At 34.9% G+C, this 72089-nt stretch overlaps 2 protein-coding genes across 2 annotated transcripts; one reads left to right on the forward strand and one right to left on the reverse strand.

Moving 5' to 3' along the window:
- Nucleotides 1-39857: 39857 nt before the first annotated feature.
- LOC139494631 (uncharacterized) lies at nucleotides 39858-50835 on the reverse strand. Its single transcript, XM_071282790.1, has 4 exons — nucleotides 50423-50835; nucleotides 43939-44174; nucleotides 42788-42914; nucleotides 39858-41741 (listed from the first exon to the last, which is right to left on the reverse strand). Exons 1-4 carry the CDS (start codon nucleotides 50739-50741, stop codon nucleotides 40942-40944), a joined length of 1482 nt encoding a protein of 493 aa, XP_071138891.1. The 5' UTR covers nucleotides 50742-50835; the 3' UTR covers nucleotides 39858-40941.
- On the forward strand, nucleotides 47887-49105 carry LOC139496369 (uncharacterized). The gene is made up of 2 exons (XM_071284902.1): nucleotides 47887-48050; nucleotides 48326-49105. Exons 1-2 carry the CDS (start codon nucleotides 47906-47908, stop codon nucleotides 48643-48645), a joined length of 465 nt encoding a protein of 154 aa, XP_071141003.1. The 5' UTR covers nucleotides 47887-47905; the 3' UTR covers nucleotides 48646-49105.
- Nucleotides 50836-72089: the final 21254 nt, after the last annotated feature.

Raw genomic sequence — 72089 nt, forward strand, 5'->3', positions numbered from 1 at the left:
CGGATGCCCCACTCGCACTATCATTTTCTATGTTTAGTGGACCGTGAACTTACAATAAATTCTCTAATTTGGCCTTAAAATTAGAATGATCTTATCAAAGGGAACATGTATACTAAGTTTCAAGTTGATTGGACTTCTATTTTATCAAAAACTACCTTGACCAAAAACTTTAACCTGAAATTTGCACTATCATTTTCTATGTTCAGTGAACCGTCAAATTGGGGTCAAAACTCTAATTTGGCATTTAAATTAGAAAGATCATATCATAGGGCACATGTATACTAAGTTTCAAGTTGATTGGACTTCAACTTCATCAAAAACTACCTTGACCAAAAACTTTAACCTGAAGCGGGACAGACGGACGAACGAACAGACGGACGAACGGACGCACAGACCACAAAACATAATGCCCCTCTACTATCGTAGGTGGGGCATAAAAAAGTCGCTGAACATCAATGCCTTGGTCAAATTAGCTCATTGTGCTATAGAGTTAGCAAACGAACATGTTAATTTGTCTTCAACTTTGTAATTGTTTGGCTTTATAAATATTTTGATATGAGCGTCACTGATGAGTCTTATGTAGACGAAACGCGCGTCTGGCGTACTAAATTATAATCCTGGTACCTTTGATAACTAATTAGAAGAGCTGATTCGAATAAATAGCTTAAACGTGATGGAGATAATCAGGCGGGTCAAAGCAAGAAATGCAAGACAAATGAACCATCGGTAAGATCTTTTTTATTTAATTGTGTCGGTCGTTAATTCAGATTTGGTTAGAATAGACATAGAATAAGGTGTATAATACAGAATAGATTTTCTAAACCTCTGGCGTGGGATAGAATTAACATTCTGATTCACATTTTGATTCACATTCTGATTAATATTTAGTTGATTATTTTGTCCGTCTTGCTGAGGTTCAGGTCGATTCGTTAATGCCACGAGCTATAGCTGGTATACCCCTTACAAGTTGGTTTAATTGAACGACAAATTCATCAATATATATTTGAAATTCAGAATAATGACTTCTACATGATTTAGAAAATGTTAAAATGCATACTCAAAATATTAAATTCCAAAAATTAATCTATCTTAATGGCGTCAGGTACTTCAAAATGTATATCAGATGAAAGTTCAAACAGGTTGGTTTTCTTTGGTGAAAATCGGTATCTGGCTTTAAAGCATCTATAACAGCAGACAATCAGGGCGATAACAACAACTGAAAGAAAAACATGGGGGGTAATGAGTTATGTCCTGTTAATGATTAAGTTAGTTAAAAAAAACTTAAAAGGTGGTATTGCTATCATTTAATATGATCATTTATTTATGTACTACTTACATATTTTATTATCAGGATATGGTGTGCAACAAGTCAACACTATGTATTTTTTTAAATATTTACCTATAATCAAGCTTACAGTTGAATACAACCATGCCAATCTTTCATCATCCAAGCCTGATTGATTATTAGTCTGAAAATGGACACATAAATGCATTGTTCAGAATTTAACAATTTAAAAAAGAAATAATAATGAATTTTAATTATCATATAATTGTAGGGAGACGATGAACAGAGTCATAACACAATCCCAAATACATTTCGATGATGGGGATATTCTTGTAAGTCAAACAAGCTCATCAAGACCCAGCTCATCAAGACTCATCTCCCCCACATCGAATCCACCACCATATTCAGAGTTAGTAGCTATAGGACATATAGACCCTACAGATGAAAATGGGCATCCCACAGATGAAAATGAGTAACAGAAGGTATTTAAGGTATGCATATTTGCTTAATTACTTACATATTTATGTGTATTAGTCTTCTCTGCTGCTTTGAAAAAGACACCTGTGCTTCTGATACCTGTAAGAATAAAATAGTTATACTGTTTCGTAAAAAAAATATTTGCTACATATACGTAAAATGATCAGCATGAACATTATTTCTATCACACTTTCAGTTTATTTCTGGTAACTGTATATTCATGATTAAAAAGCTGCCAAAAGCTTCAAAAAATACAAAATCAGTGGAACAAAATAAAAGAAAATGCATACTATATACATTACGTAATTAGGGAGATTTTATATTCAATATTGAAGTTTTACAAAATGTAAGACAACAAAGGCCAGCACAGCAACTAATTGTTGCCAGGAGGCCTACTGAAGGGCAACACCAGATCACTGATTATCTCCCATGTAAATATTGCCTTCGATTTTACATAAAAACAGAATTATGGAGACATGGCAGCTCTTGTACTAGCAGACGTGGAAACGAACAATTGGAGGATCGATCCAAGAAAAGTCATTTATAAAAGCGGGAAAGGCGATTCATTCACATGTCGATCGAGATGGAAGACACGTTGGAACATTGAGCTGGGAAATAATAGATTTGTACAGGCCACCGAATGGAAAGACGGACAAAGAGTTCCCACAAAACGAGGACTCAGCCTTCCTCTGCACAGATGGAAAATGTTGGTCGACAGTCTCGACTTTTTGCACCAGGCCATCATGGAAAAGAGGGAGTACAAATCCCACCTAGGAAGAAATATGTATGCCACAACAGTGTTTGTGTCGATCTGAGGTAGCATTTTTTACCTCCACAACAAACCGACGGGTTCCTACAAGAAAGGGGATAACATTAAGACCTACTGAATACGCCTAGATCAAAGTCGTGGCAAGTTTTATTGGTGACTTTGTTCGAGAGTTAAGTTTCGTCGTACCCTGTCCCTACACTTCGGACCATCAAAACCAGCTGGGATTTTTAACATGTTCGGAGTGCAATCCAAACCACTGCACGGAATGGTGAATGAAAGTGACAATGATAATGAGATGTTCTTTTTTATGTAAATGCAAAGGCAGGATAGCTATTTGTTTATGTTGTATATCAATATATATTGGTTTTATTAAATATGTCAATTTTGAATTCGATTTGCCCCGTTTCTTTCACGAATTCTCAAGACGTATTTTTTACAGTTTGCGCATTTTACAAAGGAGAATATGAATGGTAATTCAAGAAGTATTTTTTCTGATTTCATTCGGCTATAATATATTTTTAATTTAAATAGTCAGAAAAATTACTTTGAATTTTCAATCATGTGTTTGACCCAAAATGACCTGATACACACGAAAAAAAATGTCTAGATTAACTGTAACATTCCCCCCCCCCCCCCCAGACCTATCAAACAAATGCTCAGATAATTATCTGATTTTATTAATGAAGACTCGATACACACGAACTTAAATTTCTAGAAGTATTTTTGCACAATTTGTTTATTGTATAATTCGTATTTTCCTTTCTCTTCTTTTGTAGGGTAATAACTACAAGGATATCTCTTAATGAGGCTGAATATCTAAACATCGGATCCACCATTTCGATAATCAATAAAAAGTTGATGAGCGCTGATGTAAAAATCAAATATTTCCAACAAAGTTTAAAGGTGTTGCAAACACTAATGCTGAAAGACATGAGATTCAACGAGCTTCTTGGTCAAGGAAAACAAGAACTTGAGACCAATCAGATTGAAGAAGTGAACTACCATTATACTACTGAAGAGGCCTTAAGGGCAATGAGGGATACCGAAGAAACGGAACATGGAGAAACAAGCAGTCTCAAACGTGGGTCAACTGTGAAGTTGGAGTGCACAATGACAAAGAAAATGAGGGCTGTGGAGGCAGAAATCCTGATAACCGTAGACAGCGACGAGAATGCTTGAGATTAGTCGTCTTAACATAACAATGTATAACTAATATATGTACGACACCTGGAACTCTTCTTACCCGGGACGTTCTCATGAAATTACGATCATCACGGTTGACGGAACTTCATCAAAATTTTGATTAGTCAAGCAACACCGTTGATGTGGTATTCATTTTGTATGAAATACTAACTTTCGAGGTGCCAAACACCTCTTTGTATCAGATTTGTTGCAGTTCAATTGTTAGGAAATGTGAATTTATAACTAGTGAAGAAATTTCGTTTCTTGTAAGGAAGATGGAATCTAGCGTTCTAAATGATTATCAAACATTTTTCTACATGAGCATTGGTCTCGCATTATTTCAATCATTCTAGCAGCAAGGAATATTTTATTGTCATGGTTAACCTATTAATCTTCAGTAAAGTTAGTAGATTATGCTTTATAATAGTTTTTGATTTAACAGTGCTGTTTTATTTAATTTATGAGAGCAAGATCACTTTCTGTATTTTGTTTTCTTATGGGGAACGACCTTTTTCTACAAACCTAATAACTGTATCAAAGTATTCAAATTATGATGTTTATAGTATATGGTTAACCCAACCTTTTGTACTGAATGGAAATGTTTTTTGGTTTTTTTTTTACTTTATAACTTTTTGAATTGTCATCATTTGCTGTGTTTTTGTTTACATATAACGCAATATTTTATATCTGGGTCATTTCCAACAAATGTCGAATTATGAAATTGAAAAGACATATTAAAAGTTACTTATTCAAACAACCCATTACATAGGAAAATCAGAACAAACAGTACTTTAAGAACTTATTTAAAGATGCAATCTTAATGATGTCATACAAGAATATCTTGAAACATTTTTTGATCGGTGGTACAATATTTTGTCTATCCTGTTACCATTTTCAAAAGAAATTTTGGGTCATTAAGAAAAGGTTTAGATATAATGTGAAGCTTGTTTTACGTAGCCAATTAGATGGTTTTCAAGAGAATAAACTTCTATATATTGATTGATTGTTGGTTGCTTAACGTCCAGTGACAAATATTTCATGCATATTCAGGACGAGAACAGTTAACAATAAATACAATAGGTAGGTTGATCAGCTGAGGTTGATACAATAGAGGCCATCTGGGATGGTGGTCGGGTAAATTTGGACTGCCACTTGAAAATGGGGGTATATTGGATAGGGACAGAAATTTTGCCTTGCAGCAGGCAACCTACAAGAGAGTTGTTGCAAGGGTTCTCAACGTGCAAAGAGCGTGGCACTCTCTTTAGACGAGGCATCAGATTTAACGTTCCCCTTCTGACCGGACGTGACTGCGAACTTGATACTTCCCGCACAGCCAAACGGACGCCCACTTCGGCAAGCGTTTAACTGCCGAACGGGAGAAGACCAAGTGACCATATTTCTAAACCCCAGTCACCCTTTAGGATAACTTCTATATATATTCATTCTGTAATGTAATAGATTATTTGCCAATTTTCTAGGTTGTACTGAAAAATGCCTCTTAAAATTGATTTTCAAAGGTTGTAAAAATTACCACCAGTAATGCAAGTCTAAGATAGCAATTGATATTGCTCGGCATTTATTCACCCTTTCCAATAAACCCAGCATCAAGTAAATCCATCATAAGTTAGTTTACTTTTCTCTTTGTTTCATTGATAACAGGAACGTTATATCACTATATAAAGTCTATCCTGTTACCGATATCAGTATTACACCTGCAAATGCTTAATTGGGAAGATTACGGAGTTATAACCTTAAGATGAGTTCGAACAACGAAACATATAAAACTTTTTGCACCTATATGTTAGGATAAAAAAATTAACGATGGTTTGTCTACAATTGTCTAGCCTGTTACTGTAACCATAGCAATCATAGTAACAGGATAGACAAATTTCTTCGTTTTTAATTGCTGTTGTGAATTAACTACTCCCTTTGGTGAAGTGATGATGGTTTTCTATTGTGAATTTGGTTTCCCACACGTTTTTGTTTGTTTTTTACAAGTATACTGTTGGTGTAATTAATCAAAATTGTTGGTAACAGCATAGACATGAAAAGAAGTACACTCTATTTGTTTCACTAAATGTCTTGAAATTTCTTTTCTCTACACTTTAGTTCAAGAAACGAGGCGTTTTAAATGTAAAGATTACTGTGCACGGGTTCTTTGTCTATCCTGTCTCAGTGTATTACAACATATATTTTAAGACAGCTCTGGTTAAGTCCTTGTTAGCCACCTTAAAGTTAAACAGGTACTAAATAACTTTGACGACTTGTGTACTTGATAGTTCAAACTATAAAATAGATTTAACTATTTAAGTACATTGCACAAGACTATACAAATCGAAGTAATATAATACTAAAGTTTAAGTTGAAAAGAGGGAACGAAAGTAACAACGATAATCGGACAGGAGTCATTTTCAAACTAAAATTTGTGTGACATAGTCTAATTTTTTTAGAGTGTTGCTCAGGTGAATTTAGAATAATATTGACGTCATTGGTATATATCAAATTTGAATACGTTTACACTATTCGGATGTAAAAATTAGTTTATCCTTAACATGTATGTACACAGGGTCTTAATATATATTTAAATATATTCAAAATTAACAGCTTAACCATAAATTACGGAACGATGTTGTCCAAAATATTAAGAATGAACACATCTTATCCTTGTTTACATGTGACAACATCTTAGTTAAGGTGCGTTGCACAGGTATTTAAGAAATAATGTTGCCGTTGTATGTTATTACTAAATCGACAAATGTCTTTTTCTATATTATCAATGCAGTCAACGGTCGTGAGCGCCGAACTTTGCATAGGTTCGATTGTAAGACATAATAGTGTCCTGTGAAAAAGTGTCCACATGGACAGTTTTTCATAGAATTGTGGTATTTAATAATGTCCATTGCCATGGAATAGTGTCCCTCAAATGGACAGAATTTTACTGTAAAAGATATGAAATAGTGTTTACCCACAGGACAAATTTCCATAGAAGTTGCTATTAGATTGTGTCCCTGTTAAATGATAACAAACAGATCAATTTACGAAAAGAACGCACTTTTAATTTTAGTAACGACCAGTACATTCATAGATAACTCGGTGAAGATCTGTAATCTAAATTATGTTCACAAAGCCATAAAGACAAACATTCACATGGTTTAACTTGTACCACGAACGTGCAAGTATTTTTCATTTTACAGTGATGTATATTTAAGCTAAATTACCAATTATGCTGTGATCGGCAAGGCTTGGGTTCTAGGTTTAAGTATTATCACACTCTCTAAGTCTCTGCAATATATTCTACGGCACTAGTCTTTTACACGAGGACATTAAATTTGTTCACATCTATACAACTTGTTTAGATACCTGTACATAAGTTTTGTTCACACTTGTAAACTTTAAATGCTCATTACGTAGAACAGAATTCAAATTTTCGAACAACTTTTCTAGCAGTTAGGAAACGACCATTTGACTTTAAAAAAAGGGGGTGATTTTATGATGGGACGGGCATCGTGTTCAAAATTAATTCCTGAACTTTATGTGAAGGAATAAATCTATTGAAGTTATCATCAAGAAATATTTCCATATCTTTAGAAAACTGGAGTCCTGTTTTTTCCTTCTTGTGAGGATTAAAACGATGATAACTCTTGCCGTTTTTGTCATTGTATGTTAAATTCGACACAGTTTCACTAAAGACGGACCTTACTTCTCTGTCCGACTCGGAATCGGAAATAAAGTCGTCCTTCTTTGAGGATGTTTTACTTTTTCTGCCATACTTTGTGGCCTTATAAATTTTCCTTCTATGGGAATAATCTTCGCTCTCCGACTCAGAGGAATCAGAAGGAAAATCACGCTTGGCATACTTTGGCCGTTTCCTTTTCTTCTTGTGTTTATTAGTCAAACTATTGTCACTTTGGACATATGACTGCGAACCATGCCCACGTGCTTCGTCAATGTCGGCCGTGTGGTCAACATGGAGTTTGTCGGCTAAATCACCAGACGCACTATTGTCTTCTAATGAAACCTCGTCATCTTTTAACTCGCTCATGACGACATTTCCATATAAAATCCCGGCGAAAAAATAAAATAAATCCCCAAATCCACTAAAGTATAAACAACAAAAAGAGTTTGTTAATTAGCAGTGAATTTCTTGGAGCTCTTCACTCGACGCTAGCCAGTAAGATAATGAGGAAATGCACGTGGAACATGCATTATCTTTGGGATTGGCTAGTCAGGCTGCGTGCGCAGCAAGAGATAACACTGGAATATCTTGTTGAGGTTATGATATGAAATTAAAGTTCAGACTGCCTAGTTTTGTGTAAACTTAACCTACACAAGGCCAACATCGACCATCGCCTGCATGTAGACAAAACATGATTTAAACTACATGTAAACATTGAGTTTTATCAATGGGAACGTAATTATGTTTACTTTAAGTGTGAGTTACACTAACACAACACCGAGTTTAGGTCAATGTGACCACGCCCCTAGATGACAATTTCTACATTTTTTAAATAATTGTATATCATATGTTTTGACATAAATATGTATTTCTATTAATAAACAATATGGAATTACGGCTTTTAATTAATGAATGATCTAAGACTTGTAGAAAATATGAATTTAATATACTGCCAGATTACTTCATACATTTTGAATGGCCACGTTTTAGTACAAAACGTTACCTTCTGCCTCAGCCCTAACGCTTTGTTTAAATGTCAACATACATTTTCTTTGTTCTTGACGTCACACAGGTAATGGAAAACAAATTGTCATTTCATGTCGCTGTCTAGAATATAAAAAAGATATCAATATTTTAATATTTTTATATTATAAAAGGAAATATTTTTAAAAGTAATTAATTTAGATACTAGCAAAAAAATGCACTTTTATAAAGGTATTTCAATTAATGTCGCCAAACCATTATGGTAAACATCACGTGATTTAACTTGTACCGTAACCATGCAAGTTTTTTGTCACATACATGTAGGTAAATGAAAAAAAATGACATTTCATGTCCCTGTCTAATGATGACAAACATATGAATTTACGAAAAGAACGCACTTTTAATTTTAGTTACGACCAATACATACATAACTCGGATAATATCTGCATTTATTATATAATCTAAATTATGTTCACAAAGCCATAAAGACAAACTTCTTCTTCTGTGTATTAGCCTCCTTTAAGTAGGAGCACCTCCGAGTGGAGTATATACCCTTAATGTCGTATTAAAATTTTTAAACACATTAAAAATATGTACAGCACATGCATATAAAAGAAAGAAAGTTGTTGGTTTTTTTTTTTACATGGCATATATACAGGGACTTGGGTGTTTTTTTTTAAAACTATCTTATCTCATGTTTAGGTTAAAAATCTGTTATTATTGCTTTATATAAGTTTAGAATAAAAGCAAACCATTTAATGTTAAACGATAAAATTAAGTAATATATGATCAAATGTGCTAAAAACTGGTAAAATACGTTGTAATATATTAAGTAGCAATTTCATACTAATGTAAAATACCTAATGGATTTGGTGATTTAAAACAATAAAAGATAATTTTTTTTTTTTTTTTTTAAATATGGTGGTTTGGGATGTTAACTGTGAAGATATTTCCTTTAACATATATATGTCTTATATTCACTTTATTCAGATATTGCAGTAATTATAAAATAAAATAAAATAATTTGGCATCAGTAGTGGTTTTTAAATGAGATTAAAATAGATTTTAAAATATATGTACTTAATTTTGTTTCTTTTCTTTGTTTGTAAATTATGTACATTTATATATTTTTTTGCATTATATACTTTATTTATCATATTTCAGACTCGGTGCTGGGCTTAATGTCTATTTGTATCATATTAAGGCACTATATTCTGTTGACTGAATTTCCTCATATTGTCCTGATCCATGAATACTGTTTATTATGGAATTACTCATATACATATCATCCTGTCTATTCTTATTCATTCTTTTTTTCCAGAATTTTCAATCTGTCCATATGTAGCTGAAAGATCAAGTTTCTTGTTTTGTTCTCAATCACGTTCAATAATTTATTAGAGTTGTTGAGTACTTCTTTATATTTTGTACAGTCTACTATTAACTGAGAGATTGCTGCCTTGTTTTTAAAGACATTGTTCCAATTTTCTGCAGTAATCTCATGGCTGATGGTTTCTCTTATTTCTGAGAAGTACTTTTCTCTTGTTGTACTTAGTATTGGACAAGTTGTTAGGAAATGTGTCACATCCTCATTACCACTGTAACAAAGTTGACAAGTTGCTTCCACATTGTAATGTGTGAATTTGTGTTTATCCACTTGCAGTATATATGTCCCAGTCATTACTCTTGCTTTTATGATTGCCTTTCGTAGTTCGAATCGTGGAAGTTGTTTAATATTCCAGACATGATGTGGTTTGTTTGGTTCTAGATTGCTTGTATTAAGGAATGCTAGGCTTGATTTGTTTTCTGCATCAGCTAAGATCTTTTCATTCCAAAATTTATCCACTTTTGTCTTGATAGAATTTTTCCAATGCTCTTTCTTTGGTATGTTATTTTGTAATTGGGTGATGCTTGGTAGCCCATACATTTCTAGTATTTTCCTTATTCTTGTAAAAAAGCTCTTATTGTTGTCAAAATTTGTAGTTACTTGTCTGGTTAGTATTTGATGTATTTTATCATTTCCACAGTTTAACAGAGATAAAAGGAGAGATAGACATCTTTTGTGTATTTCTGCCTCTATCGGTAAGGCTCCTATTAAAAGTAAGACTGCTGCATTAGATGTTCTTTCTGGTAGGGATTGTATATGCCTGAGATTTTTCCTGTGGAATTTTTCAAGTTGCTCAATATTAGCCTTTGTCATGGGTAATACTTCCAGTCCATATATAAGCCTTGGTACAACATATGTTTTATAGATACTGTATGATGTTGGAGGATCTAAACCATTTGTTCCATGGACTCCTGACCCCATTAGAGCATATTTCGTCCTTCTCGCAATTTGTATTCTTTCTTGTATATTGACTTGGCATTCATTCTTTTCAGCTCTTATAATACCTAAATGTACACCTGATTCTGCTATATTTATTTCATTTCCACCTAGATTCCACTTAAAGTTGCTTTTTGTCTTTGAGCAATCAATAATTTGTGTTTTCATTGGATGTATGGTATAATGATGTTCATTGGCATATCTGCTGAGGACATTTAACATTATCTGAAGCTCATTTTCATTGTTAGAGATAAATGCTATGTCATCAGCACATGTTGGAGTGCCTGCATATATATTTCCTAGGTGATATCCAAGAGCATTTTCTTCTAATTCCACAAGCAAGTCCTGGACAAAAACTTTGTAAAGATGAGTGGACAGTATTCCTCCTTGTCTTACACCTTGTTTGATGTTGAATGGGGTACTGATACCGTCTAGCCATTTCACTTTTGATGTCAAGTCATTATAGAGTTCTGTAAGTATCTTCCAATATACTGGATGTATATCCTGATCTATCATCTTGTCCATAAGAATGTAATGCTGAACTACATCAAATGCAGATTTCACGTCCAAAATATTAATAAAGAAATTTTCGGATCCTTTTTTTTCCTCATACCTGGCTTCTGATATAATTAGACTTGCCATTATTGGTGATAAACCTTTCGTGAAGCCAAACTGGAGGTCTGTTTTAGATTCTAAATTCAGCTTGGTTAGGAATGAGTACTCAAATGTTTTTCCTGTAACTGGTGTAACTGTTATGCCTCTATAATTGCCTAATTCAGTGGAATCTTTATCTTTTTTGAGCACTGGAGTGAGTATACCAGATTTGAATGAGGTTGGAACTTTCCTATATAGTAAGATGTTGTTAAATATTGATTTTAAAGCTGGTGTTATAGTTTCTTTTGCATTTTTTAGATGTTCTGCTGTGAGTCCGTATTCATCCGGACTCTTTTTGGTGTTAAGACAATCTATCGCTTTCTCTATTTCTGATTCTGAAAACAATTCTGGGATATCTGTACATTCCTGTATGGCCTCTTGTATGCAGCTTTGTCTAACTTTGCATAAATTCAGATAGTTACAGTCGTACTGTTCTTCTTTTGGTATGCTTAGGTCTTCAAAGTACTGTGCAAAACCTTTTCTTTGCTCTTCTGGTAGGAACATATATTCACCATTGATTTTGAGGCAATTTGTTGTTGTACGGTTGTTATTTCTACCTCTGTTTATTAGCCTGTAAAATAGCTGTGTGTTGGGATTGTCTATTATTTGCTGATAAAGTTTTTGTCTATCCACTGCTTGCTCTGCTCTAAGTTTGCTTCTTAATTTCTTTTTTTCCTTCTTTAACTCAATTGCTAAGACATGATCTTTTGTTTTTCCAACACTCTGCCATTTCTTGTATATTTCTCTACATGCATTTAAAATTATTAGCACTTCAGGCGAGGCTTTCCATTTTGGACCCTTTGTTTGCAACAATTTAGTTGGAATTGTTTTTTTTCCTGCTTTAGTCATTGCTTCCACTAACATGTCTAACTGTATGTTTACATCCTTTTCGGTCTCTATGGAGGTTATACTGTTTTGAATGATACTATTATAACCCTCTTTGTCAATTTGTTCCCATTGCATTTTGTACTTTGCTTTCTTGTTCTGTTGGTTTGATTTTCTGATATTTGTCATTTGAGAGGCTATTTCCATTTTAACAATTGTGTGTGCCGAAGTGTTTGCACAAGATCTTTCTTCTATTTTATAGTCCATTACCAAATTTTCATCTTGAACCAGAATGTAATCGATTTGGGATGAGGAGTTGCCTGCATGATGGAAGAATGTGTGAGTGTTTATTAATTCTACTCCAGTTGTCAGGTTCATGTTCTTGGTAAAACTCCTAAGCATTTTGTCATGTTTGTTAGTTCTTGAAGTTTGTAGTGTTCCATTTAAATCTCCAGCTAATACAATTCTGTGCGTATTTTCATATTTTTGTATTATATCGAATATAATGTCCAAACATTCTGTATATTCTGAAAGAGAGTCAGAATTATGTGTTGGCATATATGCATTGATCAGGCAGATATTCTTAGTTGCTGTTATAAGAATTGCTATTACCCTTTCGTTTCCGTCCTTCAGTTTCTTGATTCTACTTGACCACTGAGAGGGCCACAGAACAGATACCCCTCCTCTTCCTTTTGGCAATTTAAAACTATCCAATGGGTCGTTTGTATGTTTCATGGTTTACATTTTTCTCCACATGGTTTAACTTGTACCACGAACGTGCAAGTTATTTTTCATTTACAGGTAAATAAAAAAAACTTTGACGTTTACAGTACCGGTATCCAATTTGAAATTCAATGGTGTAAAAAAGTTAAAACTAGCTACATTATCTAAAACAAAACAACTATTCCATTTGTTTATTTCTTTTGAACACAGGAATTGACACACAGTTATATGAAAATTGTATATGTCGGTGAAAGTAATTGTATCTGGAAGAGGACCCAGTCCTTCGTGTGATCAGGTTCGGGCGAGTCCTGAGCTATGTCGTGGAGTATCTCTGCCTAGACAGATACCTTCAATAGGTATTATAATTCATATCCATTGAATTCAATCCAACATCACAGTCACGTCTCAGTCATTACATCTGAACGGACGTGCTGGGCCAGCTCTCCTTTACCCGCTATCTTCGATGAGAGTTTATTGTTAGATGATCAACAAGACCTAACACCTGAAAACAGAGACGGGGGTTGTATGTTAACACCAACGATAATGTTTTAATATCAGTATGACAACTGTATTACATTCTTTGGTTTCCATGCATACACAACTCGATAAACAGATGCAATTTACGCTTATTAACTATAAGTCCGCGCATCTACACAAACTAAATCTCACTTTCGGGGACTGGGGTATATAAATATGGTCACTTGGTCTTCTCCCGACCGGCAGTAAAACGTTTTTTAAAGGTTTTTCTGAATCGTCGACATTCATGTTTTTTTCTTTTTTTGTCCCACTATGACAGGAATTGGTGCTCCTGCGGGTTGTTCGGTACTGTTTTTAGTCATCATCTGTTGCAAATTACTATAACTGAGCATCTGTGATGGATACTGTTTATCACAATCTGGAAATGGGTAGGTTGCTGGTCTTGATGAATGTTGGTAGTATTTTGCAGGACCTATAGGTTCCGTCATCGGCATACATACTTGCTGAAACGATCAATGTAAAACAATATTAATTTTACATACGTATCGAGTAATATCAATCACGAATAATGGTGAAATATTTGTCACTGTACGTAAAACAACCGACCTTCTATGTATGTGCATATAAATTAATTATCATCTTAAATATTTGTGAAATATTTGCTACTGTGTGAAAACAAACGAATCTAAAAAGACGTATGACTGAACTCTGAAATAATGGCCATATTTTAATAATTTGTAAAATTGAAAATGAAGATGCATATATGTTGATTTGTCTTTTTCATTTTTAGCCATGGCGTTGTCAGCTTGTTTTAGATTTATGAGTTGACTGTCCCTTTGTTATCTATCGTCCCTCTTTTGAACATCATCTTAACTTCTTGAATTCTCCTCTCATAGTCTCCATTGCCTCCTTTATCTGTTAAAGTTCATTCAACTCGTCAAAACCAAGACACATTTTGTTTTCCTTATATCTCGGCCTGTTGTATATATTCATATTAAAGTACTCGCCTCCCTTCGTCATTACAGCAGTTATTTTCCTCCCGAAATTTGTTCTCAGCTCAATAGCACCATTCTTCTTCTGAATTTTCATCAAATTTATCTGTTCCATAGTTTTTTCTATACGCTTCTGTATAGTTGAATTTTCTGGTAAGATATTATTGTGAAGATGATGAGGTTGGCCTCCCATTTATATATTAACATGATAGAAAATACAAACAAAACCATTAATTTTCATTGGGTAGAAAAGAATAAAAGAGAGTGACGGTTTTTCTCTAATGATACTCTCCCCAAGGGTGACTGGGGTATAGAAATATGGTCACTTGGTCTTCTCCCGACCGGCAGTAAAACGCTTGCTGAAGTGGGGCGTCCGTTTGGCTGTGCGGGATATATCAAGTTCGCAGTCACGTCCGGTCAGAAGGGGGACGTTAAATCCGATGCCTCGTGTAAAGAGAGTGCCACGCTAAGAACCCTTTCAACATCTCTTTGAGGGGTCCGTAGGTGGCCTGTTACAAGGCAAAATTTCTGTCCCTATCCAGTATACCCTCATTTTCCAGTGGCAGTCCAAATTTCCCCGACCATCATCCTAGATGGCCTCTATTACAACAACCTACCTGTTGTATTTATTGTGAACTTGTTCTCGTCCTGAATATGCATGAAATATTTGCCACTGGACGTTAAGCAACCAACAATCAATCAATCAATCAATCTAATGATACTTCTTTCAAATAGACTTATAAAATTTATATGCCAGTCGTGCGTTTCGACTATATATACAAGACTCATCAGTGACACTTGAATCAAAATAATAGCAAGATCAAACTAGGTAAAAAGTTAAGGAGCATTGAGAATATAAAAAAATACAAAAAAAATTACACCAAATACGATGAGTGTTATTTATGTATAGGGAGGAGGGAAAATCGAATTACGGTTTTTCAAATAAACAAGACACTATCATTGATGTTTTTTTGTCAACACAAAGGCATTGAAATTAATTCAATTCATTTGATGAAAGAGGATTAAATCATCCAGAACATTTTCCGGAATTGAAGTGTTAGCCTCCTCAGCGTATGGCATGGGAGATATATTTTCAAATTTCCTTTTTTTATTCCTGCATCTATCACTGCAGGGGTTACAGTTTGTTGAATGTAGTCAGTGCTATGAGTAAATCCTCTTTTCTGAGGAAAATTTCTCTTAGGGACAACCTCTTCACATTCATATATCTGTTGACATGAACCTGCTGGGGGACTTGGCGGCGGTTGTCTGAAAGCATTCAGGCTAGGGTGTATAAAAGCTGCTGATTGTTTATAAGCAACTGCTTGAGGCTGAAGTGGTGCTGGTGGAAAAGGGTAGGCAAATGTACTTGTAGGCTGATAAGTTGTCACCCTACTGGATGCTTCCTGCTGCTGAATCCTATGTGAAGACTCCTAATTAAAAAAAAAAAGAAAAAAAAAGCGAAAGGTTCTTTACAGATTAAAAAGGGTCGTAAACTTTCAATTGAACGGAGAAAAGTTAAGAAGTTAAACAAACTAATAGCTTACCTCGGCTGCTTTTCCTGCCGGGAAGACACTGCTCAAGAAATCAAGATCTCTTCGGATTGATAAAATGAAATCTAGTTCATCAAGTCCTAGACATAGCCCATTAAAACGGGACTTCCCGAACTTATTATCGTATAGATCTAAATAGTAAAACTGTTCATGTTTCCTAAAAACTAAGGATTTATTCCGGCCAAATTTCACTCGGTATTCTGTTTCCCCACTTTTGTTTACGGTCTGCTGGAAAACTACGTTGCTAGCCATTTTGAATTAAAATGATGAAGGAAATTATTAGATTTTCGACTTTTATAGTATTGATTCCCGCCGAAATTGGACGGTCACCTCCCTCCCCACTTTTAAGCTCAAGTTATATCTGCGCATGTTTCTTTCATGTAGATCGAGGAAGGGGGAGTCAAACCCCACCATCAAACAAAACACAAATACAACCATCACATAAATGAAACAACACAGGATTAAACTAGAGCTTTTCATTGGAAGTCTACAAAAGACAGTAACTTTCTGTAAAGTAACATTATTAGAATTATTCAGTATATAATGCTAATAATAAAATCTGGCGTTATTGTGGAAACATTCTTTACCAGTTTGTTTAATTAGATCGAATTTTGTCGATTTCATATTTTGTGTATTACTATACTTCAATTTATGTCACTGAAAGCTTATCGTAGGTTTAATCAGAGTTATCGAACTTTTAAATCAACCCATGTGATGACAAACTATCTCGGACAATTTATCTTGGAATTTCCATAAGCTTTGGCTGACCACAATGTAAGAACCTTGTTATTTACTATAATATGAGTTTATAATACTGTTCAAGTAATTTTTGATACAAGTTTAATGATTATTTTCTCGCATTTTGCAATGTTTATGTCGTTGTATGGTATGTCGCTTTGACAATCAAAATACATTGTTTTGTAAACAATACTTACCTGGTATGATACTTACGTGGTTACTACTTACCTTTTACCCTTTTTGTAATTCCCTTGACCTGATATTTCCATTTTTTTTTCGGGTTTTCAGTTGTTAAATTATATACCCCCTTTTTTCGTGTGAAAAATGTATGTCATATTTGTAATTTACTATTTTTTGGTAATTTCATATAACAACTCGATATGTTGAACATGTTTTTGTATTAACATTTTTTATAAGTAGTTTTTACTTTTTTTGTAGCTCTTCACCACTCTATCTTGTTCAGTTTACATTGATGAATAAAATGGTTTAAACTGTCTGCATTAGTTACATTACTTAGTGACAGAACAGTGAAGAGATTTAATACAGCAATGAGTAACATGGATCCATTAGAACAGAAGAATGATCAGATGTCCAAGGATGGTCTCGAGTTAGATAAGGAAACCAGATTAAGGACACTTACCGAAAAAGCTCAAATTGAATATGACAAAACGGTTACAAATTACTTTTCAAAACTTTCAATATTGAAAAGAAACGTGGATTATGAAATCGGAACTTATAAATCTGAAGATCAAACAAAAGAATCAATATCCGTGTGCCAAAAAGGATAGAAAATTCACTTGACAAATACCTCAATATGGCAGAAGAAATCTCGCAATATCTCAAAAGGAAAAACACGACAGATAGCCTTCAAGAACTCGAAGATCACGAATCGGTGTATACTAATGTAGAACTATCCGCAGACGTAGTATTTCGAGATATGCAAAGGATACAACAAAGGACTAAAACAAAATCTGTTAATCAGTTAGATCAAATGGACGATCGTCAGTAGCATCATCAACCACGAAAATGAAAGCTAGAGCTGAAGCAGCAAAAGCATCATTAGAATTCGCAGCTAAGTAAGCCGAACTTAAGAAGGCAGATGCAGAAATACAGCGAAAACAGATGGACATTCAAGCAGATCTAGAATTTCTTAGTAAGCAAAAAGAAGCAGCTGTAGCATATGCAGAGTACAAAGCAGCTATGGAAGACGATGAGTCACAGCACGATGCCAAGTCATTACAAGGAATACCTAAACAAGACGAGTTAGATCGAACTAGACAGTACGTCGAAAGTCATAGAAATGTTACATTTAACAGTCAGAACTTCCGTGATAATCCGGTTCACAGCAATACTCACTTGGGCGATCATACTAGTGCTCCATTTATCCCAAGTACCCACCAGGATCAAATGCCTGTATCGGGACCTGTTGACACTCACGGTACAAATGACTTTTCTCTTACACGTCAGAGTAGAAATGATACACTGGACCACATTCCTACGTCTCTTTCTCAACCCGTAGATGTTGACAACAACCCTAGTTTTGAGCGAATTTTCGCGTTTTCTATTAAAAAAAGATCTTTTGATGTCAAAGATTTTTGAAATCCGGTTTTAAAGCTATTACAAAGGAACTTGAAGTGACTGCTGTTGAGGAAAGTGAACTTTTAATTAAGTGGCTTGGACCCGATTCATCAAAGTTTAGGCAAAGCATACGGACATCAACTTAAGTGATCCGTCAATAGGATTACGAAACATATGGCAAAGGCTAGAAGAACGTGTTGGTAGCCCGGAAATGATAGAAACGTCACTGAAGACAAAGATCAATGAATTTCCTAAAGTAGCATTTAGCGATGTAAAACGATTATATGATTTACAAGACGTTCTTTCGGAAATATTGTCTATTAAAGAGAATCCTGTATATGGGAAGCTTCTAAGTTACTTTGACTCTTCAGTAGGAATCAACCCGATAATGAGTAAATTGCCACAATCGCTACAATATAAGTGGAGGGATGAAGCAACAAACTACAAGAAGTCAAAGAATGTTCCTTATCCGCCATTTTCGTTTTTTGTTGAATTCATATCCGATCAGGCTAGTAAGTACAATGACCCAGGATTCAAATTTGAGAGTGATCAGAACAACAATTCACCACAAGCACGGGATAAAAAATCCGGACGTTCATCTCAGAGACCACGCTTGAGCGTGAGAAACATAAATGTTAGTAAGACAGAAATTGCTACTTCCACAGAGGGTATTAAACCAATTAAGCTTAAATGTGCTATTCATAAGACTAATCATTCGTTAAATGATTGCAGGTCGTTTTTATCCAAGTCTATAGAGGACCGTCGTAAGATAATTAAGGAAAACGGTATATGCTGCAAGTGCATCAACTCGAAAGATCACCTCAGTCGCAATTGTCCTGAAAATGTTCAATGTAAGGAGTGTGACAGCTCTACTCATAGTTCAGGAATGCATATTTACGGACAACAGAAAATGCAACCTTTGGAACCCCATGGCGGGGAGCAATCTGAAGACGCAAGTAAAGGTGTTAAGGCGTATTGCATGGACATATGTAATGGTAAATTTTCTGGAAAGTCATGTGCAAAAATACTTCCAGTATTTGTTTCACATGAAGATGATCCATCCAAACGCATCAAGACTTGCATTATATTAGACGAAGAAAGCAATAGGTCTTTGGGTAGGAAAGAACTGTTTGATTCATTTGACATTGTATGTAAACCAGAGGAATATACATTAATGAGTTGCTCGGGTCGGACAAGAATGAATGGTCGACGTGTGTCAGGATTGTTACTCGAATCTTTAGATGGGTCAACAAAAATGCAATTGCCAACAGTCATAGAATGTAAGGAGATACCAAATAAAACAAGAGTGCACACGCTGAAATGTCTCGCCTTCTATACTAATCATTGATATTATGTTGATAGTCCTAAGTATAAAGCTAAGCTTTATTACAACTGTCACATAAACTTAACATTAACCAAGATAACTAAACAAAGACCAATGAACCTTGAAAAAGAGGTCCAGGTCAGATGAACCATGCCAGGCAGACAGGTACGGCTAACAATGCTTCTATACAACATATATAGTTGACACATTACTTATAGTTTAAGAAAAATAGACCAAAACACAAAAACTTAACACTGTGCAATGAACCGTGAAAATGAGGTCACGGTTAAATAAAACCTGCTCGACTGACATAAAGATCATAAAATATTTCCATACACCAAATATAGTTGACCTATGGCATATAGCATTAGATAAAAAGACCAAAACTCAAAAACTTAACTTTGACCACTGAACCATGAAAATGAGGTCAAGGTCACATGACATCTGCCCGCTAGACATGTACACTTAACAATCATTCCATACAACAAATATAGTAGACCTATTGCATATGGTATGAGAAAAACAGACCAAAACACAAAAATTTAACTATAACCACTGAACCATGAAAATGAGGTCAAGGTCAGATGACACCTTACAGTCCTTCCATACACCGAATATACTAGCCCTATTGCTTGTAGTATCTGAGATATGCACTTGACCACCAAAACTTAACCTTGTTCACTGATCCATGAAATGAGGTCGAGGTCAAGTGAAAACTGTGACAGACATGAGGACCTTTCATTGATTGATTGATTGTTGGTTGCTTAACGTCCAGTGGCAAATATTTCATGCATATTCAGGACGAGAACACGTTCACAATAAATACAATAGGTAGGGTGATACAATATAGGCCATCTGGGATGATGGTCGGGGAAATTTAGACTGCCACTGGAAAATGAGGGTTTATTGGATAGGGACAGAAATTTTGCCTTGCAACAGGCCACCTACGGACCCCTCAAAGAGTTGTTGCAAGGGTTCTTAACGTGCAAAGACCGTGGCACTCTCTTTACACGAGGCATCGGATTTAACGTCCCCCTTCTGACCGGACGTGACTGCGAACTTGATACATCCCGCACAGCCAAAAGGACGCCCCACTTTGGCAAGCGTTTTACTGCCGGTCGGGAAAAGACCAAGTGACCATATTGAGGACCTTTCAGGGTACGCACATATCAAATATAGTTATCCTATTACTTATAAGAGAGAATTCAACATTACAAAAAATCTTAACTTTTTTTTCAAGTGGTCACTGAACCATGAAAATGAGGTCAAGGACATTGGACATGTGACTGACGGAAACTTCGTAACATGAGGTATCTATATACAAAGTATGAAGCATCCAGGTCTTCCACCTTCTAAAATATAAAGCTTTTAAGAAGTTAGCTAACACCGCCGCCGCCGTAGGATCACTATCCCTATGTCGAGCTTTCTGCAACAAAAGTTGCAGGCTCGACAAAAAATTGCAATTTCAGATACTTAAACTTACAATTAAAGTTTATATCAAGCATAACAAATGTTGTCTTTCTTCATTTCTTCATTTTACATTTATACATTATAGCATTTACTTAATCTCTACTGGCTTTCAGATAATCGGTATTTATCGTTTTCGTTGTAGTTTCGTGTTGTCGATAATATTTTCATTATTGTTAACATTTGTTATATTTCCACGCTTGGGATTCAATGCTTGAGCTCCAACAGCACGTAACTGTGTCATGGTATTTCTTACTTCATAAACATTGGGGTTGTTATTGACTCCTCCCTTGTGTCTATAGTGACCGAAATGCTGTTTCCGGGGGTCTTGGTTGAAGTTGCAAGTTAGTACGAAATCAGCTCCTTGGTCCCATATAAATTTCACACATTCTGTTATAGAATTTATACTGATTTTCACCCCAGCTATAGTTTGTGCGCTTAGTTGCATAGATAATTTCTGTGAAGGTGTCAGGTTTGATCTTTGCATGACTGACTGCTTCCATTCCTTCAAATAGTCCAAAAATGTTGATTTTAACCAATTAAGTCGAGGATTATCACCGCCTGGGAAGGGTTCTAAATCAGGATTCCTTTTATTACGTCCTTCAAACAAATTCCTCACATTCAGGCAATCGGAAAATTTATTGAAGTTTCGAATAAACAAAACAGTTTCTGACACACTGTCTTCATACAAATGTTCCAAGGCATTGGCCACACTACCACTTAAAATTTGAGCAGCCAAATTTACCTTCATATACGTGAATGCTGCCAGGTCAATGTGGCTCCTTGTCAACTTTGGACAGGGACTATATAGTTGCAACTCACAGTGTTCCTCAAACAGTCTTTTCCATTTTTCCATAGTCGTCTGGTGTTTTTATGAGAGAATGAGTTGCTAAAACAGTTTCTGGCAGTTTTAATTAAATGGGGGACATCTGAGATGAAATACAAATTTCTGCTGTTGTCATGTGGGTTGATGGTGAAAAAAACGGGTTCCTCAGAATAATCTATTTTTTTAAGTTGAAAAAAACGTCTGTTGGCTGATGCTCCGTCACATGTACAAAATAAAACTTGTAACTTTGCCACACATTCTATCAATGAAACGGCCTTCCAAATGATAGGATATAAAAAATCAGCAGTAATACTGTTTGTAGCGAACCCAGCTAGCGGAAATTTCAAGTTACTGGTCACACCTCTCACCATAATCACTAGCATAAATTTTGCAACTTGTGATTTTTGACAGTTTCCAACAAGATTTTCCAAGTTCAGAATTTCATTGCCAATGGAGTCCAGATCACAAAATCCTATCAATTCTCCAGTGTGTTTATCGTACACTAAGTCCTCCTGTATCTTTATTTCGTCAAATAAAATACCAACAAAGCTTTTGTGGTTGTCTTCATACATAGCTGGAAAAAAAAACCCATCATAGAATAAAATAATGAAGTTGTTGAAATTTCTGGACAATGTATATATTTGTATCATGTAAATAAAGACACAGAATATTGACTCTGGTGGAGAGTAGTCTCATCATGCTCATTGGCAATCATACCACATCTCATTTATTTTTAAATAAACCTCTTAGATACCCTTAAATTTATGTCTATTTCCAAGGTACAAGTAGTTCATGTAGTACATGTAATTGTAAACAGTCAAGAAAATTCAAGCAGCATACATATATATGACATAGTTCTGGCGCATTCCCTGATCAATGTGCTGTACAGCTATATTTTTATAGGTACATTTTTTCCATATTCCTGTACAATGAACATCACATCATGATTGACTTTCATGACTTTAAGGTTAAAATAAAAATGGCACACTTGTTTTGTAGTTGTGCTTGATTTTGATTAAATTATTCTTAAAAGTCCTGAAATGCTGTTTAAGTTGGTCACTATGAGATGCTTTTATCATAAAATTATTCTGTTGACACTGACAGTAATCCTACTTTTGTTATCAGTGATTTTCCTAGTGTTTAAGGGATGGGACCCAGGGCCCATGCAATTGGGAATAAAAGTGAAATGTTTGATTTGTGGAAAATAAATTAGCTCGCACCAGCCGCGTGCAACTTGGTCCCAAAGAAAATTTTGAAAAATTTGAGAGGGAATAAGTTATAATTGCATATACATGTATCGTGAACAATTTCAAGAGATTTTTCAACAAAATACCACATTACGACACCAACAAAACCTTACAATGATGTCTATACACAATTGGGAATTTAAAAGCTGAAACTTGGGGGAAAAAAAGAGCATATTTCTCATTGGGACAGAGGCCCATACTTGGACCCAAATAAGAGGGTTGGAAAATCACTGGTAATGTAAACAGTTCGTTGCTTACCTAACTTGCTTGCTTCATCATGTTACATCTTCATCACATCTGGTTGGAAACCTAGAGCACTCTTTGTATAATGCGAGTAATCAAACAGTGTTCTTGTACTTGGTAGCTTTATGAAACCACTGTCCCTCATAGAATCATATGCCTTCGGACTTTTGCTTCTCATGAACAAGCACCATCTTATCAACATGGGATGCCAACGCATTTCGTTCTTTCCTGCTGAATTGAATTTAATCTGCTGTTCCCAGAACAATCTTTGGAGGCTATTTGGATTGGGAAAGGCTTGTTCAAAGTCATTTTGACATGTTGACATGAGGTCTTTCATTTCAATGTTTTCTGCGATTGGATTGCTGAAAGTTACACCATTTTGCAAGATTTGTTTATGAAGTTGTCTCTTTAATTTCTCTACTTCTGAAGACAAGGTTCTCATTTCAGTTTTTTGTTGCTCAATTTTGGTCACTAGATTTTCTCTGGACATGTGCTTATGTTGATATGTTCGATGAACAAAAGTCACAGGTGGTGAAGTCTTCTTCTCTTCGGCTCTCTGTTGTCTTTTTCTCAACATGCGTCAGTCTTCTGCACAAGACGAGCAACGACTACCCTGAACAAGCATTTGGCATTTGACCGAACGTATAGTTGATGTGTAGGCAGTATCCCACTTTGTGGCACCATAATCACCTTCACGATAACACCTTATTTCATTAGTAAATGCATCACTAATTCCTGAGCCAACTGGAGTAATGTACTGAAATTGCTCATCTGGATTACCAACACATACAAAAAACATACGGAGTCTTGCTAGCAGTTTTTGCACTGAATCAATGTTATTGTACACTGTAGGAAGTCCGGTCCAAATGTTATTGTCCTTCCCAATTTCTTTGTTGTGCATTCAACTCCCACTTCCATTTGGACCGGGGGTGGAGGCAATGGAGGATGAACGGAAGGATGGACCGGCAGCGGTTCATTGAGATGCGCCTCCTCCCCCCCAGAAACCCAGTGAATCTAGTGGGAGGTGTTTTGGTCCATTGTGACCCAGGGACGTGGTCATCTGCATGGGCATTGCAGGAACCCCCTAGAGGATCACCCTGGGTCACGGCCATAGGAGTTCACCCCAAAAAGGCCCAGCAGCTTGACGATAGTTCGTTTGGCAAGATGGAACAGCTGGTGGGTTTGTCTGGGGTGAGGGCCATAGGAGAAGTTGGGCTGGACCAAAGCCAGCGGGACCCATCCATTCAGAGGTAAGTAGGCACATTAAGGTGGGTCCTGAACCTGTGCAAGGGAAGGCCAGAGGTTCCCCTCATTCTTCACATTAGAGGGGCTCCTGAGGATAGCCATAGTGCGGAGGCGCACCTGAAAGTCCTCACCACAGTCAGAAAGCGGGTGGCCCCTCAGCAGAGTATCCACCTTCATTGTTTTGACGGGGGAATGCAGGAGGCAATTCGGTTGAGGGATGCATTCCCAAATGCTTATTTCTGCTTTACGGGGGAGGTCAACAAGTTCGACCAAGAACAAGGGCAAGTGGTGTCGTCCCTCCCCCTGGACAGGATCCTACTGGAGAGTGATGCCCCCTATTTCAGGCCGTCATGGGTGCCCAACAACAGCTATGGGCATCCCCAGTATATTGCCGAGGTGGCAATGGGGCTGCTGGCTTTTAGGTCAGGGGACACCCTTTGGGCATTGCTGGAGGCCACCACCAGCAATGCACGGGCACTGTATAGGGTGTAGGTAGGAAGACGATTGTAAATAGTTGTATACAATTTTTTAAATCTGTCCAGAGAGGAAGGTTATTTTTAAGTTTATTTTATTATTATTTTTCTTGTCAAAAATAACACACAAGCCCCACCTAATCAAGGGGGCATCACGAAGGGGTGGGAGTGACTGGGATCGTTGCGAGAAGGGGTAAGGGGCTGGCTGTAAATTCAAACAGGATTTACTTAATTTAGTAGCCCCAAAACAAATAGAAGTAGTACCTTTGTCTAATCTGGGCCCTTCTCATCTGAGGGGCCCATCCTGAAAATTCAACCTTTTTATAATAGCAATTTTGGACAATTTGGCAATAAATAAAAAAAAAAGATTCTAAACATACAACAAACATATAAAACTGGGGGGAGTGTAGTATTCGTTGGTATTAAGCCAGACCCTGCCGGAAGTGCACGATCCCATGATGCCTCTCTCTCTCTCTCTTTCCGGTAAACCATTATAGAAACGACATACAGAAAACCAAAAAGACAATCTGCCTTGCAGAACCAACCACAGAGCCGATCAGCTTCTTGGGTAAGTGTCAAATTTACTCAGGATCACAACAGAGTGTTGCTCAGGTGAATTTAAAATAATATTGACGTCATTGGTATATATCAAAATTGAATACGTTTACACTATTCGGATGTAAACATTAGTTTATCCTTAACAGTTATGTACACAGGTGTAACGTTGGTAGCCTATATATATTAAGTAAGAGACAAGCCATGTGTACTGATTAACATACTTTAATATAATGCTAGAGCTAAGTAATCAACACAAATACATAAAGCAATACGACGCGACCTTATCTGATATGTCCATCAACACAACACGTGCGTGAACTCTGAACTGTATAGATATTTATGAATGAATGAAAGTTACAATATTACATCTCTTCTTTTCTCAGATTAAAGTTCTACTTTAATTAATTATATTACTGTCTGTGTAGTCATAAAATCTTTAACTGTCTGTGTAAACAAATTAAGTGATAAGATGCATAAAATTGTATCAATAGAAAATTAGAACTTTATAGTCTGTGATAAATGTAAATTATCTGGTACGCGTATTGTAATGTCAATATAATTAGTGGATCGTCTGATCAATCTGATAAGGCTATCATTACGAGTGTGAATAGTAAATTCCACAAAATTGATTTGTATCATAAATTCACAAACATATAAATCAACATCAAACCTAACTGATACATCAGAAAGAGCACAGGATTATTATGCCTGTAACACAGCTCTTTAACGCACATAATCATCGAGATGTTTCGGTGTTTGTTTTTCTCGTGATGATCTTCTTAATGGTGTGTTTGGTATAATGTCATCATCAATGATTTCTTCTATTTCCTCATCAGTCATTATCTTAGATTTCCCAACCTTTTTGAAGTGTGACGAATTGCGAGTTATATCTTTTTTTTGTTCGTTCGTTGCCGTAATCATACTACCCTTTTTATTCTTGATTGTTAATGGTTGAGGATTGTACGGGGTAGATAGTTTATCTTTCTTTTCCTGTTTAACTAGTACGGTATCTCCTACTGTAAAATCAGGTACTTTTACTGAATGTTTTTTCTCGAAGTATAATTTCATTTTACTTTTGTTCTTGTGGTCTTCTTTTCGAACTTCACTGTCAGCTTGGTTATTTATTGAAATGTTCGGCATTTTGGTATTAATTTTCCTTCCAAATAAAAGTTCTGCTGGGGACACGTTAGTTGTTGAGTGTGGTGTTGCTCTATAATTGCGAAGAAATGTGTGTATTTCTTGCTTCCAGCTACGATGTTCCGTTTGAGCTGCACGAATTGCTTTCCCTATAGTTCTCATAAATCTTTCACTTTCCGCGTTAGCGCGAGGCCATAACGGAGTTATTTTGCGGTGCTTAAAACCCATGTTATCTGCAAAATTTCGGAAATCTTGTGAATTAAACGGCGGTCCGTTGTCTGTTTTCAGTTCTTTCGGTATTCCAAAAATTGAGAAAGTTTTGTCTAATAGCGGTATGACGGATTTTGCGGTTAAACTGGTTAACGTTTCTATTACAGGATACCTTGAATATTCATCTATGATTACCATAACGTAATATCCATTCGGAAATGGTCCACAAAAATCCATGCTTAGATTCTCCCATACATTATTCGGTATCTCGGACATTTGTAATGGTTCGAAAACATTTTTCGGGGTTGACGCTAAACATGGTATACATGATTTACACGTTTGTTCTACTAGTTTGTCTATTCCAGGGAAGTATACCTTTTCACGTAATAACTGTTTTGTACGTACTATGCCCTGGTGTCCTTCATGTGCAAGGTCAATTACACGCATCTGTAACTCTTTCGGAATGACAATTCTAGTATCATGAAGTATGATCTCCATATCATTAACGGGAACGATTGTTAATTCGTATCTTAATCTTGAGAATGTATCTAGCGTATTACTCTCATACTTGTCCCACCTGTTTGATTTTAATGCAGTAATTACGGTTTGCAGATCTTTATCTTTTTGTGTACTTTCAGCTATCTCATTAAGGGTCATTGCCTTCGGCACAGCGTTGTCAGTTAAGTATCGGACATATTCTTCAGCTAATTGAGAATGTTTACATGCGATTGATGTATTCGGTGTCGGATGTCTTGATAAATAATCAGCTGCGTTCACCTTTCCTGGTTTATACTGTACTTTGAAATTATATCCCTGTAATCTTAATCTCCATCTTTCAATGCGTGCTGGTGTTTTTGCCTTTGGACTGTTGAATATAGTTTCAAGCGGTTGGTGATCGGATACCAATGTGAATGATTGTCCATACAAATAAAGGTGAAAATGTTCAATTGCCCATACAATTGCTAATGCTTCCTTTTCTGTTTGGGAATAGCGTGTTTCAACGTCTGTCAATGATCGGCTTGCATATGCGATTATTTTTCCATTTTGTGTTAATAATCCAGCTAATCCAACGGGACTTGCATCTACTATCAACATTGTTTCTTTGTTAGGGTCAAAGTATGACATCACACGGTCAGCAACAAGTTCATTCTTAAGCTTGTCAAATGATTCCTGCTGTTCAGATGTCCATTCCCACTTGGAATCCTGCTTTGTTAATCTGCGGAGCGGTTCAGTTATAGTTGAGTAATTTGGAATAAAACGTCCAACATAATTAGTCATTGCTAAGAAACTACGAATTTCACCTACGTCTTTCGGTATTGTCGTGTTCCTGATAGCGCTTATTTTTCTTGGATCGGCTGATATGCCATCTGCACTAAAAATGTGACCATAGAATTCAAGTTTGTTCTTATTAAAATCACATTTTGCCTTATTCAATGTTAAGTTCTTCTCTTTAAGACGTGCAAATAGTTTTTCCAATCGTTTATCATGTTCGTCCTGGTCCCTTCCAAATACGATGATATCATCGGATATATTTCGAACTCCGTCTAATCCTTCAAGTGCATTACTCAGTGTGTTTTGAAATAACTCTGCGGCTGATGAAACACCAAAACTGAGTCGTTTGTATCTACGTAATCCTACGTGTGTCGTGAAGGTAGTGATGTTCCGGGATTCTTCGTTTAACTCCAATTGATGATATCCACTTCGAAGGTCCATTTTCGAGAAAACTTTAGATCCGTTTAAATCCAAGATCATGTCATCAAGTGTTGGTGTAATATGACGTGAACGCAAAATAGCCTTGTTCGGTTCCCTCATATCCACGCATAGTCGAATTTCGTTCTTGTTTTTCGGTTTAGGGGCCACAACTATCGGGGACACCCAAGGTGTTGGTCCATCCACCTTTTCAATTATATCCTGTTTTTCGAGTTTCTCGAGTTCTGCTTCTACTTGCTTGCGAATGTGAAACGGAATACGCCTATGAGGTTGTATTACTGGTTTTACATTTCCATCAATATGAATTTTCACTTTTTCATCTTTTAATTTTCCAATTCCATTGAACACATCGCTATATTTATTGCATAATATTTCATGTTTATCTGCTACTGAAGAAATGACTGGCACTATGCTTAAGTCAACAGATGTCTCGTAGCACAATAAATTCCCGTATCTTCCTTTCATCACATACACCGGTGCGGTTGTTATTTTATGGTCAGTCTCTATTGTAGCGTGAAATTTTCCCATTAATTTCAAGTTTTTATCTGAACCATATGCGAAGACTTTAGTGTCGGCGTGAGAAAGTTTGGGTTTACACTTGATGTTCTCGAATGTGCTTTCATCAATAACATTAATACTTGATCCTGTGTCAATTAAAATATCCACATTAGAATTATTGATTTTCACGTTTATTTTCGGTTGTCCTTTCTGTACTTTATTTACAGTATTTTCTCGTAATCCAAAAACGTAACCATCGTCAGAACTGCTATCACGATCATCATCATGTTCGTAATTGTCAACTTTGTTAACTTTTCTTTTAAAAGTGCTAGTTCCATCCATACGTTTGGATCTACATACAGAAGCGAAATGATTCAACTTTTTACACGAGTTGCAGCTTTTTCCAAATGCAGGACACTTGTTTGCATGTGGAAAGTCACCTCCGCAGTTTCTGCAAGTAGTCTTTTTCTTTACGTTTTGGTCCGTTTGTGTCTGTAGAAATCGTGGTCCGTTGCGACGTCTTCCAACTCCCTTTCTCACAGCATTTGCGGATTGTTTGTCTGATTGTTCAATTTCCGTTGCCTGTTTTTCGGAAAGTTCTAACGCTCTAGCTGATGAAATTAATCCTTCAAGGGTCGTGTCTTCCCGAAGAGCCTTTCGTCTTAGTCTAGTTGAATGACAACCTTGGATTATTTGCGATTTCACTTCTTTAGATGTTTCCGTAAATTCACAGTTTACAGCTAGCTGGCGTAATCTCGTGTGAAAACTGTCGATAGTTTCATCAGATGTTTGTTTGGCTTGCCTAAATTTGTAGATTTCATATTCCGTATTCTTTTTCGGAGCAAAGTAAGCGGTTAACTTGTGTTTAGCGGCAGAAAAGTCTTCTCCTGTATTGTCAAGGGTATCAAAGACTTCGTTGACATCTTCTCCAGCGTAATGCAACAAGAGTGCTCTTTGTCGTTTGCTGTCCTTTATGTTTAAACCGATGAATAAGTTTTCAAGTCTACTTATCCATTTACGCCACCTTATTTCAGCATTATTCTCATGTACCGGAAAACTCGGAAAAATTGGTAAAGATGCAGCCATGGTTTGATTATCAGTGTCACTAATTATTAAATCCATTGAAATACATTTTTAACATTTCCAACTTTTGTTTTTATCCTCGTCGCCAATGTAACGTTGGTAGCCTATATATATTAAGTAAGAGACAAGCCATGTGTACTGATTAACATACTTTAATATAATGCTAGAGCTAAGTAATCAACACAAATACATAAAGCAATACGACGCGACCTTATCTGATATGTCCATCAACACAACACGTGCGTGAACTCTGAACTGTATAGATATTTATGAATGAATGAAAGTTACAATATTACAACAGGGTCTTAATATTAACAGCTTAACCATAAATTACGGAACGATGTTGTCCAAAATATTAAGAATAAACACATCTTATCCTCTTTTTCATGTTACAACACCTTTGTTAAGGTGCGTTGCACAGGTAATTAAGAAATAATGTTGCCGTTGCATGTTATTACTAATTCAACAAATGTCTTTTTCTATATTATCAATGCAGTCAACGGTCGTGAGCGCCGAACTAAAACTTGATGTCAGACTTTTGATTGCGGTCCAATTTTCGTGCAGAGAATTGAAAAAATCCTCATTGGTAGTGTAGCAGGAGGGGGTCAACGACAATTCAACAATGCCATAATATAGTCCTCCGGGGATATGTAGTGGTAGTACATCAGTGTTGATATTGTAGCACAGCGAGTCATTGTCCGCAAACAAGAGTGTTGCTCTACATCCATATTTATCCTTTATGTAATTATAATGGAAATCGTACATATAGTGAATCCCACGTAGATAGGTCTGTTTAAGTATAATCGTTGTTTCAGCATGTAAACAGCCACCAAGTCGTCGTGAATATTTTGAAGGCATGACATGTTGGTTTGCTGATTAATTTTCTGGCCGGTGATTGGTCATTCAAAAGTTTTATATCTGTTCTCTTCCTTAAATTTCCCATCGTCTTTCCAAAGACTGCATTATTCATGAGTTTAAAAAGTCCTTTTCGAATTCATTTGTTGCAAGCTTTCTCTTCTCTGTGTTGAAATCAATATAGGTCTTTAATTGGGGTCGTTATTTAAATGTCATGACTATGGATCTTTGTTAGTTTCATTCCAAGTGATAAGTAGAGCTTTAAATTTCTGTAATGTACCACGTATTTTTGCTTTGGATGTAAATTTGGTATCAATTTTTCTGTTGAGCTACCTTTAAAGCTATATATAAATATATATATATTTATACTTATTCAATAACGCCAATCACATGAATCAATTAGCCGTAATAAGTAACACTAAATAATGACCTTATATGCCAAAGTAATTAATTTAATTAATTAATGTACTAATACTTAAAATGACGTCATAGAAACTAGCCCCACCTCGGGAGGCTACCTTTCCCCCATAGGGTTAACATTAGCAAAAAGTCGCCAGAACCGGTAGTTTCCCTACTACTACCATAGTAATATAACTCTGTATTACTACTTGAACTGCTAGTTTCTTCATTGTCTACTATTCCATAACAAAATTGCTCAGTCATCACTTTGTGAAACTGGCCACATGTACATTCCTTTTCACAAATGTCACAACACATGTGTGTTCCACTATGAACCATTGCAAGTTCTGTTTTGTTAAGAAAGTCTTCCATTATGCTTAAGCGGACACATATTTTTGTCTTATAAATTTTTTTTACGTTTGATTCCATTTACTGTAAATAATATTTATTTAACAATAGCAGTGCTACAGCTTCATCCCCAGTTCTTCCAATTCTACCGACCTCTTGCATCAAGTGACGGTCATACTGCTGCAAAAAGGCATGAACATGTGTGAGTCTCATGCATTTTTGACAGCCCTGGCCTTGATAGTCCAAATAATTATGACGTCTTGAAAGGCTATTATATTTTTTTTTCTTTGACGCCTTACTTCGACGTTGAAGTAAGTCTTCAAAGAAAAAAATTATAATAGCCTAACAAGACGTCATAATTATTTGGTCTATGGCCTTGAAGGCATAAAACTTTGCTCAGTGCTTGGAGTACAAAAATCATGCTCGAAACAAGAAATCAAGCAATTTCATTGGTTGATTTTCGAGTATGAGTACAAAAAAACTGACCCGAAAGTTTTATGACTGCAAGGCCTGGTGCAGCTGGATAGTATTATTTTCCAAACTAATTCAACTGCACATGCAAAGGTAATAATCTGAATAGTCACTCAACTTTAAAAATAGCCAATCCCGGATACAAGTGTATGAGCAATGTACTTATTGTGTTTTATTTGTGTACTATCAATTCCAAGTTTACTTTCCACAGCAGTCACTGAGAGAGAGAAGGTATTTCACCTCGTATCTTATCACCGTTAATTCTAGGAGGAACCCCATTTCTAACTCTTTAATTATTAATTTCCTTTGGGTCAGTGGGCAGGACTCCTTTCCGTACACACTCCTCTGTTTAAATTGAGATCGTTCTTAATATGATACGACGTTTATCGACATCTAACGAGCTAATTTTTTCTTGACGAGTCGTATAGTATTTCGATTTTGACGGGAAATACTTCCGGAAGGGAGACAACTCGCAACGATAATATGGAAGACTCCATTTCGGCTAAAGGGGTGTTATTGGTAAAACTTCATTGATTTTAATTTAAATGATGCATATGATTTTAAATTATGCAACAATATTAAACCCTCAATAGTAGGCAGACATAGAAAGAATCCAATGAGTTTCAAATTAATTAATAAGCGGGGAATCCAGAGCAACCACTCAATAAGTAACCCCTTGAAATCAAGAAAACTATACGCATGCGCATTAATACATAAGCAAACCCGCGATGATTTTATGCTAAATGGTATAAAACTAGAGTGTGTTAATTCATATAAATATTTGGGTATACATTTTTGTGCATCTGGCTCCCTTACAGTAGCCCAGGATGAATTGTATAAAAAGGCACTAAAAGCCTATTTTAAGTTATCTAAAGATTTTTTATCCTTGCATCCTTCAGTCAAAACAAGCATGCATGTGTTTGATCATACCATCAAACCCATCCTATTATACAGCTGTGAGATATGGGGTGCCTTAATCCAATGTCATCTAAATATAGAAATGGATTTTTTTCATTTGACCATATTTACTCTAAATTACCTGCTGAAAAACTTCATACTAAATTCTGTAAATTAATTCTTGGAGCTCCAAAAAAAAAAGCACCAATTTTGCAGTATTAACTGAGTTGGGAAGACTACCAATATATTTTAACATGATTAAAGCAATGACTAAATACTATTACAGACTAGAAAAATCAGACACTAACTTTCCATTGTTATATAATGCATTTATAGAATCAAAAAAATTGTATGAGTCAAAGAAACCGTCGTGGTGGTATATGTCATCTGAAAAACTTCTTTCACTGATTAATAATTATCAAATATCCTCAGACACGGCTAAACCAATTGACAACAGAAAACTAAGAAATGCCATGTTGAAAGATTGGAAAAAAAATCTCAAAACTCACTCAGAAGGAAAACTATGCACATATGTTACCTTTAAATCAAATTTTGGTTGTGAAAAATACCTTAATATTGTTAAAAAATTTCAGATAGACGGAGTCTAACAAGATTTCGCATATCTGCTCACCATTTACTTATATAGAGAGGTAGATATAGTAATACTCCCCGACACAATAGAATATGTAAGAGATGTTGTAGTAATGAGGTCGAAGATGAAACACATTTTCTTTTCAACTGTGTTAGTTTATCGGACCAAAGGAAAGACATGATAACAATGATAAATAAGTTCTGCAAGAATTTAAAAATCTTGACCCTAACCAAAAACTGATATGGTTAATGAATAATGAAGATGAGAATTTATTATCAGAATTATGCATGTTCATTAAGAAATATGAAAAGTTTTAATGGGATTTATCTCCCTCTACTACTTGTAATTTGAACTTTATATTTTCTCTATAGTGAGATCTAGAGCACCGTCCCTTGATGAATATTGCCCAGTAGCAATGTCAACCCTTACTGCTGTGCATTAATCATGAGGAGAATCACTATTGGAGTAATCTCATGTATCTGTAGCTAGTTCTGAAGGATCTCCCCTTGATGACCTTTGCATTGTTGTGATGTAAAAGTCCCTCACTGCTGTGCACTGGTCATGAGGAGAACTACTGCAGAATGAGATACTATATTCCTGGTTCTATTTTTACTTTTTGTTTCCGTATTAATAAACTTTATTATTTGTGTATTACTTATAATATTGTGTATTTCACTAATTTTTATATAATCATTGTATGATGTTTTTGTATCTTGCCCGACAAGGGCCCATGATTGGTTTAATAAAATAATGTCTAATGTCTAATGATAGTTCATATTATAAAATAGATTAAATTTAAAGTATAATTCTGTATTTAGCATAAGACTATAAAATTCAAAGAAATATATTACTAAAAGCTAAAATTCAAAATAGGGAACGAAAGTAACAATGATAATCGGAACATGAGTCATTTTAGAATTAAAGTTTGAGTGACAACGCCTATTTCCATTGTGTGTTGCTCAGGTGAAAGAAAAATAATATTGACAGTATTGGTATATACCTAATTTTTGTTTGTTGTCTTATTTTAATTGTTCATGAACATTAATAATGTGTTACCTGTTAATATTTATAGTCTTTTTCTTCTACGCTGTGAATACAACTGTCCCTCTAATATAATTATAAACAATTTAACTATTGTCAGTTTATTGTCTTAACAGCATGGAACAGCACTAACAGGTGTATTTCCGATAAGACTTTGTAGATCATCAGTATTTTCAATAATACACGGTACACCATGTGAAGATGAAGAGATGTTGCTCAGCGACTTATTAATGTATCTTACAGATTTCGAGCGACAGGTATCAAAAACAGCTCTAGAAGATTTTAATAAGCTAACCCCAAGGATGATAAACCACTTAACAGACATGTTCATCAGATTTGGTGTTTCTATTCTACACAAGGCAGATACCTTCCGACAACTGATGGTGAACCTTGCACGGTCAGAAATCGCTATAAAACCATTATTTCTATGTACACAGATTCGGCAAGGAATACCATCTCTTCATATGGACTCATTTTGGAGCATTCTTACAACATCAGACCTAAAAACTTTGTATCAGAACTTAAACCCAACACCGCAGACAGTAGTGGATAAGCTACAAAGTGACAAAGAAGACCTCAGACCTCAAGAGGCTAACACACTGTATTACTTAAAAGACTTCGTGTACTCACTGAATAGTGATGATCTTGTCCTTTTCCTGGTATTCATTACTGGATCAGATGTTTTGCCAAGAGACGATATTATTGTAACCTTCAATACTCGTTCGGGAATGTTGCGTGTTCCAGTAGCACACTCATGTGGGAATACCTTAGAGCTCTCCGGCACTTACGAGACCATCCAAGACTTTAAGAGAGAGTTTCCTTTAGTTCTGTATTCTCAAGAGGCTTTTCAGATGTCAATGGCATAGCCTCATATACAGAATCAATAGACTACATACAATTATCTATTGAAGCTTCAACATTTAAAAGTGCACGAATCTTTGTTTTAAATGGTTCCGATATTGCTTGTTTGCAAATCTGTTAAACGAACTGAGAAAATATTTAATCATAAATTTATGTTTGATTAATGTTCTTGTGTTTTAAAGCAGCTTTCGTAGCAAATATGTTTGCAAATATCTGTGATGTATATTTATTTTATTTATTCAAACATTATCATGTGGAATTAATAAATGTTATTCTTTATAAAAGTTTTTTTTTATTAGTTCCTATTTTTTTAAATCTAGGTTTCTGAACTAGTCTTAACCACAAAGCTTAACAGTAAACAATGAACAAGAGTGTTCAAACGCTTAAATGTCTCGTCTGCTTTAGTCATAAATATAAAGCGTTTAATACTACAAGTACATATAGAAACCATGTCAGAAACACACGAACACTTTAAAATCAATCCATACACCAAATATAGTTGATTTATTATTTATATCTTACAAGAACCAGACCAAATCATGAAAACTTTGTATTTAGCAATGAAATGTAAAATCGAGGTCAAATGAAACTTGCTAGACTGACATATAAAACAAGAAGATTTGGTATGGTTGCCAATGAGACAACTTCCCATAAAAGACCAAAATGACACAGCAATTAACAAATGACATGTACATCAGAAAATATTGTTATACACCAAATATAGTTGACCTATGGCAAACTTAATTAGACAAGAGTGCTTACGCAAAAATTATGTCGATAGCCATAGATATGAAGCTTGACTACAACTATCACATTAACTTAATATGGTCCAAGGAACTGCGGTCAAGGTCATATAAACCAAACGAGAAATACATGCTTACCTTGTAACAATCATTCAATACACTAAATGAAGTTGACCTTTTGCTTAACCAAGAACACTAAATATTGACCCGATAAAGTATGAAAATGAAGTCGAGGTCAGCTGGTTTAGGGTCCAGCTGAGGTACGCCTCCGGGTGCGGGAATTTCTCGCTGCGTTGAAGACCCATTGGTGGCCTTCGACTGTTTTCTGGTCTATGGTCGGGTTGTTGTTGAGCAATGAACTGTGAAAATGAGGTCAACGTCAAATAAAACCCGCGAGACTGACATGTACATCTTAAAACATTTCCTATACACCAAATATAGTTTACCTGTTGCATATAGAATAAGAAAAGAACAAAAATTTAACTATAACCACTGAACCATGATCATTAGGTCAACGTCAGATGGAAGCTGTCAGTTTGACATGTACACCTTACAATCATTCCATACACCTTTTGCATACAGCACAAAAAAAAAAAAAAAAAAAAAAAAGATAACTTTAACCACTGAACCATGAAAATGAGGTCAAGGTCAGATAAAACCTGCCTATTGGACATGTTCACCTTACAACCCTTCCATACACCAAAAATACTCGACCTATTGCTTCTCATGTATCTGAAATATGGACCTGACCACCAAAACTTAACTTTGTTCAATGATCGAGGTCAAGTGAAAACTACCTAATGGGCATGGGGACCTTGAAAGGTACACACATACCAAATATAGTTATCCTTTTACTCACAATATCTTAACTTTTTTTCAAATAGTCACTGAATCCTGAAAATGGGGTCAAGGAAAAAGGACATGTGACAGACGGACACTTTGGAACATCAGACATCTATATTCAATATTTGAAACATCCGTTTCTTCCGACCGCTTAGATTTACATCTCACATTATTAATAAGATATCAGAGAGAAAACCATATCGGGTGTACGACAAGCCATCTTGATATTTATTGATATTTATTCTATTTTCATGATATCTCATAAACTTGATAAGACTTATATAGTTTATAAGATATCTCCTATAGTTTATAAGATATCTCCTATCAGCTGTTTCATATATTTTATAAGATATCTTACATAAGGTCCACTATAAGATATCTCATAAATTATATATGAACGTGTAAACTATTTAAGATATCGTATAAACTGTATTTATAACATATGTTATGAACAATATAAAATATCTTTTAAATTATATCAAATGTCTTTTAAATTTTATCAGATATCTTATAAACTATATAAGATATCTTAAACTGTTTTTTTAGATATTGTGCAATAACTATCAAAGGTCGCTGGTTTTCTCAGCGCACGCAGGCTTCCTCAACCAATAAAAACTGGGCCCTACGAAATAGCCCTTAAAACGGTGCTTAACGTGGCGTTAAAACACAAAAAATCAATCGATCCATTTATTCAACTACCTAAAATATCTTTAAACTTTATAACATATGTTATGAACAATATAAGATATCTTTTAAACTATATCAGATATCTTATAAACTATATCAGATATCTTATAAACTATATCAGATATCTTATATACTATATCAGATGTCTGATAAACTATATAAGATATCTTAAACTGTTTTTTAGATATTGTGCAATAACTAAGAACAAATAGAAAGACAGCTTGCCAAACTACTAACATTGTTTTCGTTTTTGTTAAAACATGAAAATTGACTTTACCGATATTTTGAGTTCAAATTGCAACTGATATTAAGTTTGTTCTTATGTGGTAAAGTGTCCCGCTCTCCCAGGTTAAGGGAGGGTGGAGGACTAAAAAGAATGTTTTATCTTGCCACAATGACATTCTGTATGAGCCTGTCTTAAGTCAGAATCCTGTAGTCCATATGTTGTCCTATATTCATGCATGTCTGTCATACATGTTATATGTGTTGTTCTGTTATAATAATAAATTTTGGCATTCCGTTTTACACATTTTAAACTATTCAGCATTTTTTCTAGACTGCCCTAGTATAGGGCACTTTACAGTTTTTTCTCGTTTGAATTGTCTACCATTTGTCGTTTCGGAGCCTGTTATAGCTGACTATTTAGTATGTGATTTGCTCATTGTATAAGGCCGAATAGTGACCTATAGTTGTTAATTTCTGTGTCATTTGGTGTCTTGTGAAGAGTTTTCTCCTTGGCAATCACATCATATCTTCGTTTATTCCCCAGTTGGAGCTATTGGTCTGTTACTGATGGAATATATTGTTGAGTGATAATAGTTATTGAGAAATGTTGAAGTGAGGGGGATTGAAATTTTGACTCTTTTGAAAGGGGTCTTGAATAAATTTTTCCTTCTTTCAGGTGGGGACTTGAATAAAGAAGAGACATTACACAAGGGTGCACAGACTCCAATTTTTCCCTTGTTCTTTGTAGCCATTGCATTGTTTTATGTTGATAGTTCTAAATATGAAGGTTTACCTCAAGTATCATATAATCTGAGCATGATCCACGAAAATGAGTATAAGATCTAATGAACAAATACATGTACACCTTACAATCATTCCTAAACATGCTTTATATATGCTATATCTACCTTTCAATTGTAAATGATTTATTAATGGGTTTTATTTATACCACAAATTATTTGAAAACTTTACCTTTATAGTAGACTTTACATACAGTATGCATTTTCCTCATTGTTAAAGGGCTTACAGTTGCCAACAACTGCTTAAATCCACTTCACTTGAGCTTTGACAAATAGTTGTTTTTATTGGCAATCCTACCATCTTCCCTCATTTTTATATACAGCAAATTGATAAAATTGATCAATGTTGAAGCAACGTATGATCATAGTAACACTTTTTTCATATTAAAAATCTTTTATTTTCAGACACCCCAAGGGTGACTGGGGTATAGAAATATGGTCACTTGGTCTTCTCCCGACCGGCAGTAAAACGCTTGCTGAAGTGGGGCGTCCGTTTGGCTGTGCGGGATGTATCAAGTTCGCAGTCACGTCCGTCAGAAGGGGACGTTAAATCCGATGCCTCGTGTAAAGAGAATGCCACGCTCTTTGCACGTTAAGAACCCTTGCAACAACTCTTTGAGGGGTCCGTAGGTGGCCTGATGTAAGGCAAAATTTATGTCCCTATCCAATATACCCTCATTTTCCAGTGGCAGTCCAAATTTCCCCGACCATCATCCTAGATGGCCTCTATTACAACAACCTACCTATTGTATTTATTGTGAACTTGTTCTCGTCCTGAATATGCATGAAATATTTGCCACTGGACGTTAAGCAATCAACAATCAATCAATCAATTTATTTTCAGATCACACATAATATTCAACCAATTTTACACAAATTGTAACACTTGATAACACACCACTTGTAAATGTCATATCTTACTGTACATGAACAACAGCATTGAAGACTAACAATAACAAATATATTATAACCTGATTTACTTTTTAAAAGAAAAAAGTTCTTTTGGTGAACCATAATCATATGCATTGATCTACAAAACTTTAATGTACATTGTATTTTTATAAATAATGTATGAACATCATTAAAAGAAAAGGCTCTTTGACAATAAGACAGTAAACCAACAGACTTAAAAACATGAAAATGTCATCTTCAAAATCCTACCTTAAATGATTGTGTATTAAAAGCTTGTGTATAAAATTCTCAAGGTACACAATTTTGAACTGAAAATGGTTTACTTCAAGTGCACAGTTTCATGTGATTGAAATCCAAGATAAAACTAAAAAAAAATCTCACCTAGCTTTTAGGGCTAGGCTAGCCAAAGGTATTTGCAATTGTATATATACAATGTTTGTTTTACATCTATTCACTTTAAAATAGGAATGATAATCTGGTTTTAAGTTATACCAAATATGTGTTTGTAAGATTTTTATTTACACACTGACGTTCCTATAATTTGGATGTGTACTTTTGCAATGCTTTTTAATAATCTAAAGTGATGCTGCAAAAAGTCCGTGAAAATGACCCGATTAATTTCAGTAATTTAAATCAATAGCATTAAGAAGTATATACATGTACATTTGTACATGTATGTAAAACAAAAAAATAAATATATTTCAGTTTTACTGCCTCCTGACTTATTCAAACTGTTCATACCTACCTGTACCTACTAACTGCACTGTTTAATCCCAAAACTTTTTATAAATTATTTGTACATCAATTATGTAAGAAAGAAAAAGAAAAACAATTTTACTATCATATACATGTACACTAATTATATTATATGCATGACTAGAAACTCATTTTTCATCTGGAGATGGGGAAACAAACATATATTTTAATTTTGGCAGACATTTCTAACAATAAAATACCAACAATTGCAACATCAACATCAAAATATCAACTACAACAATCCTGATTGTTACTAGAATTCATGTGTATGGTGAATATCCAAATGATGTCAATAAACTCAAACACTTCACAAACTTCTCCCTACGCAAAACACATCTCTCAAGCTCAGTATCTAAATTTGTCTTTTGCTCTGCTGTTAATTGCACCTGTTGTTGGTTAGTGTTCTCTAAAATTTCAACTTCCAAATCTGCTAGAGAAACACCAAATTGGGCTAGTCCATTTTCTAGTCTCTCTTCTAAACTTAAACTTCTTCCAAATACCTCTGATGGTGCTGTATGTAAGGACCCCATATTGTTCAACATACCGCTAACCCAAAGCTGTCGTGGTGATTTTTGATGAGCTGTCCTTAAACCATGAGCATTCCATCCTCTCTGGAACTTGTCAAGTTCATCCTTCAAAATAGGGATATAAACGTACTGCAGTGCCCATATATGTATATTGTTACTAGGATCTAGTTGCACCTCTAGGGAATCTTCCATGTCATAAAACTCTTTTTTAAAAACTGACGTCACCTCCTTATGCATATCTCGCCAAACTCTTTCGATCCTTTGATTGTGGACTGAACGACCAGTAATATGGCTACTTCTTCCTCTTATAAGGTTCATAAATAATGCTACCTTTGTATTCTCAGCTCCATGGTCAGACCGTACTCTTGACGGAACACCAAGTGTAGTACAAGCTTTAACAAACTGTTCAAGAACGGACGATGCTGTGTTATTTGTACCACAGTGGAGAAAGGTAATATACCTGCTGTATCCGTCAATACATCCATGGGTCACAAATCCCCATCTGTAAACAATAAAATAAGAGAAAATAAGATCTTTGTTCATGGTGTATTATATATGGTTTAACTACCAAAACATTTCTTCGAGTTTCTGCATAAAGCATATGTTTATCTGCATGTAATTGAATGTACATCAATCATACATTTGCACATGAGTGCACACACTGAAATGTTAGTGGGTATTATCACAATTTAAATTATAAAAAAAACACCACATCCTATACATGCTATATGTGCCGGTCCTAATCCAGGATATATAAATAAGTGGTGGTTGTTTTTACCTGTATTTCATGTTTTTGTTACAATTTACAAACGTATGTTTAAAATAGTACAATGTATTTGTATAATATAAATGAGGCCATCATTTCTTGTCTGTATTCCTTACTATGTGAATTGTGATTTTTCTTATCATTCGTCTAAGAGTAAGACACGGTTTAAGACTGTTAACTGTATTTGATGAGGACAACTAATGCAATTCAAATTGTCTTTTTAAGTAGTAGAACACAAATATGTGTCAATAAATGGCCATGGGGAATGTATCCATGGGACAAAAATGATGCCCCGCTTGCATGTATCATGTATCATGTATCAAATTTTGCACTTGATCTGAGTTTTGTTGTAATAAGCATTGTGTATAAGTTTCATAATATTTAATTTGGATCAAGCAAACTCAAGTTCGAGAACAGAAACAAAAAATTCAGCAATTCTAATATTTGTTAAGGGGCATAACTCTAGAACAGTAAAAGTGAAGTCACTAAAATTCAAACTAAATCTGTGCTTGTTGGTAAAAATAAGCATTGGGTATTACTTTCATAACATTTGGTTGATGCAAACTAAAGTCACAGAATGGAAACCATGGAAACCAATTTTGGAACATATGTAAGGATAAGGGTAAAACGTAAGGCCACCGCCGCTACTGTGTGTGCATAATTAATAATCTAATAACAAACAAATAACATCCAGAGAATGAAACAGTTCCCCATCAAAAATAGCCCTTAAGACCAAAAGCATTTATGTCATTGTATACCTAAAAAGTTTCATATGACCATCCATATGCTAGAGGGTATTTGGTGTCGCTACACTATAAACTATTCTATGCTCTGCAGCTGACCATCTTTCGCTAGTTTCATCAGGATCAACTCTTCTTAAACTAGCCCTGACTCGCTGCCGTTGTATAACTTGGCCATCTGCTCTGAGGTAACATTGTATCTGCAATATACATTTGTATTTCTATAATTTATCATATCTTGCTACAATTTAAGAAAATAACAACTTGATCATGAAAAATTTCAATCCTGATCTAGCATAGAAAGTTCAAGTAATAGACACAGACTAGAGTAAGAATAACAGAATGCCTGCTACCACATATACATGTAAATGCAAAAATAATTACATAAACCAGCATTAATATTTTTGTTAAAAAAGGTATAAGGCAGAGTTTGAAATAGAACCGTGCTCTAATCTTATGTCAACATATACACACATGTATGTGTTTTTACATTCTACACTGTTCTAGTTGATATGTTAAATAATAATACAGTACACCTAATTATAGCCTTTTGTGTAGACTACAAGATTATAATTGGCTTCATTGGGTCGATATATCCTGTATTGACCTCATTCAAAGGCTATTATTTTTCTGACCATTGTATTAAAATAGGCATTAAATTCTCTTTTTTCATTTATTTAATTTTTTTGAACTTTATAGATAACATATTGTCACTTTGACAATAACAAGTTGTTATTTTACTTTTTTTATGATTTTTTTGGGTACATCTTAATAATAATATATATCATTATAAATGTAATTGAAGATTTCTTTTCTCAAAAATTCGATCATAGATATACATGATTTATATCATGAAATTCATTAGTTGACATCAAAAAGTATCAGGGTTCTCACTACTTTTAGCCGATTCCATATGAGTCCTGGACTCATAAAAAACGTTTTTAAAAACTTGTGATTCCAAAGATGCATCAAGATTGTAAAATTTTGTATAAACTGAACACGCATACATTGTATCATAATTGTATAGCAAAAGTTAAAAGCAATCTTTATTCAATGTCATTTCATATACTTTGAACTATATTGGTTTTTAGATTCTAAAATTAACTGTGCAAAACAACTTTTGGTATCCTCTGTTTTCTATCTACTTAGTACATTCAAAAATATAGTTTTAATAACATGCGACTTTCCACTAATGAATCAAATTTCATATCATACATATCTTACCTGAGATCCTGCATTAGGATGGGACTCCTTTAACTCTCTCACTTCTTCATCTAGATCTTGCTCTGTTAAATTGGAGAATCTGTTTTCCATGGACAGTCCATGCTCCTTGAGTTTAGTGTAAATTACTTTCCTACAGCAACCAAAATGTTCTGCCATTTGTGCTCCTGTAAAATTGGACTGGTACATGAACTCCAACTCCTCTCTGGTAATACTAACTTTAGGGCGTCCTGGATTACCTTGAATGAAAATAATTTTTTACATGTTTATGTTATCAAATTAAAGTGTCAGAAAATTGTAAATATTTTAGACGATAATGCATTGAGTGTGTAGGTAAAAGTAATATCTTTATTTAGCTTGCTTGCTAGCTGAACCGTGAAGTCATTGTTAGGTAAGGTATGCTTCCCTCCTTCCAAGAAGCCTAATCCAACAGATAGACAGATTGGTCACCTGTCAAGACGCCTACTCTTAAAGAAGGGTAGTTACCTAACCTAATAATGGCTTCACGGTTCATTGGCGGTTCAGTTAGCAAGCAAGCTAAACACAGGTATAACTTTTACCAACACACTCAATGCAATCAGCTGTAGAATTTAGAACACTAAAATAATACTGGTAAATGAATTTGAGGAACATCTTCTAAGATCTACAGACACAAATTTTTAAACTGCCAAGCCATAAACAAGAATAATACAAGAAAATAGGTGCCTACTCATATCTTTTATTGTCCTGATGTGGGTTTTTTAAATCAAATAGACATGTACAAAAATGTATATTATGGACTTCAACTCACTTAAGCCAGTTTGATAACAACTTTCTGAGTGAGGGACTATCCCCCAGACAAGGGGTCATTTTGCTGTATAAAAGAAATGAATAGGGAATGTCAGCTATAAAATGCCCCGAAATCACATAAGTAAAACAATTCAAATGAGAAAACTAATGGGCTAATTATATTAATGTACAAATAAATGAACAAGAAAGAAATATGTAACACAGCAGCAAACAACAACCATTGACTCCTGACTAGGGACAGACACATACATGTACATATAGTAAACACTGATGATGCATGTAGCTGGACCACACCATCCCCCTAACATTGTGTTGTAAGGCCAACTAAAATAATTAGATTTTCATCCAGATTTAAATTTGGAAAAAAATGGGGTGGGTGGGATGATTTTATTTTTAAAATTTTATTTGATATGAAACCAGTAACAAAAATGAAAACAAAATCCAGAGCAAGACGATTTCATAGGGACGGCAGGATGAAAATCTATCGAATAATTTAAATAAGCCTAACAGAACATTATACATTTGTAAGAACCAACTATAAAAATTAGTTGAAAAAGCTTACATGTATCTATTAAATCAGAAGGATACAAATAGATATACATTTGTACATAGAGTGAACGTGGCCAGGTACTTATACATCCTAATAACAAACTTATATATCCAAGTACCAGAGCTTCAGATAATCTACGTATTTGCTTGATCACGCAATACAAATAATTAAAAAACCCAATTATATGCCAAAACCATGAGTTCTTAACGCTTTTATTCACCATCGTTCAAGTTATTTACCCTTATCTGATAACAGTCATCGCGTAAATCTATTTTTACAATATTTATAATTGGAAATGTCCTGTTCGTTCTAAAAATAGAGCCCTGCATCAAGTAGCTGAAATGGGTCCCTGATCGGAATTTTCCTTTGCTCAATAGGTACACTTGTTTATGAAAACATTTCGATCTTCTAGTCGTTTATCCAATTAGCGTTTGTCATGACTCACGTTGTCATATTTTTTCAAATTGTTTGGGATTTATCATAACATACAATGAATGAAAACGAAAGTAAATGTCCTGTAATAATATTGAATAGAAGCATGATTTCAGCTTCTTTTTGATAGCTGAGGGAAAATCATGATGATAACAGGACTCAGCTTGTGTTTTAAGGAGGCGTCCATCCAACACATGAGCGTGTTTGCGTACCTTAACGAGAACATTGCAAGAACGATAAACATGGGGTATCGTCAAGAACGAAATCAGTTGGAAAAAGTGAAAGGTCAAATCAATTATGACATATGTAGTTGGAAAGCATCGGAAACCAAAAAGTCAAATAAACGACAACTTAACCCAGATTTATGTAAATTATATTAAACCAAAACATTCAAGTATAAGTTTAGATATTATTTTTTCATTTTAGTTGTAGAGTGAATACACATTGTGATACACATCATGTTTTCTTTTATATCAATGCAGCGTGACACTTTCTTTGTTTTGGACTAATTGTTCTGTATGCTTAAGATAGTTGCCTTAATTATTGGCAAGTGCATTATAACATTGCCATTTATTTATTTGACAGGAGACTGGAGTATGGCACTATGCAGAATTATCATGATTATTAGTAAATTTAAGTTGAATGTGGTCTACATCATAAACCCATCCTATCAACCTGGTCAAGGTTTTGGGGTATACATGTATCTTAAATATGGAAACTACCATATGGGATCTATAAAGGGAATTAGTTACTGTCCAACTCGTCCAACTAGTGACACCAGCTGCAGTCTAAATAAGTTGTGTGAGAAAATACAAAACTGGCAGAACGTTTAAAACGGGACACAAATTAAACGTACAAAAATTTGCTTGTTAGTCAATAAACCCAATAAAATAGCTAGCAATATATATATACATAAGAAAGAAACATATTTAAGATGGAAAAACATCTGGGGTTGATATACATGTAATGTGATTATAACATGCCTAACTATTCAATATTGTGTTGATGAAAAAAAGCAATTTTATATTTGCTTGAGAAGTGAATTGGAATTGATAATGAAAAACTTTATCATCCAATTACATAAAAAAAATGGTGGGTAAAAACCCCAATTTGTGAATTCTTATCTGGAGCTCTGTAGTACAGATCTTAGAGGACTCACAGTTACTGAACAAAGTTCAAAACCAAAGACCAACTAATAAAAAAAATCATGCATCTAAGATTACCTATTTATAATGGTTTACTTTTATAAATTGTTACGTGGATGGAGAGTTGTCCTCATAGTGGCACTCATACCACATCTACCAATTCTGACCATGGATTTAGGCAGTACCTGTTGTCAGTGTAGCGATAAGTTACTGTGAACACAACAGGGGTCCAATTTTAATGAGCTGTTGTCTACACGAGTCATGAGCTACAGTACACACTTGCAACTTCTAATTATTTTAAATTATGGGACCCCTCTTTGAGAAAAGTTGTTCTAAATACAAATTATTTTCCCATGCTTAAATAAAACAAAACAGTAAAATTAAATGACCCCTTGCTCGAGATTAAGGACCATCCCAATAAATGCCAACTGTCACTTTTTTTTTTGGGGGGGGGGGGGGTACCTCCTGATACCACCATGGAGGCTCCCGAATGGAAATTTAATCAACAATTTTAAACAATAAATTAATTTTACAATGAATGGCTTGTAAAAGTATGGATAAGCCAAAATAACAACATTAAAATGTATTTGAAGGACCCTTTTATGCTTTTGTAGGACTATAATAAACTCATCACAGATACCAGGACCAAAATTTTATATTTACGCCAGACGCGCGTTTCGTCTACAAAAGACTCATCAGTGACGCTCGAATAAAACAAATTTTAAAAGGCCAAATAAAGTACGAAGTTGAAGAGCATTGAGGACCAAAAATTCCTAAAAGTTATGCCAAATACGGCTCGATGCAAGACGTAACGGCCATACTAACATGACGGCCATAGGATGAAACGGCCATACCCCGAAAAGATGAAACGGCCATAGTACAAAAACGGCCTTACTTTGTAAAAACGTATCGTTCATGTTTTTTTTTTTTTTTAATGTTATAGATGAATTATTTTGATACTTATAGATGGTTATTATAACTTTTAAATAAATTATACTGTTTTTACATTATTTTTCATCTTAATTTTTTCCACATCAGACCAGCTTTTACTGAGATGCTTCAAACCACTGCAACAGCCTCACCACAGATCAAGCAGCTGATGACATACCTTCAACGTACCTGGTTCAACAACACAGTCTGGACTGTTCAACAGTGGTCTGTCCATCGGCTCTCAGTGAGGACAAACAATGATGTAGAAGGTATTAATTCTTAGTAATATATTTTATAGTTAATAATAAAATCAAAATAAGAAGATAATAAAAAATAAGATGAGACAACAATTCTCGTAACTTTCAACAAGCACCAATGAGAAATTACAATAACTTTACACATTAAAAACATATTTCGCTTTTATTTAAATTTTTGGTATCTATTGTGTTTATTTATTGTGTTTATTTATTTATAAATGTCACTAGACACATTAAAATTGTTTCGTTTTTATTCAAATTTTTACTAATTATTGTGTTTATTTTAGGGTGGCATAGGCGTTTCAATGGCAAGGCTGCCCACAACCACCTCCATTTCTACAAGATTGTGCCAGCCTTCCAACAGGAAGCCAAGACCGTGTCCATCACACAGCAGCTTGTAAGTGAACAGCAGCTCAGCCGATACCAACGAGACACATACAAGCAGCTTCAAGGTCGTCTAACTTCACTGTGGGACCAGTACGAGGAAGACAGTATCCGTACATCCGACTTTCTCCGTTCCGTAGGCCATCTGTATGCACCACCTGTTCCTCAACCAGAGACCCTCCCAGAGTCTGACTCTGAAGATTCCGACTACGAGTCTGATTAAGTGTTAATTGTAGTGACTTGATGAACATATTGATTGTGCTTATTATGTGTATACTAGTGCTTTGTTAAAATAGTAACTTTAATGAGTTCATGATCGTAATATAGTGCATTTTGGTATGTTTTAGTGCTTTTGTTTCAGTTGTGACTTTTATAACTGCATGTTTATGTTGTGACTTTTTATAACTGCATGTTTATGTATTTTAGTGCTTTATGATATAGGTTATATGTGTGAGTGTGAATATAAATGTTTGAATATTGGGAGACATGTGTATGTAGTGGAATAAATGAATGAGTGACAAGAGCATAAGAGAGAAAACGTACGAGAATGTTAATTTAAAAAATGTATATAAGATGAATGTCCTACATGTATGAACGAAATGTATATATGAATGGTTTGTGTATGTTGTATGTATGAAGAAGGTTTATATGTTTGGTGTTTATTTGTTTATCTGTATGACTGAATGAATAAATAAAATATATTAAAAAAAAATATCATCTTTTGTTTCTTATGCTAGAGTATATTGGTATGATTGCCCATAATACAAATGCACAAAAATGAGAACATTTAAATTGTCAACAAATAGTATTCAACACAATTCAACACAATGAACAAAGCAAAAATAACATTCAGTATGATAAAAATGAAACTGGCCATCTTTTATCATGTAATTAGCCAATCGTGTGCACATTCCTGTCAGATTTTACGGGTAATTTGTTATGTTATTGGAAAATTCTGCAGCAGTCTCTGTCTTGGAAAGATGTTCAGCAAATAGAATGACTCTAAACTATAAGAAAGAAAAAAAAATCAGAATTATTAAACAATGTGTCTGATGATCATGACAAATAATACTCGAACTTGATGAATTGCCTTCCTTAGAGTTAACCTTTACACTGAGTCCTGTTTTTAATTTCACCAAGACTGAGATTGAGAAGATTTTTATAGTTTAGAATAATATATATTTTTTACAGATATAATAAAAAGATCTGTAACATGTGCTTGTATTTATATATCGTCATTGACAGCGACAGTCAACATTCCTACAGTTTAAAATTCATTTAAAATATGATGCCTTTATATCACATTACAATAAAAATGATTCTTCAGAAAATGTTTACAACTGAAAATGAAGAAATAATCAATATACTTACATAATATGGCCGCAACAAGTTGTAAACACGAGCGATGATGATCAAGCAAAGATAACTCTTACAAGAATAAATAAAATCTTCTGTACAGAAAAAAAGTACTACACAATCATATTTATGTTATTATTATGAACAAATACTTATTTTTAGTATTATATTTTATGTAATAAACTCAATAAAAAAAATTAAAAGTGTAGACGATACGTCTTACAATGTGTGGCCGATATGTCCCATGGCCGACACATCCTAGGGCCGTCATGGAAGTCTGGCCGTCGCGTCTCGAAAGCATACGGCTAAGGTAATCTATTCATGAAGTAGCCTTAGTTTTTTTTTCAAAAATTCGAAGTTTAATTTTCAATTAATTTATAATTATGGATGTATCAATGATAACTCAAGTCAGTCAATGCACGTAACACCCACCTCATTTGGGCATTTTGAAAAGTTGGCAGGTACCATACTAGTCCAAATAATTATGACGTCTGGCAAGGCTATTTTAATTTTTTTTTCTGGGACGCCTTTTCTACACCGGACGAGTGAGTGCCTTCCGCCCTGTAATGGGTAAAACAGCCATGTAAAGCTGTTTGATCTAAAAACACGAATAATTAGTACTTTAAAATCACTAACACACATACCTGATTTAGGTCTTTCTGCACGATAGGGAACTGTAGATGTGGATGATCGTAACGATTCTGCTGCTTTCGACATCTCATCCAGTAACACAGTCATACGTTCAGCAGTGGGGTTGTCTAATTGCGGCTTAACTTCAACAAATTTTCTATTAGCGTCTCTCAAAAGAAGATCTACTTCTGCCACTGGAATGTTAATTTGAGTGGAAAGGCTATCAAAATCCTGAAATATCTTTAACAAGTCACTTTTACTGCCAGTCTGAATTTCGCGCGCCATTTTTCTTGTCAATTTTTCTTTCAATTGATCAATATCAGCTACAAGCATGCAATAACGTATATTCACCGTATATCAAAGCACACAAACAACTCTGACATAGGTGACGTATTTATTAATATTAAATATTCATTTTTTAATATTAAAAAATAAGACCATTTATTAATATTAGAAAATGATTTTTTAATATTAAAAAATGATTTATTAATATTAAAAAATGAATATTTTATATTAATAAATAGGATCTATTTTTTAATATTAAATATTATTTTTTTAATATTAATAAATCGAATATTTAATATTAAATAATGATTTTTTAATATTAGAAAATAAAACCTATTTATTAATATTAAAAAATGACTATTTTTTAATATTAAAAAATATTTATTAATATTAAATATTCGATTTATTAATATTAAAAAATAATATTTAATATTAATAAATGATTTATTAATATTAATAAATAGGGAATAAATTCCACAACGGCTTGCCATGTTTGTGCTTATAAAATATTGTCTATTAAAATCGAATACGTTTACGGTAATCTATGCCTGGGTTTAGAAAATCCTTAGTTTTTCGAAAAATTCAAAGTTTTGTAACAGAAATTTATCATGACCACATTATAGATATATTTTTTTAAATAATATTCACGTTCATAGTACTTGGATAAAATTATTATGTTCGTTCTCTAGAATAAGTAAATGGCTAGCATTTTCAAGACCAAAAATAATTTGTTTTTTTCATTTTATAAATTAGCTAAAAAGTGGATATGCGACCTAATCTGTAAATGTTATCACATTAAATATAGATCAAAATGTATATATGTATATAAGGTAAACGGACAGAAAGTCACATTACAAAAAGTCACAGGACATAAAGTCACAAATTTGATAGGACAAAAAGTCACAGGACAAAAAGTCACAAATAATTTATTGACAATTGTTTTAATATATACGAATATATCTTGAAATATTTACTTTTAAATACATATATTCATATTAAAGTTTAGGAAATGTGTCATTATACTTGAAGAATTAAGATTTATTTAATTTTAATCATGCAAAAGATGTTTTTCTTGGCACCATGAAGCCATTTAAGTGCCAAGTCACTTTGACATTTTGTTTTTTTTTTAACAATTATTTGATAATCTTTGTTAAAATACAATAGTTAAAGAGAAGTACAAAAATATTTTTGTAGAAATAAGTGTTTTTTATTCAAAGAAAATAATCAGAAAAAATGAATTGTAACTTTTTGTCCTGTGACTTTTTGTCCGTGACTTTTTGTTTGTGACTTTTTGTCCTGTGACTTTCTGTCCTACATTCATATATAAATAACTGCTCAATTTAAAAATCATTAAAATTCTAACTTTGCATTTTTTAAAGTCTTAAACAAACTGTAAATTTCCCATGAAAAAGTTAAAATAAAACCTGTAAACACTCTTGTAAAAACACATAAAGACTTAACAAATGTACATAGTTTATATAATGTTGTTGTGTTACGATTGTTCATTTATTCTTCATTTTTTGGGGTAGTGGAACTGTTCGATATACGAAAGTATGGTTACCCTTTAAAGGGTGTAAAGATCGAGAGAAGAAGAAGTTTACACTATTCGGGTGTACAAACTAGTTTATCCTTAACCAGGTCTGCAGGAACTAACGCGAGTTCCCGATCTTTTTTTTTTACCGTACTGTTGTGTTTCAGTTATGGGCGTTTATATTCATGGCTACAAACCTGTTAACTATCTGTTTATAGTCACTAAATCAGTCACTTGACTTCTTTGACTTCGCGGTACCAAGATATTAGTACTTCTTGTTGGGTTGAACTCTATCATCGAAGTGGGGTTTCCGGTCATGTGCATTGTGACGTACAAGTTCCTTCGTGACGGAGCACCTTGATATTGGACTTTACCACACTCCACTCCATTTTCCTTGGGAAAGTTTCCTAATATTTATTCAAAAACCAGATGAACTGATACAATTCTTCAATGAAACAGAGTCAGTTTCGCTGAATGGTGATCCTTATACTGGCGAAGGACTGGATTTCAAAGCCGAAACAGTCAATAAAGAAGTGCAAGCTTGGATGCCTCGTGGTGTACCAGATGGGAACGACTGGTTACGGGTCACCAGAAATCTGGATAAGTTGAAGCAACTTGGTAAAAAGTGCAAAGTAAAATTGAGAAAGGAAATGGTGAATATGTCAAAGCGACAACCACCCGACCATAGAGCAAACAACAGCCGAAGGCAACCAATGGGTCTTCAATGTAGCGAGAATTCCCGCACCCGTAGGTGTCCTTCAGCTGGCCCCTAAAATATGCATAATAGTACAGTGATAATGGACGTCATACTAAACTCCGAATTATACACAAGAAACTAAAATTTAAAATCATACAAGACTAACAAAGGCCAGAGGCGCAAAATTGCGGCGGGGTTAAACATGTTTATGAGATCTCAACCCTCCCCCTATACCTCTAGCCAATGTAGAAAAGTAAAAGAATAACAATACGCACATTAAAATTCAGTTCAAGAGAAGTCCGAGTCTGATGTCAAAAGATGTAACAAAAGAAAATAAATAAAATGACAATAATACATAAATAACAACAGACTACTAGCAGTTAACTGACATGCCAGCTCCAGACCTCAATTAAACTGATTGAAAGATTATGTCTTCATCATATGAATATCAGGTACAATCCCTCCCGTTAGGGGTTTAGTATCATACTATCATAAAATATATGAGAAGAACATAACCCGTGTCATGCCAACAACTGTTTTTTTAGAAATAAATGTGTTTAGTTCCGATGCAAAGACCCTATCAGTGAATCAATGTTAAAGCCAAAATATGCAATCTTTAATGACCTGACAACAGTATCGTAACTATATCCCCTTTTAATAAGTCTATTTAAAGGTTTTGTTAGTTTCTGAGGAGAATACTGACATTTTTGTGCTTTATAAAGAATATTTCCATAAAATTTTGGATGTGAAATACCTGAACGTATAAGATGTCTGCATGTTGAGTTATATTTACGAATTATCTCCTTATACCGGTGATAAAATTTAGTAAATGTTTTGACCAGTTTGTGATATCGAAAACCCTGGTGTAATAATTTTTCAGTAATACATAAATTTCTCTCGCTAAAATCTAATACATTGTTACATACACGAGCGAATCGTACAAGTTGAGATATATAAACACCATAAGATGGTGACAAGGGAACGTCACCATCTAAAAATGGATAATTAATAATAGGAAATGAAAAATCATCTCTTTTATCATAAATTTTTGTATTAAGCTTCCCGTTTATGATATAGATATCAAGATCGAGGAAAGGGCAGTGGTCATTGTTATCATTAGCTTTATTTAAAGTAAGTTCTACAGGATAAATTTCTTTAGTATACATACTGAAGTCGTCATTATTTAGAGCCAATATATCATCCAAATATCTAAAAGTATTGTTAAATTTTTGTATCAAATGTTGTTTTGATGGGTCTTTGCTAATTTTAGTCATAAATTGTAACTCATAACAATACAAAAACAGGTCCGCAATAAGTGGTGCACAGTTAGTCCCCATTGGAATTCCAATAACTTGACGATATACGGAATCTCCAAAGCGAACAAAAATGTTATCAAGTAAAAATTCAAGTGCATAAATAGTATCAAAGCATGTCCAATTGACATATTTTTTTTTGTTTATTGCTACTAAAAAATGATCTAAAAGAGTTTGAACATATGTACTCGCATTCCGACTTTTTAAATGCCCAGTTAATTAGGGATGTGAATTTTTTCTTAATAAGAATATGAGGCAAAGTGGTATATAGGGTAGAAAAATCAAAACTTTGAACAGATTCAAAATCACCAATATATGCATGCAATTTATCAAGTACTTCCAACGAGTTTTTGACACTCCAAAAGTAATTAATTCCACTATTTTCAAAGGCCTTATTTGAACAATTTATTATCAGGTTTTTTATTGTACCAAGTGTACTAGTAAGTAAAACAGACAATTTAGTAGTTGAACAATGGCTGGAAGATGAAATAAATCTATATTTGTAAGGTTTTTTGTGCAGCTTCGGAAGCCAGTACATAGTTGGAAAACTGTATGAAGTAAAGAGGCGACAGACAGGTCAAAGAAATAATAACATCTACGAACAAATAACGGCATACAGAGTACTGTTACGTTCGAAGGAATATCTACTTTCGCCTTTAGACAAGACCAAAACCCATCATTCTTTGTCAGGAATTGAGTTAGATTCAGATCTGATAAATTTCCAGCAAAGGGAAATAAACCGACGAACAGAATATTACGACACCAAATATGAGAATGTAGAAGCGACCAAGGATGCATCAATGGTTTGTGTAACAACAGATGAAAGACGGCAGATGAACGACATACAAAACCAGTCAAAAAGTTCTATCTGTGATGTTGCAAATAATCTACTAGAAAACATCGTGGACAAATTATACCAAGCAACATTAAAGAGTGAATTAAATGGTTACAGACTTTGCCTGTCAAGAACAAAAAAAGACATTCTAATAATTTTCCATTCTAAATTGAAGGACGTGATTGCTGAACAAGATATCGCCCAAGACCTACAAGAGAACGAAGATGAATAAAAACCAGAAATTACAACCTGTAACATGATTGTACAAAATTATCAGAACATTCAGATTAATATTTTTATTTCATGACTAAATTTATGAAAACAGTTTCAAAGTATGATAATGAAATATATATATATGGAAGCACTAATAACTTAATTACCTAAGCAGATCATAAAAACATAGACAGAAATAAGAAGTATGCAACAATGATAAAAGACAATCAATTGTTAACTGAACTGTTACTAATTTTATATATTGTAATTATGCATGCACTTTCATAGTGGTATATAATAAATTGTACAAATTAAATGTCAATATCACTATGTCTTTTGCTCAACTTAAGAACAACAAGGGAAACTCCAAGTGTTGGTCTTCTTTGGAGGTCTAGGGTGTTTCTTGGGCAAACATACACTGTGCATCCACTGGTTGGATTATAGCTCGTCATCTTTTACATAAGCTTTGGATTTCAAATATTTTAACAAAACGCCTTAAACACCAAAAGATATTTATAAAATCTGGAAACAAAACTTGAAATATAATCTAAAATTTGTTCTTCTTTTGAAATGCGTTGATATCATTGATAAGACAAAATTGGAGTATGTAATAATGAAAATTTAGACATTTTATATAGTATAATAAAGCTTGAGTCAAGGTACATTTTTTATGGTTTATAGTATTAGAATAATGATTGTAAAAACAAAATGATAAAAAAAGTATTAGCCTATCATGGCTATTGTAGTAAATGCATATCTGTTATGTGGGTATCTTATACTTATTTACTTACTATTTAGAAATTAAAGTATAGAACTGTTAGATGCTTCTAACATTATATGGATATATGTTTTACACTAAATGTAAATCCAAGGTTAAAAGTGGACTTCTTTTTTGTATTGCCTTCTATTTCCCCTGGATAGATGGTTTCACTTTGTAAACAGGGACCCTTAGCCTGATCCTGGACGAGTAAGGTAATTGTACACAGGAAATATTTAGGAATAAAACGTTTATATGTCTTAAAAAAAACCGTTTCATTTTTGTTTTATTCATTTCGTATTTGTGTTCTTTTCTTTTGGTTTTGTTTTTACTAATGATTGATGTTCAATTTAAGCAATGGATTACACTATCTTCGAGATAAATGGCTAGTTTATACATGGACACAAGAGCATTAAGGCCTGCAGTACAGGACACCTCAATTTTAGACAGCTTGTCCGCCACTGGAAAAGATATCATGAATTGGAAATACATGCACACAAGTGTCCGTTATGTGGGATAACCGACACCAGACGCAATGATCTTAAATGGCACATCAGAGTTAGGCATTGGGTCACGTGTGGGAACATGGAAAATCTAATGAAGTCAGTTGTCGGCGTAATCATCATTAACACTCAGTACAAGGAATCTGGAACTGCGATCCAGCCGAAGTATGTTCGTCCGAGTCAGTGTAGTACAGAAGAAGCAGTAGTAGAGGCCGATTGTCGCATTAATGGTGTAACCCCCGCCGATTTTGAGGATGAAGAAGTAGTCGAAGTCGAGGAGGTGTATTACGAGGCCCTTACACCTCGGGAAATGGCACAACGACAACGGGAGGAGTATGTTAAGCAACACCCCATTCACTTGAATGAACTAGAGACTCCTGATGTACTTGTCGCACGTGACCTGGTGGCAACATTTGCTGATGTCATTGGGAATACTCGCAATGGTGGTTAAAACCAACTCGAACTTTATAATGTGACTTTAATTTTTTTTATATATATATGTTCAAATGTAAACATTTGCTTTTTAAGTTGGGGGGAATGTAACGGTTTTTATATATTTAGAATTATATGTAGGATGGCTTATTTCAATTTACAATTCATTTTCATTGTTATTATTTTGCTTACATGTCCGTATCCAGGGTAAACTAAAAGGTTTAGTCAATTTCTATTGGTTAATCAGTAAGGGTTCTCGGTGTTTTACATAAGATAAATGATTAAAAGCTTTTTTTCTCGGTAGTAATCAATAGTTGTTTAGATTAAAACGTTTTCGCGTGCACCTTTATATACAAGTTTTTTATTTTGATCTATAAACTTGTACCATAAAGGAAATAATTGCCACATGTTGCACTGCATGCAATACTGCTCTATCTATAAAGCATAGAATGGTCAAATATTAGAGTACAATAAGGCTTGGAAATTTCCATGTTTAGCAAAAGGGTACATAATTCTTAAAGAGCATCAATTAAGAGCCTATACGTGTATGGTCCTTATTATTAATATTTATATATAAAATTGAGAATGAAAATGGGGAATGTGCCAAAGAGACAACAACCCGACCATAGAAAAAAAAACAACAGAAGGTCACCAACAGGTCTTCAATGTAGCGAAAAATTCCCGCACCCGGAGGCGTCCTTCAGCTGGCAATATTATGCTATTGTGTGTAAATCTACAGAAATAGAATTTGCTTCAAGTAACAGAAATAACTATGTCACTAGTAAAAGAGGGACGAAAGATACCAAAGGGACAGTCAAACTTATTTAATCAGTAAGTGGGTAATTAGTCCTATAACATATGACCTCGGGAGCATTATTTACTATTTCTATTTACTGTTCTGATAATTTTTTTTACTATCAATGTGTCACACTTCGCATTCAAAATTAAAAAAAAAAATGAAAATATCAGTATAAAAACGTTAAAAATTGAATAAGAATGCGAAGTCATATGTTATAGGACTAGTGGGGTATAAGAGCTTGTTACAACAAATTTAGAGCTGGTTAATTTTATACAAAAACACTTGCAGTAAGTGTTGTTTACAATATTATATTACTTTAATTGTATTTCTTATTACAATTCCAAATGTTATGATGTATTAGTGAAAACAAGTTACTTTCTATTATAAATTTGTTGTTTCCCCCTCTATAATTAGCGGTTAGGTTACACATATGAAACCATAGGTAATGATGATACAATCACATGAGCACTTGTATTTGCATTCTACATGTATAATCTAAGCAAATATAACTTAGGAACATTTGACATGTCTGAAGTGTTGCATGTATATATATATTTAGCAACCTATTCTCATTACACCACCTTATTAAGCAAAATTTGTCCTGATACTTGTAAGTAATTTTTTTTGGCAAGGTAACCTTTTCGTGGTAAAATAGGAAGGCTATCAACTTGCTGATTGTACCTGGCAACCAGTTACCCACATTCCTTAACCAGATTTCGAATTATTTCTTAAACCAGAAGTCTGTGCTGGCAAATTATCCGCAGATGCTTATATTCTACAGGAGGCTGTACAAACTCGCCTGTCATCTACAAATTCAAAGATTACTATTTCATTCCCTGCAGATGTACATAGGTATGTCTTAGGTGCTGATGCCAACAACAGTCTACTTTGCCTAGATGATTTCAGCAAACTATCTTTCAGTAGTAACTGGTATTTTCAACTTAACTGCCAAGGTGTCAAACTGAACTTTCCAGTACGAGTGAATAGCGTTGTCCGGCATAAAACATCTTCACCTTACCAGATAACAAGGTTGTGAAAAAGAAGGTACCATTTGAAAAACTTCAGATAACATGTTACAGTTGTCTATAGTGTTTAAAGAATAAAAATTAATAGATTCTACTGTTGTATATAGTGTTTGACTGTCTATTTATAATTTAAACAAACCATATCAGTATGTATGTTAAACATGTTAATGCTGTATAAGATTTTTACATGTATATGGGTTTATACAATGTCTTCCATATTGTCACCAATTGATAATTTTAAATTTCAAGACAATGTCAGACTTTCAACTGATCTCAGTCCTTGTTTTAGTAACAGGAAACATATAGATACAACTGATATAGCATTGACACTACATATATCTTGGGATTTTTTAATCAATGTTGATAAATGTACATATAAATATGACCATTCATTTATTGGAGTGTTCAATACACAGTTTTCATTTTTAGAACTTAAAACATGTAGTAGGTAAGAAGCCATAGTTAAATCTGAGTGCTCAAGAATAATCAGTATTCTAAAAAAGTGTATAGGTGGTAGACAGAGACAATGTTTTTTTTTAAAAGACAATCAATTTTGTATATAGATTAGACCGTTGGTTTTCCCGTTTGAATGGTTTTACACTAGTAATTTTGGGGCCCTTTATAGCTTGTTGTTCGGTGTGAGCTAAGGCTCCGTGTTGAAGGCCGTACTTTAACCTATAATGGTTTACTTTTTAAATTGTTATTTGTATGGAGAGTTGTCTCATTGGCACTCACACCACATCTTCCTATATCTAATCAATTTTGTTGTTTATAAAAATGAGTTGTATGATGTACAAGAATTAGAATTTCAAGTTGCGTCTTTTAATGACAAACAGGTTGTTTTAGAAAAGAAATGTAGAGAATTATTTGATCATTTGATCGAGGTTAAATGTGAAAACAATTATCTGAAAGATGAGGTCACCACATTAAAAGAAGATGATTGATTGATTGTTGGTCACAATAAATACAATAGGATAGGTTCATAGAATAGAGGCCATATTGGATGATGGTAAATTTGGACTGCCACTGGAAAATGAGGGTATATTGGATAGGGACAGAAATGTTGCCTTGCAACAGGCCACCTACGGACCCCTCATAAAGTTGTTGCAAGGGTTCTTAACGTGCAAAGAACGTGGCACTCTCTGTACACGAGGCATCGGATTTAACGTCCCCCTTCTGACCGGACGTGACTGCGAACTTGATACATCCAGCACAGACAAACGGACGCCCCACTTCGGCAAGCATTTTACTGCCGGTTGGGAGAAGACAAAGTGACCATATTTCTATACCCCAGTCACCCTTGGGTTTTTTTAAAAGAAGAAAACATATACTTAAAAACTAGGAATAAATCACTTTTAGAATATATTGACAATGTAAAAATTAAAAAGTTTGATGAAATTCATCAAAGGCAGCAATTTAGGAAATTAAAAACATTCACTACTTTTTCTGAGCAAGCTTTGGCATTTACTGAATCTTTTGGACTTAAAACTACTTAAAATAGACTTAAAATCGTATTAGGTGAAGATAAAGCAGAAAAAGAAATTAAAAATTCTTGTGCAAATCTAGACTCTGAAGATAAAGACTTATTAAATGTTCTAATGTGTTTTTCACTGGACCCTCAGCATGTTATGTGGGTAATAGGGAGTTTGCTGGTTGAGAACTATACCATGTTGACCTGGAAACACATGTATAATGTTTAGTTTGAACATGCTATAAGAGACTTTCAAATGTTCAACATACATACAAACTGACTATGGGGATAGCTAGTTATGAAAACAAACACAATAAAACCTATAATTTAAACTTACATTTTCACAGTTTAAACAATTTAAAATGACAATGGAGGGGTTCTTTGCATCAATTCTTTGACATAATTCCATAGATGCGCGATCAATCTTAACCTGATCGACTATACCAAACACAAATAAAGTGGATTTTTTGTTAAACGTGTCGAAGTTTATTGTTGTGATGGGTTTACCCTGGTACACATAGACTTGACTGTCATGAGTTCTAGAAAAGGTACAGGAATATCCAGTAGGGATATAGTCTAAGTCTTGCTCGACCTTACACACATTTTTGAAGACAGCACCAAATAAACCATACATTTCCAATTTTCCTGACGATTTCTATATGTGGTGCGAAAACATTAGCAAAATTTTCGACTTTTCTATAAGTGACCAATGGGTTTTGTTGCGTAGAGTTACCTCCCATGTACTAGCGAATTAAATATTTCAATAAGCAGCTTCTATCTATTTCAGTAGTTACAACGTTTCATGCAAGCATCCTTATTAACCTTTTGCATCTCAGATTCATAAAAAATGCCAGAAATTGAAGAACCATCGATTTGATCAGACAGTCTAGCAAAACCACCTAAATCAGCATCAAACATATCATCAATACCAGAAACGACAACTCTAGCTTTTTAACCATTTTGTTATTGTATTTTTTCCAATATTATGGATTCCACGAGTCTTTCACACTAGATATAGTTTCTCCGGCCCCCAAAAAGCCCCTTCCGTTGAGGTGTTGTAGTAGATCTTTTTTAGAATGGAATCTACTTTCTGTTTGTCAACCCTTTTCACCATTGTATTCTCTGAAATATCAAAGGAAACAATCAACATGTGAAATAAAAAACCAACAAGTATAAAAGGAACTATATTTTATTTGTACAAAAACTTACAAGTTTTACATTCAAGATGTCATCATACAATAATTCATTTAGAGTCTCTCATGATATTAAATAGCAATTTCATCAGTCCTCATCTAGCAGTCGGATAACAGGGTATATCAATAAAGGAATCAACCCGTGATATGCTAAAAGTGTTCGCTCTTTCCTTGCAATGTTAATGCGCTAAGGCACGAATGACGTTTCTGTAGTGTTTTAGTTTCTCTCTGTGAATATCTGTAAGTATCAGTTGTCCATGTAATACGACCATAACAATGTCACATAATGCATAGAATTGATCCATTTTGCCAAAGTCAATCATCAGTTTTCTTTGAAAAGTTTCTGCACGATAAATTGTTTTCAGGAATACAGAATTGCGTATGATGCGAGAACTCATTGTCACTTTAAATGATAAAATGTTCAAACAGCAGCTTCTAATATACTAAATCATTGCAGAGAATCTTTGAAACACTGTGAGAAGTCTTGTACGTCCTTATACAGTCTGTCTGGTTTCGGTAGATTTTTTCTGTACCATTCTTCATCTTCAAGCAATTGTGTAAATGCATCTCTAGATTTCTCACTGATATCCATAGTGTAACGCTTCTTCCAGGTTTTTCATTTCCTCTCGCCACATATTAAGAACTGCTTCTTTATCAATGGATATCAAGGCTTCTTCGAAATGTGCTTCGAAATGTTCTCCTTCCGACCACATCAAGCAACTATGTTGTACTTGAGAGGGGTGACCTACACCACAACCATAACAATGCTTCTCGGAGAGTTCTAAAATTGCCTTTCTCAGTTCGTCTGCTGAGAACTGCTGGAGTATTCCAGATACTAAGTCAAACTTTATTTAATAGAATTGAAAAATCTCTCTTTGAAAATCGTCATGAAACTAAATTTGAAAATAGAAAAGTGGTGCTTCATTTGCATGAATCTACAACATTACTTCATATCCAGGGAGGAGGTTGCATGTTGTGGTTTGAAAACGTATTCAAAGTATTGGAAAAGAAATTCATGAAAAATTCAAAAACAATTCTACCAATTTTAAAAGGGATGATCAGGATGAATCTGAAACGGATCCAAAACAGACGTTAGAAAACACAGAAAGTCTCTTATCAGAAGCAATATTAAGTGATGTTATGAACACAAGTGCTATTGAAATATCCTGTGGTTATGGAAAACCCGAATTTATGTCTGCACCACAAACAAATCGTTCAACATTTGGATTATGTCACCATGAAAACAGTGAATTAATCCAAAGTCAAATTACAAGAATCAATGACCTCACTGAACAATGTAACACCATGTAAACACAAACAATGCTAGATGAAAATGCATCAAATATAAACATCCGGATGACACACCACATGGGCACACAAACGGAACCTGAATATACTAATCAGCCAATTAGAATAATTAAAGAAAGTGTACTGGGTGTAGATAACCACACTCAAACTGAAACTTAAACGGTTTCTACTAATTATTCAACAACTCTTACGATGCCAAAAATAAATAATTCAAAACAAGAGAGGCATGAGCAGCCTAGACATGCCAGAAATGACCCGAAAGAAACCCGTAGTATTGGTAGGTCGATCCTACAACTGTACAAAGGATACGGACTCGAGGACTCATGAAAAACACCTCCGTAAAGACATTACGGAGGGCTTATACACCACTCATTAGACACGAACTAGAAAATATGTATTTGAAAGATTTTAAAACTTTTTTCATACAAGAAGAGGCAATGATGCTAGCAACAAGCGTGATCTTGAACTCGTTGAATGTGAATTTGTTAATATGATAAACATAATGCGTAAAACAACTAGGAATGCAAGAATTATTTTAGCCGAATGTTCGCCACGACGAGATGCAAACGTAAAAATCGTTAACCACATAATTGGGAAAGTAGCCGAAATAGACTTAGGCCTTAAGTAAATAGACCTTGTTTGTATAGTCCTTTTATGGTCCATATGTAAAAATGATCCAAAAACTGTTATCGAACCACACAAAACACACTACTTATTCACAATTTGTTACAACGGCTATGATTGTAGTGTGTTGCTTTTAATGTCGGTCGGGAGAAGACCAAGTGACCATATTTCTATTCCCCAGTCACCTTTGGGGGATCAACATTAATTGAGGTCCGAGGATACTGCAAATGTTCACTTCTGTATCATGAAGGAATACCATCTACACCTCCAGTTGTTATTAATATGGAACGTTCGAGGACATAACAATAGAGGACAATTTCGATGTAATACATTTTGTTCAAAATATTTTTTTTCTGAGGTTGGGGGGTCAGTTGAAATGAGGGTACGGGAAAATTTAAAAGCTATAGAGGGGGAATGTAATATTAATATTGTGGCAGGAAATAAAATTATTATGAAAACCATTTTGTATGTTTGTGGCTTAATTTCAAAAGAAAAACTGTAGTTCAATCAATAAATCAAAGCGCTGTAAGCACTATAGGCAGTTAACCAAAAACCAAGGCAAACATAAATATAATCAAAGTGCTGGATAGCACCTGTGGAAAGTTTGCAACTGTAGATTGTAATACTTCAAATAGATAGTGTGTAGATTGCATGGTTACCTTTTTTTCCTACTTAAAAAAGAAAAAACTTTATCAAGAAATAATTGTAACAGGATGCTGCTACGAAGTCTCCCAAACAAAGCTCTCAAAATTAGTCATTCCCACGGGTCGCCTGACATTAAGCAAAGTCCAATACAAATTGTTCCGGTCTAGTAAAGTGATATTCATGATTTGGGGGTGGGGATCTAGACAGTTTACAAGTTCTCAAACAGGCAGGAGGTAGGGTAAGAGTGGCCCTAGGGGACTAGCCTTTTATTTCATCTGATTTGTTTTATTATTCCGTACAAGAATATATGTTGTTTCAGTTTGGGGATTTCAACAGTTTTCAAGTTTTCGAAAAGGGGGTGGATCTTGACTGTTTACAAGTTCTCAAAACAGGATGGGGTGGGGTTACACAGAGGGACTTAATTATATTTCACTTTATTCGTTTTATTGTCCAATACAAGAATATTTATGATTAAGGGTTGGGGATCTCAACCTTTTACAAGTTCTCAAACATGAGGGGTTGGGGGACGACTCAGAGGTACTCCCACTATATTTCATTGGTTTTGTTTTGTTGCCCCATAAAATAGAATATATATGGTTTAGGGGTGATCATATCAACCGTATAAGTTTTCAAAAAAAAGTTGGTTGGGTCACCCCTGTGGACTTCTTCTATATTTCATTTTGATTTATTTTATTTTCTCATACAAAAATATATATGGTTTGTGGGTGTGGATCTCAGCCGTTTACAAGTTCTCAAACAACAAGGGGATGGGAGTGACCCCTAGGGACTCGCCTTCTTTTGAATTTGATTTGTTTTATTGTCCAGTACAAGAATATATATGGTTAAGGGGAGGGGATCTTGACCATTTCCAAGTTGTCAAACAACAGGGGGTGGGGCTGACCCAAAGGGACTCCCACTTTATTTCATTGAATTTGTTTTGTTGCCCTATACAAAAATATATATGGTTTAGGGGTGGGGATCTCAACCGTTTACAAGTTCTCAGACATGAGGGGGTGGGGCTGACCCAAAGGGACTCCCACTTTATTTCATTGAATTTGTTTTGTTGCCCTATACAAAAATATATATGGTTTAGGGGTGGGGATCTCGACCGTTTACAAGTTCTCAGACATGAGGGGGTGGGGCTGACCCAAAGGGACACCCACTTTATTTCATTTGATTTGTTGTGTTGCCCTATACAAAAATATATATGGTTTAGTGGTGGGGATCTCGACCGTTTACAAGTTCTCAGACATGAGGGGGTGGGGCTGACCCAAAGGGACTCCCACTTTATTTCATTAAATTTGTTTTGTTGCCCTATACAAAAATATATATGGTTTAGGGGTGGGGATCTAGACAGTTTCTAAGTTCCCAGACATGAGGGGTTGGGGCTGACCCAAAGGGACACCCACTTTATTTCATTTGATTTGTTTTGTTGCCACGTACAAAAATACATATGGTTTATGGGTGGGGTGACTGACCCCTCTGGAGTTCCTCTATATTTCATTTGATTTATTTCATTGTCCCATACAATAATATATATGGTATATTGGTTGAAGTCTCAACTGTTTATAAGTTCTCAAAAACCCAGGGGTGAGAGTGACCCCAGGGGACTCGCCTTTTATTTCATCTGATTTGTTTTATTGTAACATATAAAGAACATATAATGTTTAGGAGTGGGGATCTGACTGTTTTTAAGTATTCAAACATGAGGGGTTAGGTGGGGTGACACCATGGACTCAACCTAAATTTTTATTAATTTGATTTGTTTTATGGTCCTGTGATCATTACTGAAAACCATGTGTGTCTGTCACTTACTGTTTTCTTCAAGTTTATAATTTATTATTGTTATTGAAAATTAAAAAAAAAAACCCTTAGGGTTCTTTAGTAAATTCCTCCCTTCTGTTGGCCCCTCAAATTACAACTAAATAGACCCCAAGGAGAAAAATAATAAGAAATGAGCAAAAACTTTGTTTAGGAGTCTGAATAGCAATTAGTATAATTACGATTTTTGTTATAGTCCGATTTCTTATGCCGAATATGTAAAAGGCTGAGTTTATTATAGTCCGAGTTTGTTGTGGGCCGAGATCAGATGAGATACCATGATACTTCCGATACTCTCGGGCTTTTACATATTGAATAGAAATTTGTAAAAATCGTAGTATAAAGCGACGAAAAATGTTCATTCATGAAATATTTTAAACACGCTATTAATTTTCTCTTCAACCGGAGGAAGGTAGGAAACCTTTGAAACCGGGATTGTAGTACTCCCGTTTGGAGGCACACATATATGGATCTGACGCATGTCTGAAGAATACCGATAAAATCATAACACGTAGAAACTGCTGTCTCGTGTGTGTATTGATTTTACTTTCCGCGTAGCGCAGATCCTCGAAGTAGTTTTTGTTCGTCTTTCAAATGAAGTTGAATTATTTGATTTATCGATGAAAATTCAGTGCATTTTTTATTCAGTCAAGCTGTATGCTATTTTAAAAAGAAGAGCTCAAAATTTCAAAAGCATCTTTCTATTATTAGTTTTCAAACACCAGTACTACATTATCTAGAAGTAAGACACATTTCCTAAAGTAAGTTAGGCTGTCTCTTTTCCGGTTAGGCCGACGCCTTAAGAAAGTTTATTGCTATAGCAAGCTATAGCAAACTTTCCAAAAACTGTGGCAATGTAGTTTCAATTTTTTTTAAAGATTTAAAAAAAAACAACATTAAACATTCATATATTCTTGTACATTTATGTACATTTAATGAATTAATCATTAAGGCAAATAATTCATTCCATTAAGGTTTTCAATAGCAACGTATATATCAAGTATATTGTTTTTCATGGTCATGAGTCTTGAGTCATCAGTGGTACAAATTCACAATTATTCTGTTCCACATTCAATGTTTATTACATGTTTTCATATTTATCCGGAACTAATTGAACTGGACATCCCCAAGGGTGACTGGGGAATAGAAATATGGTCACTTGGCCCGACCGGCAGTAAATAAACTCATCATAGATACCAGGACTAAATTTAGTATATACGCCAGACGCGCGTTTCGTCTTCAAAAGACTCATCAGTGACGCTCGAATCCAAAAAAGTTAAAAAGGCCAAATAAAGTACGAAGTTGAAGAGCATTGAGGACCAAAATTCCTAAATATTTTGCCAAATACAGCTAAGGCAATCTATGCCTGAAGTAGAAAAGCCTTAGTTTTTCAAAAAAAAAATAAATTCAAAAATGTGTAGTCAATTTATAAATATAACCATATCAATGACAATTCATGTCAGTACAAAACGCTTGCCTAAGTGGGGCGTCCGTTACGCTGTGCGGGATGTATCAAGTTCGCAGTCGCGTCCGGCGGTCAGATTGGGGACGTTAAATCCGATGTCTCGTGTAAAGAGAGTGCCACGCTCTCTGCACGTTAAGAACCCTTTCAACAATTCTCTGAGGGGTCCGTAGGTGGCCTGTTGCAAGGCAAAACTTCTGTTCCTATCCAATACACCCTCATTTTCCAGTGGCAGTCCAAAATTCCCCGACCATTGGCTTTTTTTATGACATGACCTACCTATTGTTTTTATTGTGAACCCAGGATCTGGGTGACATTGGCTCCCAAAGCACTTGTAAGACAGAATGAAAATATGCCATTGCTAACTTTGTTTTTCCGTCAGCTTGCCCAAACTCGGCACAGCGCAGCGAAGTCAGGAAAGATAACCGTTTAAGATTCACCTTTGGCTTTCATCCTAAAATTGTAAGCTCATCGTCAACTTCATTTGTTGAACATAATTGGACTGATCTTCAAAATTTACTAAAATCATTAAAACAGTGGCAGTTGGAGTGATTGATTTAGATGACTCTACTAACCCTTCAAGAAGAGATTTCGAACGACAGATAACATATTTTAGAAAGCAACTTTATTTGGCCGCAGAATTGCATTTAACCGTAGTTATTCACTCAAGAGGAAAACCATCACTGCATGATCATGTTTTGGCCATATTAAGTGAAATATGTAAACCAGATCAATTAATCCATTGGCATTGTTTCACCTGTACCACTCAACTTTACTCAGCAGCCGTCTGTCAGTTTTCTAACATTGTTTTGGGAATTACTCCATTATTTTGAAAGACCGGTACGCAAATAATCAGATGCTCCATATATCCCTCTTCATTCTCACACTATTGGAAATCCTTACTCAGTACATGCAGTAGCACTAAAAATATCTGAGCTTTTACAGCAACCAATTGAATATGTCTTCAGAATTACTACTGAAAATTCTAAACAAATCTATAAATTACAGCGAGATACACATAATTGTGACTTTATATATATATATATATAATTTAGCTGATCTGTAACAATAACATCTTCATGCCTTATATATCATGTACTGTAGTACGCCGCTAGATTAAAACTGACGTGGAAAGGTAACACATGCCCACCGAAAGCTCTTTTTTTGAGAGCCCAGGTGGTCGTGTGGTCTAGCGGGACGGCTGCAGTGCAGGCGATTTGGTGTCACGATATCACAGTAGCATGGGTTCGAATCCCGGCGAGGGAAGAACCAAAAACTTGCGAAAGCAAATTTACAGATCTAACATTGTTGGGTTGATGTTTAGACGAGTTGTATATACATTATGTACACAGCCATGTATCACCATCATTGATGGCGATCCGATGGATACATCTGTTGTAGAGTTGTCACTGACTCAGACGTACTTATGAATATAATTATTTTCTGTGACTGTATATTACATTAATTTGTAGGATCCTTTACTATAGATAATTTAGCTGATCTGTAACAATAACATCTTCATGCCTTATATATCATGTACTGTAGTACGCCGCTAGATTAAAACTGACGTGGAAAGGTAACACATGCCCACCGAAAGCTCTTTTTTTGAGAGCCCAGGTGGTCGTGTGGTCTAGCGGGACGGCTGCAGTGCAGGCGATTTGGTGTCACGATATCACAGTAGCATGGGTTCGAATCCCGGCGAGGGAAGAACCAAAAACTTGCGAAAGCAAATTTACAGATCTAACATTGTTGGGTTGATGTTTAGACGAGTTGTATATACATTATGTACACAGCCATGTATCACCATCATTGATGGCGATCCGATGGATACATCTGTTGTAGAGTTGTCACTGACTCAGACGTACTTATGAATATAATTATTTTCTGTGACTGTATATTACATTAATTTGTAGGATCCTTTACTATAGATAATTTAGCTGATCTGTAACAATAACATCTTCATGCCTTATATATCATGTACTGTAGTACGCCGCTAGATTAAAACTGACGTGGAAAGGTAACACATGCCCACCGAAAGCTCTTTTTTTGAGAGCCCAGGTGGTCGTGTGGTCTAGCGGGACGGCTGCAGTGCAGGCGATTTGGTGTCACGATATCACAGTAGCATGGGTTCGAATCCCGGCGAGGGAAGAACCAAAAACTTGCGAAAGCAAATTTACAGATCTAACATTGTTGGGTTGATGTTTAGACGAGTTGTATATATATATATATATATATGTACATATTTTTGTGTGGGCTAATAATAATATTACCTCTTTAAAAGGATTTAAAGAATGTGTGAATGATGGACATTCATATATGTATATGTAATTAATTATATTGGTGGATGGAATGAGATAGGAGGATGAAGAATCTGAGTAATTTATGTTATGCGGAATTCTAGTGTGCGACAGCTGTGCTGTTCACCTAGAGTTTTGTGTAAGGAAGGAGATTGGAATGGTGAAGGAACGTTCAAAGTCACTCATGTCATTCCGACGAGTTGTTTTTTTTTCGGAAAAAAAATGGAATCTGTTATTTATAGATTGAAATATCACAAGGAGGAAATTTTAGACTTGGTGGTTTGCCACCAACCATGTATGATATGCAATATAGATGATTCAAGCAGAAAAGAGGTGTTAACCATGCTATCTGGAAGACTGAGATCAGGATATAGCTACAATTTATCACACTTCAGTGCATGCAACCTATAAACAGGTGTTGATGATTTTGTATTTTTATCGAGGGGATATTTTACTTAGGTTGTATGACCTGATAGAGGCGATGAGGGAATAGAAGGACGGGATTGGTAGAAAAGTATTGGAGATGGTGGCACTTGTGATACAAGAAAGGTAACATTAACATTTTGTTTAAATTTTATACAACTTCTACAAATACAAGACAACCTTTGTACTGGTCGTTTTATACGATTAGAAGTAGTAGAACCAACCCCTTAATTCTGCGTTATATCATCAGAAACCTAAAGATCCAAACATGAATTTCGACTTGACCAAAAAGAGCATTGACAACCAACACATATGGCCATGCAAGAGATGTTTATCTGCACCTAATGCAAGAGAACTATTAATGCTATTCGTCAATTGCATTGAAACTGATACGACGCAACTAATTAACCAGATTTTGATTTGGATTTTCCACATCATGGTCCATTCTCCAAAGGACATTGCCGAACTGCTAATCTGGAACATGGAATATAGAATTCAGAAGATGTTAGATGTTTGCAACGTAATGATGGAAAAAAACGAAAAGGGGAATCAGATACTTCAGGCATAGATTAACTTAGCTGTATTTGGCAACACTTTTAGGAATTTTGGTCCTCAATACTTCGTCCTTTCTTTGGCCTTTTTAACTTTTTTGGATTCGAGCGTCACTGATGAGTCTTTTGTAGACGAAACGCGCGTCTGGCGTATATACTAATGTGGTATTCGTTGGTATTAAGCCAGACCCTGCCGGAAGTTGCACGATCCCATGATTCCTTCTCTCTCTCTGTTTCCGGTAACGAATCAACTTGACGTACAGAATAACCTAAAGAGACAATCTTCCTCACAGAAGAAACCAAAGACCAATCAGCTTCTTGGGTAAGTGTAATAATTAACTCGGGATCATAACATTGGCGCTGCGAGCAATCAGCGGCTAGTGTAACGTCTTGAAGGGACTGTTTTTATGTTTTTGCCGTGCCGGTAGTGGACGGCAATAAATAGTAAGGCGGGAGGAGAAAGGTAATTTGGTTTATTCCAGCGAGGGAATATATCATTTCAGGCACTCGTGGAGTATTTTAGAGGAATACTTCACGGTTGTTTAGGAAAAGTCATTGTCAAGTAGACGTCAGGTTACCTTGCTGACCCTGGAGAATACTGGGGTGTTAGGCCAGAGGACACCCCAAGGAACTACACAGACAAGGGAGAGCGACCTCTCCACTCTACAGAAGTGCCCCATAAGGGCATTGGATATTCAGCCACATGTGGCTGAAGTATTCGGGGAATCATCAGATCCATCAAGGGCTTCCCTCGCACCAATCAGGGTAGCAGCGCTACAAGCACAAGCCTGGATGCTAGTGGGTGGGGACCTAGACGATATGGTTACCCATATTAATAGGCTGGCAATAACCCGACCCCACATCATTGTGCAGGCAGTCCAGGGCCAGATGGAAGAAGTATGTCTGGAAGGGGGACGAACAGTTTCCTCATACTTTTCGACAGCGCCGGTTAACTCCTGGAGCCCTCATTGACTGGAGGGTCCAGCCAGCCATAATGGGAGAGCTGGGAGATAGGGCAGAGACCTTCAGGGGAATGTTTAGGTTGCAAGGACCCAGGGCAGCCACAGGGTCCCCAGCAGGCCAGCTAGGACAGGCAGAGGAGGGACAAATCCTTTGAGGTCCCCCTCCGACTCTCCTCCAAGGGGGAATTATTTGTGGAGAACCTGAAGTTCGGTAGACAAAGAAAATGTCTAGTTAGAGAACAGCCAAACTAGACATCTATGTTATTAAGGAAATTGTTCTTGCCATACAAACTATTAGTGAGATTTGTTTGAGTCTCCATGTGAAAATTGCAAAAAAAAATTTCTAAACTTGAAAATGAAGGTCTTTTTTTTTAAAGTAAAATAATTTATATTTCTTTTTCTTTATTTCTCCAATATCAATTATTTAACAATAGCAATGCATCAATGACCTTTTTCGATTATCCACGGAAACACTTTATACAAATTAGAACATATCAATGTGCAGGAGTTATCGGGGGATTTGGATGTAAAGCA

Source organism: Mytilus edulis, chromosome 11, assembly GCF_963676685.1.
Source record: "Mytilus edulis chromosome 11, xbMytEdul2.2, whole genome shotgun sequence".
NCBI lineage: Eukaryota > Metazoa > Mollusca > Bivalvia > Mytilida > Mytilidae > Mytilus > Mytilus edulis.

Bases quoted from the DNA above. Each gene is read 5' to 3' on its own strand.
- LOC139494631 (XM_071282790.1), bottom strand. From the start codon at position 50,741: ATGCTTGTAGCTGATATTGATCAATTGAAAGAAAAATTGACAAGAAAA. The intron at 44,175-50,422 runs GTATGTGTGTTA...TTTTCATTCAAG, and splicing joins TGCAGAAAGACCTAAATCAG to GTAATCCAGGACGCCCTAAA. The intron at 42,915-43,938 runs GTAAGATATGTA...TGTATATTGCAG, and splicing joins ATCCTAATGCAGGATCTCAG to ATACAATGTTACCTCAGAGC.
- LOC139496369 (XM_071284902.1), top strand. From the start codon at position 47,906: ATGCTTCAAACCACTGCAACAGCCTCACCACAGATCAAGCAGCTGATG. The intron at 48,051-48,325 runs GTATTAATTCTT...TGTTTATTTTAG, and splicing joins GACAAACAATGATGTAGAAG to GGTGGCATAGGCGTTTCAAT.